Here is a 70,931-nt window from a genome sequence, read left to right on the forward strand (position 1 = left end):
AAGACATTAAAAAAAAAAGGATATATTTGGTCATTCAGATGACCAAAATATAATTCTCAGATATATTTGGTCTTCATCCACAGTTCCTAAAAATACTTCACAGCCAAAAAGGTGAGATGAGTGTCTTGTAATTACTGAAGTTGACTTATAGACTCCACCCAAAGGCAGGGGCTGGTTTCCAGGAGGAACCACTTTGTGACTAGAGGGTTGGAACTTTCAGTCCGACTCCCACCTCCACCCCAACCTCTGGGGAGGGGAGATTGTAGGCTGAATCAGCCAATGTCCAATGACTCAGTCAATCATGACTATGCAATGAAACCTCCATAATAACCCAATAGGACTGAGTTGGGAGAGCCTTGGAATTGGTGAACACATGGAGATTGTGGAGAATGGCATGCCTGGAGAGGGCAGGGAAGCTTCGTGCTCTTTCTGCATATCTCATCTTATGTATCTCTTCCTATGACTGTTGACTCTCATATCCTTTAATAAACTGATAAATTTTAAGTGTTTCCCTGAGTTCTCTGAGCGGCCCTAGTAAATTAATTGAACCTAAGGAAGAGGTGATTGGAACCTCCAGTCTGTAGCTAGTTGGTCAGAAGAACAGATAAAACAGATAACAGCCTGGGGACTGGCATCTGAACTGGGGGCTGGGGGGAAGTTTTGTAGGACTGAACCCTTAACCTGTGAATCTGATCCAATCTCCAGGGAGATAGTGTATGAATTGAGTTGAATTCTTTGACAACCTGCTGATGTATGAGAATTGCTTGGTGTTATGTGTCTGAGAACCCCACCCACCCCCACTGTGTCTAGGAATCCTAATAGACCATCCCTCTCCTTCTCTTTCGGAGGCTTTTCTCAGCCCCTGCACGGCAGCCTAGAAATGGCAGGAGATTAACACTCCCAAAAGACTAACTTCAACCACTGAGGGATGGGGACTGGTGAAATTATATCCCAGATTTCCCCATTGCTCAGCAGGGGAAATTCTGAGCTGTGATCTTTAATGTACCTCAGAATGATCCCAGAGGGGCTGAGCCCTAACCACCCATAAGGAACCACTCAGTAGACCCTTTCCCGTCTCATTCTCCTTGTTTCCTTATTCTTGCCCACCCCCTAAAATAAAATAAAATGCCTACATCTAAGACCTTGCCTGTTGTTTTGTGTTCAGAAGACATAAAATAACAACAAAGGCTGTCGTTATGTGATCTTCCCTGCCAAAAAGTCTGTCCCACAGGGCTGGGCTAAGATAAGGATTGTTGGAGGGCTCTGCCTCTGCCTGATTGTTGGTAAATGATCAGATGTTTGTTGGAAGAGGTCATTATCATCTAGGGAGGGAAAAGAGCTCAACAGCTCCCCCTCCCAGATTTTGAGGAGTCCAGGGCTGACTTATGAGTAGCAAGCACCTGTAGGTCTCCAATGGACAACCATAGACTTTCATAACTGGAAAGGACCTTAGGGGTCACCTGACCCAACTTTCTATGAAATAAAGGAATCTCTGTACAACAGCTCTGATGCCTGATTGAACATCTATTATTGGACTGCTATTAGACAGTTTACCTTGTACTGAATGGTGATTGCTCTCCCTGAAACTTACCCCCAGTGGTCCTAGTCTGTCCTTTGTATGTCAGTGTTTCATTTTTCTACTCAAGATTCCTCCAAATATTTTAAGGCCAACCGTATCTATCATATCTTCTCTTTCCAGGCCAAATTTTATTGCCTTGACCTTTCTTCAAATGAGATGATCTTCTGGGCCTCCATACCCTGGACCCCTACTCTAGGCAGCACTGTGAGTTTGTCAGTGTTCCTCTTTCATAGCGTCCAAATGGTACTTCAGAGTTGTATGGCCAGCGCAGAAATTTATTTTTATACTATTATAGCCCTAAGTACATTTTCACTATTGATTCCTAGAATTATAAACTTTGGCAGGTACATAGTACTACTGACTCAACTGAACTGTAAAGACACTGAACATCTGTTTGGGTTTCTCAGCGTCCCTTTTGCCTTTCTTCAGGTAACAGCAACTCTCCCCACTTCGCATTCTCAAGTGGTTCTGGTGGGATTGCCAACAACAGCACCCTGGCCTCTAGCTATAGGTTAGGGCCCATGACCTAGGCTCAGCCAGTCAAAGTATCCTTTACCTGGTCATAGCAATTGGTTTGGTGATTAGCATGTGACTCAGGCCAATCAGAGTCCTTCCCTGGAGTTTATTATATGGAGTTGGAAGAGCTGGATTTTCTAAGCTGAGATGATGTACAGAACTCCCAGGTCTATACTCGCTATACCTACACACAAAGAAATAGAGAAGTTAAGAGTGAAAGAAAGAGAAGATTGAAGATATTATCTGAGTCCTTGGATCCAGCTGACCTTGAAGCCAGCTCTACTTCTGTCCTTACCAATCAATGTCCCTTTATGGCTTAATCTAGATGGAGTCTGGCTTCTATCACTAGAACAAACGAATTAATACGCAGTTCTTTTTTTGTCCTCTAGTTGTATAGTTACTTTTTAAATCCTAAATGAAGGGCTTCATATTTATCCTTATTAGATTTCATGCTTTGTCCTATCATGCCAGTCTATAAAAAATTTTAGAGTCCGATTCTGTTGGTTAATCAATTACCTATCCTCTCACTTTTGGTAAAGATGTCTCCAATGCACTTATCCAAATCATTGATAAAACTGTTCAGCTCGGCAGAGAGAGGAAAAAGAAGGAGAAGGAGAAGGAAGAGAAGGAAAAGAAGAAGGAGGAGGAGGAGGAGGAGGAGGGAGGGGGGAGGAGGAAGAGAAGAAGAGGAAAAGAAAACAAAGAAGGAACAAGCATCATATGAGTTTATTACTCAATGAGTGTACTTTTTAGATCGTTGTTCAAACAACTGTGAGTTTTTGCTACTGTGCTCTTATCCAGCCTACACCCTCCATCCTGTCTCCCAGATCTCATGATTTAGGTGATCAGACACTCTGCTGAAGACTATGCTGCACCTTGGCATTCTGCTGAGATACCAACTGATAATCTCATCCTAAAAGGACCTAAGATAAAAAACCAAAAGTGGTCCTATTATCTATCTATCTATCTTATCTATCTAACTATTTTAGAGAGAGAAAAACCATGTGAGATGGGAAGTGGGCAGGGTAGGGGGAGGGAGAGAATCCCAAGCAGCTCTATGCAGAGTATGGAGCCCAATGCGAGGCATGATCCCACAACACTGGGATCCCTACCTGAGCCCAAATCAAGAGTCAGATGCTCAACTGATAGAGCCACCCAGAGTCCCTGGTTCTATTCTGTAAAATGCTTAAAAACTCAGGGTGCCTATCTAATTCAGTAGGTAGAGCATGCAACCCTTCATCTCAGGGTCATGAGTTAAAGCCTTATGTTGGGCATGGAACCTATTTTAAAAAAATAATAATAATAATAAAATACAATAAAGGAAAAAAATAAAATGCTGTTAAACTCACAGTAACCCATCTGCTTTCCTGTGCACACATGCATGCACAGATAGGTATCATCCCTTTTTACCCACTTCTGCCTCCTCCCTCCCTGCTTAGCTACAAAACAACTAATTTTTCAAGTGGATACGGTCAGCATGAAGGGAGAAGAGAGTCCATCTGGGAAGAGCAAAACGTTACTTCAGAACAATCTGTGACCTGTAGCCCTTGGAGAATGGAGATGGGGAGAACGACAGGAGATGAATATATCTCTAAGCCACACATTGACTGACTCATGGTGGGACCCTCCAGCTAAAGGGTGGGGCATCAAGGAGCAGAGACCCAGCCAACTGTCCTTCCAATCTAGCCTATAGGAGGCAGTGTGGTGCACCCAAGGCTCAAAATCCCAAACCCAGCAACACCACTTGCTAGCCAGCCTCCACTCCCTGGAGCCAAACCCAGGTGCCGTGCTGCACTCCTGCTCTCTCACACTTCCTTCCACTAGGATACCGAGTTCCAGTGGTTCTTCCCCGGCAAATGGTTCCTTTATCCACTTCTTTCCAGCCACATCCTCGTTCGTATTACCATCATCTCTTCAAATATTTCTTCCACACTATTTGCTCTCTCTGGGACTCAAATTTCACGTTTTAAATAGGCTCCATGCCCAACATGAGACTGACTGATACTTTCCCACAGATCTTAGAAGCTTGGTTTTTCTTTTTCTTTTTTTACTCCCACTCCTTTTTGCCCTTCTTTGTGTTTCAACTTGGATGGTTTCTATTGACCTCTCTCAAGTTCATGGTTTTCTTTTCCTTCAGCTGTGCCTACTATGGAAGGGCTTGTTGAAGGAATTCATCTCTGATATAGTATTTTTTTTATTTCTAGCATTTCCTTTTTCTTTTTTAAGTAGGCGCCCTGCCCAACATGGGACTTGAACTCACGACCCTGGGATCAAGAGTAGGATGCTGTATTGACTGAGCCATCCAGGAGTGCCTATTTCTAGCATTTCTATTTGACATTCTCTTAGTGTCATGTCTCTGTGGAGACTCCCTAAATGTTCATGCAAGTTGTCCACCCTTTCCCACTAGACCCTTTCACATATTAGTTATTAAAGTCATATCTGGTAATTTCAAAATCTGTGTCATCTGTGAATCTGGTTCTGTTGATTCTGTATTTTTTGTTTTGAGAGAGAGAGAGAGAGAGAGCGAGCAGGGGAGGGGCAGAGAGAGAGAGAGAATCCCAAGCAGGTTCTGCATTGCCAGCGCAAACTCATGAACCATATCATGACCTGAGCCAAAATCAAGAGTCCGGGTGCTTAACAGACTGAGCCATGCAGATGCCCTGACTGCTGTAATTTTTGATGATGGATTTTTTTTTCTTGCCTTTCATATGTGTCATAAATTTTCATTGAATGCCCATTGCATGTAAACAGCAGAGACTGAGGTAAATGGTATTTATGGCTGGAAGTGGGCGTGCCTCTTCTGTTGGTCTGAGGGGCTGAGTCCCTGTAGTTCAGGGTCTGGCAGGGTTTGGGTTGTGTTGTTCCCACCATTACCTCAGTGTACCTCTGGTACTGGGCCGCTTAGAGTGTGGGCTGGGATGTTGGGATTTTTCTGGGTTCCTGCTCCACGGACCTCAGCTTCTCAGCCCTCCCTGCCCTGCACCAGCAGGAGAGTGCTCTTGCTCCGCAGCGTGGAGCCAGGCTCCTGGAGGGGCTAGACAAGCCGCGGGGAGGGCTTGAGGGGGTGTGTCTCTGTTATCGTGGTTCAGCTTTAGTCTCAGGCACACCCCATGGTCAGAAGTGAGGCTTTCTCACTATTTCTGCCCCCTCTGAAAGCCAAATTCTGCCTTATATCTGCAGTCGGTTTTTATGGCCAGAATTTCTTGCCCTCTCCTCGAAATCAGCAGACCCTTGCTTGAATCCTCAGCTCCAGATGGTTTCCTGCTTCTCCCTTTGGGATAGAGGGATTTTGCTTCCATTCTTCCTCACCAAAGCAGTGGATCTTTGCCTGTATTAAAGGACAAAAATGTTTTTTTACTCCTCACCCCAAAGCAGGTGAGTTTTGCTTTCATCACTCCCCCTGAAGCAAAAAATCTGTTGCCCCTTCCTCAGTGGCTTAAGGCTTTTGCTTCCAGGAGAGAGGGATTCTGGAAGCAGCTGAGGCTTTTTACCTTTGCCAAGCAGCTGCCTTAATCAACTTCGGCAGCTTGCACCACCAAGGAGGAAAGCCCTCTCCCACTTCCTGTTCTGCTCCCACTTTTTGTCTGAACCTCCAGGGAGGTCTCTGGAAAAAAGCTTACCGTGAGTACAAACTCTACAGTGTCTGGAATAGTCTCCAGCTATTCTAAACTGATACTCTAGCCCATGTATATAGCCTTTTAGCTTTTGTTGAATTTTTTGTTGGTTTCTTCTTACCCACTTGTATGATGGCTACCTGTTTCTTTCATGCTCTGCTAAAGTTGAAACCATTCACATGTGTCTCTCTCTCTCCTTGAAGAGACTTTATTTCATTGCCTTGTGACCTCAGCTTCCTGTGGACTCAAGAAAAGCTACGGTTTTGTAGATTATTCAGCTATTTCTCGTCACTGGGATGGGAGGGGCGGTTTTTTTTTGCAGGATTCTCTACCCTAAGTGGAGATGAAAGTCCTCAAGGCAGTTACCTCTTTCTTAGACAACCGCAGCCACCTCACAGCTGGCCCCTGTATCCAATTTTGCTCCTCTCCATACTGCATCCAGCTTTAAGTATTAAAATTGTGTAACTGTTAGGAACTAGAAGGGACTGAAAAATAAAATACTTGAAATTAGCTACATAAAATCTGAAACGTAGGTCACGATGCGCCAGTTACCTATTGTCCTGTAACAAACCAGTCCCAGACTCAGTGGCTTAAACCACGACATTTATTTTGTTCATAAATCTGTAGGGCTCTTTGGGGACAGCTTATCTCTGTTCCACTTGGTGTCAGCTGGGGTGGCTTGAAGGCTGGGGCCCGAAATCATCTGAATCTCTCATATGTCTGATGCCTGGGTGGGAAGATTCATGCATCTGGGGGCTAAGCTGCTGAGAGCCACCCCCTCCATCTCTCCGTGGTGTTTCTATAGTACGGTGGCTTCAAGGTTGCCAGACATCTTTTGTGTTGCCTCAGAACTATCAAGCAACATGTTGAGAGAGAGAAAGAGAGATTGGATGGAATGTGTTTTTGACATAGCCTCAGAAGTCACATTATTTGTGCTGTACTCAATTAGCCAGGAACTTACATAGGTGTACCCAGGGTCCAGGAGAGGAAATAGTGACCCAGCATCCCAATAGGGGAGTGTCCCCATCATACTTTAAGATGGAAGGGTGGGACATGTTATGTTGACATGGTCATCTGTGCAGCCTGCCAAACTATCCTATTTGTTATGTACCCGTGAAACAATAGCTTCAAAGAAATCAAGCTAGAAAATAAAAATAAGACCACAAGCCAACACTTGCATTATTTCATATAGACACATCATTGCCAAGTTGAATCTGTGCTCACCTAATCAGTATAATCATGTCATACCCATGGCAACCATAACTTGCATCTTTCTAGATGCAAATCTGATCCTGTCACTACCCCTCCTAAAATGACCCATTAGCTCCTTCTTGTCCCCACAATAAAACCCAAGCGCCTTAATATGGCTTAGGAAGCCCTTCACACTTGGCCTTGTTTATTAACTTGCAACCTCACCTTTGGATGCTTCCTGCTTTGTCCTTTATGCTCAAGCTACACTGAACTACTTTCCAGTCTCCAAACTTTCTTTTCCCTTTTGGCCAATGTACATGCTGTTTTCATCTTCTGGGACTTTTCTCTGTCCCTCATGTTCTTCCTCTATTTTCATGGTCTGACTGCTACTCATTTTTCTGGACTCAGCTTCCCTAACACAGCCTCTCTCCTACTCCCCACCCTGACTGGCCTAGGGTTCTCCTATCTCCTCCCCTATGCTCTAAGGCACCCTGTGCTTATGTCTTGACTCCGCAGCGCCAGTGATGACAGCACTAATAAGCTAGACCTTCTCCCTTCCTCCATCTTTGTGTGGGAAGAAGTGCACCATGCACAGTGCAGGGTCTCAGCAAATATTGGCTAGGTGAATGAATCCATGCCTGAAATAACCCACTTCTGGGTTCAAGTAAACGACTCTCCCACAGACCTAAGATTGCTGTGGCAGTGACCTATCTTGAATCTTATAACTTAAGTAGGGCCAAAGCTGTCTGGGATGGTTTGGAATTTTTGGGAAACTATTGTCTGTTCCATGTGGCCGGAGCTTTTCTTAATCTTGGAGAGCCGCTCCAAGGCTGGGCCTGGGAGCAGGCCCCAGGGTGTTTTCCCTCTTCCAGCAATAGTCCTGGTGGGCAGGCCTCCTTGGGAGGGACACACCTCAGCAACAGCTGGTGGGATGTTTATTTACTTGCTGTCCCTACAGCAAGAGCCTATTTCTGGAACAGGTACTGGATGCAAGCCTGTGCCATTCCAGCACTGATCCTCCCAGAGCCTGGGCAACGCAGGGGCCATGTGGCAGGAGAGAACAGTGCCAGTCACTCAGCTTATCTCCCTGGCTCTAACCCAACCTTCTTTGGGTGCACCACGGCATTTCTGCTTTGCCCTATTGGTAGTTGTCCTTCCTTGGCTCTAGGGGGCCACATGAAATATTGCTCCATTTGCTCTTTCTGTTTCACTTAGGGAGCCCTCTCAACTCAAATATTCCTGATTTGAGGAAGTGCTAACTGGAGTTCCTTGGAAATTTCCAGAGTCACAGAAAAAAAGAGATCAGCATTTCTGGCCAACATAACTTTTCCTACAGTTTAGTCCAATTTCTGAAAGGGAATTGGAATATAAAGAGGTCATTTGACTTGTGATCACACTGTAAGCCACAAGACAGATAAAGATAACACCCGAGACTCTTAGATTTAAATTTAGTACCATTTTAATAGCCTAAGTTAAGTCTATATTATAAAAGTAGCTTTGGAAGCTAATATCAAATTTGTTTTTGCTATGGGGCACCTGGCTGGCTCAGTTGGAGGAGCTAGGGTCGTGGGTTCGATCCCCACATAGGGTGTAAAGATTACAAATAAATACTTAAATTGTTTTTGGTAAATTGTGCTTCATTTGTTTTATAAGTCATCACTTAGGTTGTCACCTCTAAACCAAATAAGAAACCGTATTGTGGGGCACCTGAGTGGCTCAGCTGGTTGAGCCTCCAACTTTGGCTCAGGTCATGATCTCATGGTTCGTGAGCTCGAGCCCCTCATTGGGCTCACTGCTGTCAGTGAGGAGCCCACTTTGGATCCTCTGCCTCTCCCCTGCTTGTGCTTTCTCTCTTTCTCAAAACTAAATTTAAAAAAATAAGGAAAAAAAGAAACCATAGTTGCAACTCGCTGAACTCCCTTCTGTGGAAAGCTGCCTCTATTAAAGAGTTAGGTGAACAGGTAGCTGACTATCTTGGGCCTTCGTCCCACACCTCACCCAGGTTTTCACGTGGGGCTAAAAGCCTTCCAGTCCCATGGTTCCTCTAACTCAATTTCAGTCCCTCTAACTCAGTTTGCCACCTTCTCAGGCTAAAATTTGTTTCTTAGGTAGGCGATGGGAGGTAGAGACAGGGCAAAGCTAGAATCTTGCCTGAATTACAGAAACACTATTTTCTGGTACAGATATATCCTCTGTCTGGCTACTCTTTAGGAGAGTGTTTTGGGACCTTACTGCTGTTTTTCTTAAGTTGTTGTTACTTGAGGAAAAGTGATTTTTGTTTATCCTGCAGGGAGAAGAAAACACAGTCTTTAAAAAAAAAAAGTCTAGGGGCACCTGGGTGGCTCAGTCGGTTAAGCCTCCAACTTCGGCTCAGGTCAGATCTCACATTCATGGGTTCCAGCCCCACATCAGGCTCTGTGCTGACAGCTAGCTCAGAGCCTGGAGCCTGCTTCCGGTTCTGTATCTCCTTCTCTCTCTGCCCCTCCCCCTCTCATGCTCTGTCTCTCTCTGTATCAAAAATAAATAAAACATTAAAAAAAAGAGTAGGAATAAAGCTAACACCATTAATTAATTTTTTCTTTTAATTTTTAGAAAGAGAGAGAGACAGTGGGGGAGAGGGGCAGAGAGAGATAGGGCTCGATCCCACCACCCTGATCACAACCTGAGCTCAAATTAAGAGACAGACATTCAACCGACTGAGCCACCCAGGGGTCCCCATAATCAATTTTAAAACAGGAAAATGCATCTGGCAATTAACACCTCCCCCTAAATTCATAATTCAGCAAGTACATGGAATTACCTGGTTGATTCCCATCCTTTCAAACAAGGCAAATACTTGATTCACATATGACCACATGTTCTCTGAAGATTTTTATGGTCACCCTGCTCATCATCAGGGATTTGAAACCTGTTACCCAGGAAAAAGCTCCATGGGGCCAGAGCTGCAGAAATCTGGTCACAGAATCCTACCCTAAGAGCACTGAGCTAAGGTTTGGCTTGTTGGAGGGTTCAGGTCAAAAACAGAAGGCTGGCAAAGGTTATCAGTTCTCCCGCATCATCAAATACTTGTCTTTACCTCCCCACTGCCTGGGAGCATCTCTCTGGGGGAGAAGCAGTTCAAGAGCACCACACACACAGCTGTTCTCTTTGGAAAAACTTTATGTAGACAACACGGCCTGAACAAGAACACAATAAACAGGGAAGCACAGGCCCAGCCACGAAAGCTGCCACGAGAGGCTGGGAACTGTTCAGAAGGGTGTCAGACACCAATACCAAATTTACAAGTCTAATTTGAAGCTTGGCCCTTTCTAAGTGCAAGAGGGAGTTAGCGGCAAAACCATGCATGAAATAAAAAATATACACACAAACACCCAGGTTTTCACACTTGTGTCCCTTTTCTCCACAAGGAACAAATGAGACAAAGGAAAAGTGCGGCCTCAATTCCTAAAGTCCCTCTATTTATTACAAACTTAAAGGAGCCCCACATGGGGTGAGGCAGACCTGATTCTCCTTGGCCTCACTCACCCCTGACAGTGAACCAAGGGAATGCTTGGGGTCCAGGCAGGAACATCCAGAAGAGGCAAGAAAAAATATGGCTCACTTAGCTTATATATTCTACACAAGGGTATCAGTTTCTACAAATGTTTTCATACTTGCTCCTTCACTAGATCCTTAGCAGACTTCTCACCTGGAGCAACTGAGCTCAGGCAAGGTATGAGACACAGAGAAAAGCGGTATTTTGATCCAGCACGTGCCGGGTCAGTCACTTTATCCAGGACAGTCACACATGCCAGCCCCAAGCCAGTCCTCAGGGCCCCACAGCTGCTGGCTTTGGTGAGTGGGAGGGCGGGCTACCCTCCCTCCTTAGGTTTCTCCTTGCTGCTCCGCTGTTCCCTCTGGACCCGAGGCAGCTGCTGGGCGTGTGTGTGCCGGATTTACTGTGGCGCTGCCGCTGGCTCCTCCCCGGCCGCTGGCTTCTCGACCTGGGACTCTGGAGGAATCAGATACTGGACCTCCTCTGTACTGATGGCTACTTTATCTGGCTGGAGCCACCTCTTGAAATGTTCCAAGGTGCTAGGAGAGAGCAGGAGAAAAGGGCGGCCGCGTCAGATCCGGCTGATTAATGACTTAATGATTATCTCAGTTACTCAAATGCTGCCTTCCCGCCCACCACCAATTTCTTCCTACAATTGTTTTTCACTGCTGACGGGGAGAATGACGATCCTCCTCTGACAGCTGTGCATCCTGGCAGCGCAGCAGCATAATTTACCCCCTAGTGGGCACTTGGGCTATAAGCAGCGCCAGGCCCCCTTCAAATGCAGAGCCTCCAAAGGCTTGAAGGCTTGACGGGAATAGCTGAAGAGCTTATGCCTCAGTCCTGGCTTTTCTTCCTCGAAACTGGAGTGGAGAGAGACTGTCAGAGGGAAGAAACGTTCAAATAATAGCAAACTATTAGTGGAGCATCTTGAAACCTCCTATACCTGAGGCAGTCTGAGGCTTGACTATACTTAGGGTGCTTAGTGGCACTAAGCACCATTTTTGTGGGGTTTTTGTTTGTTTGCTTCATCCTATAGCAAGTCCCCAAGATGGAAACATCTGCACAGCAATTTCTCCCACAAAGAAATAGCCACTATGTCAGAGGGCTCTTTTTTTTGTTTGCATCTGTGCAGAGGGGGGAAGTGCCCCCTCCCACCTTCCTTAATTACCCAAGATCCTCCACTCTAAAGCTTATTAGATACTCATGGTGAACTATAAATGACCACAAATAAGATAAACCTTATTCTATGCTCTTCAGTAGCCCAAAGTCTCAAGCCGAGAAGTAAAGCCATCACCAGCAGATTTTAGACACCGAAAATGGGGGAATCCTGGTGTAGACAATAGGACTGATTTCTCAGCCCATTATTCCTGTGCCAAGAGCACACCAGGATGAGGGTCACCTACCTGGCCTTAACATACATGAAGAACCACACAATTCCACTACAAAATGGCCTCTGTTTAAAGCATAAACGAAGTCTGCAAATAAATGCAAATCTACTGTTTCTGGTGTGCTTGTTCTCACACTGATAGAAGTGTTCCCACAGATGGAGCCTGGGAAGCAAGTGCCCACAGCGCAGGGGACTTAGGCTCTCCAGGGGCATTTAATCTTCAACGACTACACTTTTGTTTTAATTGCTTCTATAGAAAAGGGAACATCACATCATTTTAGGTACTGATAAAGACACAGAAACATGAACTTGAGCTTTGGTGTTGGTTTGATTTCAAAGAAAAAGAATTCCTACTTGAGAATTATGCAGGAGAAAATTTTGTCTTTTCTTCTCAGAATTGGAGAGGAAGCAAATATTCAAGGGGAGCAAGAATCGAATACCAAGTTATTAGTGGGTTGGGAATGTATGCATCGTCAAGTCTTGTGTTTGGGGCTGTTGAAGGCTCAATGGGGTTGAGTCTTTAGAGACAGAAAAGAGCAAAATGTGTATTATTTTCTGAACCCTCAGAGGATAGGTAGAGGGCTTGGCTTTAGATGCCACACTGATTTCTGAAGAATCTGGGGGCACGCCAATGCAATATTTAAGATAATGTAAGTAAAAGTACTTTATAAATTAAAAAGCAAAATGTAGGGGCGCCGGTGGCTCAGTTGGTTAAGCATCTGACTTCGGCTCCAGTCATGATCTGACAGCTCAGCTCGCAAGTTCAAGCCCCACATCAGGCTCACTTTTGTTTAAAATTCAGGGTTTTACTTCCCTCACTAGTTATTTTGAATAATTTACTATTGAACTTTATTTTTTGTAATTTTTTTAAATGTGTACTTATTTTTGAGAAAGACAGATAGAGGTGAGCATGAGAAGGGCACAGAGGGAGGGACACACAGAATCTGAAGCAGGCTCCAACCTCTGAGCTAGCAGCACAGAGCCTGACATGGGGCTCGAACTCACAAACTGTGAGATCATAACCTGAGCCAAAGTCAGAGACTTAACTGACTGAGTCACCCAGGTGCCCCTTCTTACTGAACTTTAAAATTCCATCAGGACCAATGATAATAGCTAACATTTACATAGTGCTTACCAGGGGCCAGGTCTGTTCTAGTTTTAGAAGTTTTAGAGACCCCTTTTTTTTGGTCTCCATGGACTATTTGGGGAGGGATGACAAATATATATAATGATGAACCTAACAAATAAGGCAGCCTAAGAAAAGAGCCAGGTGAGTGGGAGTGACACAAAGTATTTTAAGCACTTTGTACACAGTAACTCATTTCACCCTCAAAACAACCCAAGAGGTAAGAGCTACACTTCCTGCTTTAAGAACAGGAAACTGAGGCACACACAGGTTATTTCCTCAAGGACACACGGCCAACGAGTGGCAGAGCCACTCTCCTGGGTGTCGGGCACCATTCTTTGTGGCAGAATGCCCGCTCCTCTTCTCTGCATCCGGCACCCTCTGCAGATACTGTTAAGGTCCTGCCGTCTCTGGCACAAACACCAGAGCCCACAGAGAGCTCAGTGGTCTCTCAGCTCCCAGAGCGTGCCATCACTTCCGCTCACCCACCCGGCTCTTTTCTTAGGCTGCCTTATTTTGTTAGGTTCATCTTTATATACATTTATCATCTCTCCCAAAGGATTATGCAGACCAGAAAAAAAAGGGCCTCTAAAACTTCTTCACATCATCTTTGCCCCGGCACCCCCATCGAGCACAGTGCCTTCACACAGTAGATGCTTAAGAAATTCATTCATTTAGTCTATACAAATTTGTGACAGAAACTCTGTAAGGCAAAAGGGAGTCACAGATAAGGTACTGTTCCAGTTGCTGTTTGGCTACTACTTTCTCAAGCACATTGTATACTTGGAAATGAAGACAATGCTTTATCCTCAATTCTGCTCAATCTGTGGTCAAGATGTAGGTGGAGTATTTGCTTTTTTACAAAAATACTATCAAAAATCCGCTACTGGGCCAAGAGCAAAGAGAGCAACCTTAAAAAGGATGATTTTGGGGAGACTGGGGGCTCAGTCAGTTAAGTGTCCAGCTTCCGGCTTCGGCTCAGGTCATGATCTCATGGTTCGTGGGTTCAAGCCCCGCGTTGGGCTCTGTGCTGACAGCTAGCTCCGAGCCTGGAGCCTGCTTCAGATTCTGCGTCTCCCTCTCTCTCTGACCCTCCCCTGCTCGCGCTGTTTCTCAAAAATAAAAACATTTAAAAAAAAAAAAAGGATGATTTTTGAGCCCAGAAAAGCTGATGTGATATCAACCAATATCTGGACTCAAATGTCACTCTCCCTGAATTCTTTTGACGAAGAGAAATGCCCTCAGTGAAATACTGTCGCCAGGACCTGGACTGAGAATCAATTACCTCTCATCAGAATCAAATCCATCCACAAAGAACTCTGATGCTAACTTCTCCTGGAGGAATCGGTCCCAGCATTCCTTCTTGGCTTGGGACAAGGTTCGAAGCATGTCCTTAGAAGTTAATTCCTGATTTAAACCTTTGATTCTTCTCAGTTTCTTCTCTAAAAAGAGAAAAGGAGAAATTAATAAGGAAAGTGAGTATAAAATGAAACTAAATCTACAATGCAACATGACAATTTAAAAATTCTCTCACTGATGAGTATATTCACACTCCCTGCAAAAGAGCTCACCTCTTTTTTTTTTTTTTTTGAGGACAGGTAAAGGGAAATGTACATTTTTCTTTTTCCTTCACAGTGTCTTAACTCTGGATTGTATCCAATAAATGTTTAACCTCGGAAAGGGAAAAAGCCATAGGCTCTCATAAATAAATCAGTGGCATGCCTTCTTTGAAATCACAGAAGCCAGCAGGTTTCTCTCTAAGGAATTACGTGTTTCTCTGGCTTGACATGTGTCAACTCCTTGAAAATAGTCTCTCTGAGGAGTAAATGGTTTTTCTTTTTGTTACAATGCCACAAAATAGTCTCCAAACTTCGTGAGAAAGAATTAGAGAAAATGATGAAAGATCCAGTGGTTCATCAGACACTAACACTGATTTGATGGAAACTCAATAATCAGAGACCTTGAAGATCTCTATGTGTGATTAATTTCTCCATAAAAGAAAAACAATCTCGCAACGTTTTTTAAAGCTACTCAGCTTGTGGCCTGGATGTTGGAACCTGATAAAAACATCTTGTATTTCCAGTGAGTGGATACATGACTTCCTGATGATAGATGTTTACTTATCCTCCTTTGCATTTTAAGTGTAATTGTTGAATAACTGAAGGATGGAAGGAAAGGTATCACCATTTGCCTTCTGCCTTAATTCAATCTTGCCTTCAACTATAATAAATGGGTCAATGATGGCCTTCTGGAAGGGGGAGTGGGGAATATCAAGCCCAGACCCAAACAGAAACTTTATGATTTGCAATCCTGTTTTCATTTATTCTTTTTTAAACTTTATTTATTTAAAGTAATCTCTATACCCAATGTGGGGCTGGAACTTAGGATCCTGAGATCAAGAGTTGCAAACGCCTCCAAATAAGCCAGCCAGGTGCCTCCTCTTTTCATTTTTTTAAATATTTACTTATTTATTTGGAGAGGAAGAGAGAAAGAGAAGGAGAGAGCAGAGGAGAAGGAGGGAGAGAGAGGAAGATAGAATCCCAAGCAGGCTCAGCTCAGAGCCTGACATGGGCTCTCTCTCACAAACTGTGAGATCATGACCTGAGCTGAAATCAAGAGTCGGTCACTTAACCAACTGAGCCACCCAGGCGCCCCTGTTTTCATTTCTACACAGGCCACTTCATCTACCTGAGCTGAAATCAGATGCTTAACCCCATTGAGCCACTCTGGTGCCCCAAGATTTTACTTTTTTTAAGATTTTATTTTTAAGTAATCTCTACACTCATCACAGGGCCCAGACTTACAACCCCCTAGATCAAGAGTCCCATGCTCTACTGACCCAGCCAGGAGCCCCATAATCATCTTCTTAACTGATTTTAGAAAAGATTGGTGGAGTTTTAACTTCCCAAACCAGTCTTGACCAATCAAATCATCACCAAATCCACAAAAGTTTCTTACATCCCCTGGGCACAGAGTACCAACAAGCTGCAGGATGTGGTTCTCTAGCTTTCTCAGACAGTTGCTTCTTTTCTTTATCATCATTAAGCAGATGTTGTGACCACCACAGAAGAGAACTGTCTGGCGCACCTGGGTGGCTCAGTCGGTTAAGCATCTGACTCTTGATTTCAGCTCAGGTCATGATCTCACAATTTGTAGGATGGAGCCCTATGTCGGGCTTCCCCCCCCCCCACGCTCCTTACCCCCCCCCCTCCAAATAAATATTAAAAAAAAAAGAGGGGTGCCTGTGTGACTCAGTCGTTAAGCATCTGACTTGGGTTCAGGTCATTATCACACAGTTCGTGAGTCCAACATCAGGTGAGCTCAAGCCCCGCGGTGAGTGAGCATGAGTCCTACATCCGGTGAACATGAGCCCTGCTTTGGATAAAACATAGGCCTGTGTGGGCCCCTCTTCTTTCTCCCTCCCTCTTTGCCCCTCATGGGACTCTCTCTCTCTCTCTTTCTCTCTCTCTCTCTCTCTGCCCCTCACTCACTTGTGCCCTCTCTCTCAACAAACAAACAAACAAACCAAAAAGAACACAACTGTCACCCTCCTCAGCCAGGGCTGAAGGCTACAAGTATTACTATCCTAACTTTGGTGGGTTCCTGATAAATTTCACATTACACCCTTATGGTTGTCATTACCCATCACTCCACTTGTGTTTTTCTCATATCCTTTTCTAACAGATCATGTAAACACTATTCTGACTCTTCCTTCTGTCCTTCCTCAAAAGCTGCTTCCTGAATTTCCTTTCCTTCCTTAAATAATTATTCCCAGATTTGGTTTTGTAACACATAGATGAGTCTCATGGGTGTTTAATAAAAGGATACCACAGGTCTAAAGCAATTACTGCCCAAGACTGATAATTTTCTTTCCCCTTGCATGGGACAATCTGAATCTCTTTCCTGTATTTGGAGTCTCTCTAAATATTAATACTTAAGGATACAGAAGATGTGCTCGGGAAATATTAAAAAATTAAATGACTAACGAGGTAGAATGAATTTTATGTCAACATGGTCCCCATTCCAACAATCAACCTATTTAATATAACAGTTTTTTAGTACAACAGTGTTTCAATATAATAGTTTCATCAGAAATCCACATGCAGCTCTGGGGCCATGACCTTTTCTTTCAGGATGGCATGATGTTTGATACTTTTGAGTTATCTAAATACATGGGCCACCAACAGTAGGCAAGAGGGTTGTACAGAATGCCAAGAAATGGGGGCGCCTGGGTGGCTCAGTCGGTTAAGCATCCCACTTCGGCTCAGGTCATGATCTCAGAGTTCATGAGATCAAGCCCTGTGTCTGGCACAGTGCTGACAACACGGACCCTGCTTTGCTTGGGATTCTCTCTCTCCTCTTTCTCTGTCCCTCCTCCTACTCACATGCATACACAATCTCTCTCAAAAATAAATAAACATTAAAAAATAATGATAATGGGGCACCTGGGTGGCTCAGTTGGCTAAGCATCTGACTTCAGCTCAGGTCATGATCTCACAGTTCTTGAGTTCAAGCCCCAAATCAGGCTCTATGTTGATGGCTCAGAGCCTGGAGCCTGCTTTGGATTCTGTTTCTTTCTCTATCTCTCTCTCACTCTGCCCCTCCTCTGCTCACACTCTGTCTCTCTCTCTCAAAAATAAACATCAAAAATAAATAAATAAAATAAGAATAAACAATGATAGTAATAATAATTAAGATTAGAAACCAGGCTTGAGGGGTGCCTGGCTGGCTCAGTCTGACTTTGGCTCAGGTAATGATCTTGCAGTTTATGGTTTCGAGTCTGGCATCAGACTCTGTGCTGACAGTTCGAAGCCTGGAGCCTGCTTCAGATGCTGTGTCTCCCTCTCTCTCTACCCATTCCCCGCTCATGTTCTGTCTCCCTCTCTCTCTCAAAAATAAATGCACATTAAATATATTAAATAAATAAAAGAAACCAGGTTTGATATAACTTCAACATGCTTCCTTAAAACCACCAGCTTCTGATTAAAAAAAAAGTCATTTAACTCACCTAGAGATGCTAAATATACTTCTGAATCCTGCAAGGGAGCCCAAGGCTTTATAGCTGGCTGATCAGTAAACTCTGGGGCCTCCCTCTGGCCTGTGCCTGCAGGGTAAGAATCCATAAAGGAGTCTGAGAAGGCATTGTCGGCACCATCTTCTTGGTCAGGATTTGGCAGACAGGAACAGATTTCAGCCCAAAGATCAGGACCAGATTTTGTGGCTGTAGACTCAATGCTCTCAAACATTTTCATTTGGAATCTGAGCTGGAAAAACAAAATTGTAAGGACAGGCTTTAAGGATACAGTATAAGTATTCAGTACTCATATATTTGTTTACCTACTGAAGGAAGGTAATAGTCTTTAAAGAAGTTTCTCTAGGGGTGCCTGTGTGGCTCAGTCCATTAAGCATCCGACTTGGACTCAGGTCACGATCTCACCATTTGTGAGTTCAAGCCCTGCATTGGGCTCTATGCTAACTGTTCGGAGCCTGGAGTCTGCTTTAGATTCTGTGTCTCCTCCTCTCTCTCTGGCCCTACCCTGCGCATGCTCTATGTCTCTCTATCAATAATAAAACATTTAAAAATGAGGAAAAAAAAGTTTCTCTAAACTTAAAATGTCTTTTGTTAGATTCCTATACTACAGATATAAAGATGACAAAAGGGCAGTTGGGTTCCTCTTCTGGCTTGGCACTCAAGTTATTTTCATAATAAAGTCTGTTTTTAAAAATGGAATTTCTCAACTCAGACACAAAAGGACAAATATTGAATGACTCTACTTATATGAAGTACCTAGTGCAAATTTATAGAGACAGAATATAGAATGGTGATTGCCAGCGGTTTTGTTCCAGAGATGGATAATCATGATGGCTGCACACCCATATGAGTGCCACTGAACTGTGCCACTTAAAAATGATTAAAACAAGGGCCACCTAGGTGGCTCAGTCAGTTGAGTGTCTCTTGATTTCAGCCCAGGTCCCTGATCCCAGATTATGAGATCAAGCCCCCCATTGGGTTCAGAGCTGACAGCACTGAGCCTGCTTGGAACTGTCTCTCTCTCCCTCTGCCCCTCTCCCCCACTCACCCTCTCTCTCTAAAAATAAAAATTTACAATTTTAGGGGCACTGGGTGGCTCAGTCAGTTAACTATCCAACTCTTGATTTCAGCTCAACTCGCAATCTCACGGTTGTAGAACTGAGCCCCAAGTCAGGCTCTGCACTGAGCACGGAACCTATTTGGTCTCTCTCCCTCTTCACTTCTCCCTATATAAGTAAATAAATAAATAAATATTTTTAAAAATTTTAGATCATTAAAATGGCCAATTTTACGTTATGTATGGGTTTTTTTCCCCTACATTTATTTATTTTTGAGAGTCAAAGAGAGACAGAGTATTAGTAGGGGATGGGCCGAGAGAGAGTGAGACATAGAATCCAAAGCAAGCTTCAGGCTCTGAGCTGTCAGCACAAGTCCTATGCAGGGCTCCAACTCATGAACCACGAGATCATGACCTGAGCCAAAATTGGACACCTAACCAACTGAGCCTCCCAAGTGCCCCACATTATGTATGTTTTAACACACAGCCACCCACCCACCCCCACACCCACACACACACACAAAGAAATGTCCAGGACATTTCCAGTGGAGACAACCATTCTGCACTTTCCTCCAAAGATCTCCAAAATGCAATCATTCTGTTCTCAGCCAACTAAATTTGGTTTCCATAGGACATGGACTAAAGGCCTTGGACAGTTTCATAGACCCAAGGATAGTAAAATGATGTTTGGTGAACACTGTCAGAGAGTAATGTCATAGGCAAAGCCCCATGTGCTCGTTACATGTAGAAGCTAGGCTATATACCTTATTTTATAAGTTGTTATTTTAATAGAAACACTGGAAGAGGCCTTTCCATCAGTTTACAGATAAAGAAACTGAGGATCAGAAGGATAACAAGTCTAGGGTACCTTACTGATATATATAGATATAGATATAGATATAGATATAGATATAGATATATAGATATATAGATATATAGATATATATAGTGATTCCTTAATGGGAAACCACACCTCTGCAGCTCCAAAATCCATGTTCTTATCCAATACCTCGCTGCTGGTGCTTTCATAACTATCTAGTCATACAGGATGGGTTGACACCTCCTCTCAGGAAGGACCTTTGAGATTAGGACGGCTAACTAGGGTAACGTCTGAATAATTCCAGGAGAGAGAGCCCAGCCAGCGCAAGGGCCCAGAAGTAAAAGGCACAGAAATGTCACAGAGGCCCTGGATGAATCGATGCCAGGGTTCCAGTGAACCTCCACCCCCAACCCAAAGTCGCTTGAACCCACCCAAACCAAAACTTTGCTCGCACTGGAGCCCCAGCCCTCCCCCTCTTCTCTAGGAAGTCCAGAATAGCCCCGGCAATCCCAATGTCTATACCCGGGCCTCCGTCACTCTGACCTCAATGACTGGGTGAGCGATAAGATCAGGCCCCGAAGTTCCTCTGTGGTATCCCGGGATAGGACCCGGGCCTAGGATCTAAAACGGCAGGCACCCTTGCCCCTCTTCACCTACCGCAACCGCCTGCCCAGGAGCCCACAAACGCTCGGCTCAGTTCCGTCGCTGAAGGCTGTGAAGAAATGGGGGGCGGAGTCTCCGAGTGATGGATCCCGGGAGTCCTCCAACTACTGCCCATCCTGTCGATGTTCTGTGCGTCGATTGGTTGAGGGTAGCTCAACTAAGTGAGGAAGTGAGGAGCCGAGTGAGTGAAAGAGGTAGGCGGGACTTGTTGCCGGGAAACAGGAGAGTCGCTGGACCAGGGCTCTCACCTTTCCTGGGACAGGTAGATTCCAAACGCATTTGGGCATTCCTGGCGCACGGACAGCGCCCTCCGCCCATCCCCTTCTCGGATAGGGAAGCACAGATGCCAAGGCCTTTTGAGATTTTCTTGGTTCCATGAGCAAATTCACCTCCTGGGCAATTCTCTGGGCTGGTGTTTTATCTGTGAAAATTTCAGCCCTTTGCCACCCAAATTAAAGTACTTCAGTGGCTCATACGGTGATGGACACGACTACTTTCCTTATCCTCAACAGGAGACCCAGGCCCCTAATGCCAAGTTATGAAGCTTTTTCTTATTCATTTTGTCAATAGACACCGAGCCCCCCTTGTGTTCCAGGCATTGTGTTAACGAGAATTCAAGACAAATAAAAGTTGGTAGGGGTCCAAGAGGTCTTTACAGCTAAGTATAGAAGGGTGGGCACCATGGGGGCAGACAATTTTACAAATAACAGCAAAGAGTTACAAAAGATATGACAGAAGTGTGGCTGGTGTATGTAAAGGAGAAGGTGTCATGGGAGTGTGTCAGGAAGGCTTTTTTTTTTTTTTTTTTTTTTTTTTTTAATAAAGAGAGAGACAGAGCATGAGAGGGGAAGGGGCAGAGAGAGAAGGAGACACAGAACCGGAAGCAGGCTCCAGGCTCTGAGCTAGCTGCCAGCACAGAGCCCGACGCGGGGCTCGAACCCACGAACGTGAGATCTGACCTGAGCCGAAGCCGGAGGCTTAACCGACTGAGCCACGCAGGCGCCCCAGGAAGACTTTTTAAAAGGAGAGATGACCTTTGATATCTTTCAGGGATTATCAGTTCCCTAAGATGCAACCTTCCTCCCCCCACCTCTCCACCCCAATTCCTGGGGTGGTTACTCTCTCTCAAAGAAACATGTGAAAAAAAAAAAAAAACATTAGCCAACCAACAGTAGATGTAACTTGGCTGAGGATAAAGCCTGTATATGTGTCCAAAGTTGCTTGCATGCTTGTGCATGCTCTCTTTCTCTCTCAAAATAAATAAATACTTTTTTTAAAAAAAGGTAGTCAGTAGTTTGTGGCTATTGAGCACTTGAAATGCAGTTTGTGCAACTGAAAAACTGAATTTTAAATTTTCTTTCATTTTACTTAATGTAAATTTAAATACCCACATGTGGCTAATGATTATTATATAATACAGGATTAAAGGATATTAAGTAGAGCACAAAATCTCAAGATGGGCCACAGAGTGAGGCGTGGGGTCTATACAGCAAGGAACAGTGTCTAAACTTCACTGAGGGACTGCTCAGGGAATATCTCAATGCCTTTGAACGTAGACACTGCAGCTGGCATTGCTGACTGAGCACTGGACATTAAGAATCCCCCACTGTTAGGTCTACAAATCAGATGTTTCCAGGGGCACCTGGATGGCTCAGTTGGTTAAGTAAGTGCCTGACTTCAGCTAAGGTCATGATCTCGTGGTTCATGGGTTCAAGCCCTGCATCGGGCTCTGTGCTGATAGCTCAGAGCCTGGAACCTGCTTTGGATTCTGTGTCCACCTCTCTCTCTCTGCTCCTTTCCCATTCTCTATCTCTCTCAAATAAACATTTTTTAAATTAAAAAAAAAAAGGAAACAAATCAAATGTTTCTAATGCTATCTTGTCACACATGGGTTCTAAACTGTGCCTGCTACCTCTCCTGTGTGCCTCTGAACCACAGGCCCTGCCTGATCAGTGGAGCCCAGGTGATGAAAGCCCAAAATGCAAGGGAATCTGGGAAGGCCAGTTTCTGGCTTACACCTCTTGGAGGCTATACATTTTTAAATTTTTATTTAATTTTTATTTAATTTTATTTTTTTTAATTTTTAAAAATGTTTTATTATTTATTTTTGAGACAGTGAGAGACAGAGCATGAGCAGGGAGGGGAAGAGAGAGAGGGAGGCACAGAATCAGAAGCAGGCTCCAGGCTCTGAGCTAGCTGTCAGCACAGAGCCTGAAGCGGGCCCGAACCCACAAACTGTGAGATCATGACCTGAGCCAAAGCTGGCCGCTCTACTGACTGAGCCACCTGGGCACCCCATGAAGCTGTCAGCACAGAGCCTGATGCGGGACTCGGACCCACAAACGTGAGATCATGACCTGAGCTGAAGTCGGAGGCTTAACCGACTGAGCCACCCAGGTGCCCCAAATTTTATTTAATTTTTAAACATGTTATTCAATATTGGTTTCAGGAGTAGAGTTCAGTGATTCATCACTTACATACCACATCCTATGCTCATCACAATAAGTGCCCTCCTTGGTACTCATCATTCATCTAGCCCATCTCCCTCACCTCCCTCCATCTACCCATAGTTTATTCTCTATCATTAAGAGTCTCTCATGATTTGCTTTCCTCTCCTCTTCCCCCCTTCCCATATGTTCATCTGTTTTGTTTCTTAAATACCACATGTAAGTGAAAACATATGACATTTGTCTTTCTTTGATTGACTTATTTCACTTAGTATAATACACTCTAGCTCCATCCACATCATTGGAGGCAGTACTTATAATGTTGGAAATTCCTCGCATAAAAGAAGAGTGTTATAAAGATGCTGGATATCCAGAGAGTATGACAAATGTCTACTCTTCATGGTCTATGCCAGTGCTTCTCAAACGTTAATATGCAGACAAATCATCTGAGAATCTTGTTAAAATACAGATTCTTGGGGCGCCTGGGTGGTTCAGTCAGTGGTTAAGCATCTAACTCTTTATTTGGCTCAGGTCATGATCTCATGGTTCATGAGTTTGAGCCCCCACATCAGGCTTTGCACTGACAGTGCGGAGCCTGCCTGGGATTTTCTCTCTCTCTCTCTCTCTCTCTCTCTCCCTCTCTCTCTCTGCCCCTCCCCTGCCTGCACTCTCTTTCTTTCTCTAAAAATAAAAAATAATAATTTAAAATTTTTAGAGGCATTTGGGTGGCTCATTCGGCTAAGCGACCAACTCTTGGTTTCAGCTCAGGTCATGATCTCATAGTTGTGAGATCAAGCTCTATGTCAGCCTCCATGCTGGGTGTGGAGGCTGCTTAGGATTCTCTTTCTCCCTCTCCCTCTGTCCACTCCTAAAACAAACAAACAAACAAAAAACAGATTCTCAGGCACCTGGGTGGCTCATTCTGTTAAACTACCCACTTTAGTTCAGGTCATGATCTTGCAGTCTGTGAATTCGAGCCCTGCATCGACCTCTGGGCTGACAGCTTCAGAGCTTGGAGCCTGCTTCGGATTCTGTCTCCCTCTGTCTCTGCCTCTCCTACCCTGCCCCTCTCAAAAACAAACATTAAAAAAGTACAGATCCATATTCAGTAGTTCAGGAGGGAAGAAGGAACAAGATTCTGCAGTTCCAACAAGTTGCTGGGTGTTTCCCATTTTGCTTATCCAGACACCACATTTTGAGAAGCAAGGCTTTATATAATCCTACAAGGACTCCCTCTCTGTAACATTCTAATCCCTCATCCCTTGTCTGTGCTTCAGACACATTCTGAAAAACATTATATTTTTTAAAAAACCAACTTTATTGCAATCTAACTTACATTCCATACTATTTACCCTTGTGTGGCTGTTTTTCAGAGGCTTTGCCTTCTCTTAATTTGGCTGTTTCTGAGCCTATTCTCCAGTTCTCTTACGGATTCTATTAAGTCCTAATATCCTTTCAACAGTTCCTTCTCTGATGAAGTTAACCAGGGTTGGTTTCATATTTTGCTTTTAGGAACTCTGACAAAGGCATCTATTGATCCACTTGCGGTTTCAATCTCCAGAACTGGAGCATATGGAAGGCAAATGGAAGCTCTCTAATTCTTCTACTGTTAGGGGGAAGGATAGCTGCCAAGACATTGCTGAGAGAGAGAGAGAGAGAGAGAGAGAGAGAGAGAGAGAGAGAGAGAGAGAGAGAGAGAGGAGAAGAGAAAGAAAGAGAGAGAGAGACTTTAAATACATACATAACAGCTTTATTGACTCATAAGTCACATACTATAATATTCATGCTTTAAAGTGTACAGCACGGCGGTCCTTAGTAGAGTCAGAAATTAACAATCCTCATTCTGATTTGTTTTGCGTAAAGCTCCTTCCGTTTTTCCAGACCCAATGGACTTTGCGCATACCTACACGGAATCTACACTTTTGGTGAGTCATTCGCACAGCCTCTCAATTCAATTCACTCCCTTACTCACTTTCACCCACTGCTTCACAACTCGCAACTCCACTCTTCAAATCACTCCCTCCCTCACTCCTTCCCTTCTCAGTCCCCGCCTCGGCACTGGGCCTCGCTGATTGGCTGGTGCCCGGTGACGTTCTCAGATCGCGACGCAGAACAAGGAGCCTGCCTGCCGGTCATGCGGCTGAGGGGCCGCCCGTGGCTCCCAGTTCTCGTACAAGTGTGCTTCAACCTCCGGCGTCTCCGTGTTGCCAGTTCTTGGGGGTGGCTCCCGATGGCGGAAGCATTCTCAACCGGAGCTGAGGCAGCGGCCGGGCTGAAGGCTCCCTCTCAACAAAACGGAGACGTTAGTGGCGACGCGAGTGGGGAGCGGCTCTCCGGCAGCCCGGAACCGGTGGGCCTGGGAGTGGAACCGGCCCGGGAGGACGGGAAGCAGACCCAAGCGAGCGAGGAGCAGGTCCCAGTTGCAGCTTCAGGCCCAGGCAAGCGTAAGAAGCGACGAGACGCCACCAGGGAGCGTGTCGTGCCACCCCCGAAGAAGCGGCGGGCAGGGGTGAGCTTCGGCGATGAGCACTTTGCAGAGACCAGCTACTACTTCGAGGGCGGCCTGCGCAAAGTGCGGCCGTATTACTTTGACTTCCGAACCTACTGCAAAGGCCGCTGGGTGGGCCACAGTTTGTTGCACGTCTTCAGCACCGAATTCCGAGCCCAGCCCCTGGCCTACTACGAGGCTGCAGTCCGGGCGGGGCGCCTGCACCTCAACGAGGAGCCAGTACAGGACCTGAGCATTGTGCTCAAGGTGGAGTTCTGATGGGGCCGGTTGGAAGCGGGCGAGGAAAGGGGGCAGGGGTCTTTTCAGAGTTAATAGAGCTTAGTTACTGGAGTAAAAGCGAGATAATTCTGAAGCATTCTCCCTTTCACTTGAAACACTCTTTTAGCCCCCTTCTCTCGTCCCATCTCCGCAGAAGTAGCCTCTGTGCTTCAAAACTCAGCCCATTTATCCCTTCCATCCAGGCGGCTTCCTTGTTTCCAAGGGACAGAAGTTGGAATTTTCAAAGCTCCTTCTGTGCACTATCTTGTGGCACTGGCACTGATCGCTATCTTACATTATAGTTCTCTGTACAAAGAGTGATAATAGAGCCTCTCATATATGTCTCCTTACTGTGTGCTCGCACGGAGGTAAGCATTTTATGTACTTAACATTAAATTCTAATGACAGCCTTGTGGGGTAGGTATTGCCAGCCACCTCATTTTACCTGTGAGGAAACAGAACTGAAGTGAACTTCAGAGAGGTAAGGCAACAGTGTCACCTCCAAAGCCTGTGTTCTTAAAACTACTACTTATTTATTGTAGAAGGGTACCTGACTGGCTCAGTCGGTTAAGCCTCTGACGGTGTGTTTTGTGTTTTGCATTTATTTATTGTTGAGAGACAGAGTGCGAGCAGGGGAGGGGCAGAGAGAGAGTGAGACACAGAATCTGAAGCAGGCTCCAGGCTCTGAGCTGTCAGCACAGAACTGTTAGATCATGACCTGAGCAGAAGCCAGACGCTTAACCAACTGAGCCACCCAGGTGCCCCAATAAATAAATTAAAAACATTTTAAAAATTATTTATCATAGAGCCTGATAAGGTAGAATTATGAAATGTCAGGAGTAGAGACTGGAATTGTTTAGCCCAGTGATTTGACCTTTTAAAAGTCCATCACAGCTAAGAGCTAACAGACACCCCTGTCAGTAACACTGACGCACCAGGTTGTGAGGGGGAGACGATTTAAGCATTTGGAAAATGAGTGTTTTGAATCCCCTCCCCTATCCCTAATTTGAGAAGTACAGTTCTGGCCTAACCCTCATATTTTACAGATGAGGAAACTGAGACCCAGAGAAGTTAAGTGATACACAGTGGGCCTGTGGCAATTCAAGTCTAGGGGCCAGATATCTGGACTTAGATCTTAGTATTGTAGGTTCAAATTCACAGTAAATGGAGGTTTTTTCCCCCTCTAAAGTTTTTTCAGAAAACTTTACCCTTTATTTTTTAATTTTTTAAAAAAGCTTTAGCTTCTAAATAAAACTTTATTGTAGAGACAATACAAATGAGCAAAACCAAAAAAATCCATAAAACTACCACCCAGAAATATCACCGAAACATTTTTCTGTATATCTTGGTATTTTTTCAGTCCCTACTATCTGCCTGTGTGACAATCTCTACTTTTGCAAAATAAGAATACACTAGGCACTTTCTGATTAAGAATGTGCTGTGACCATTGTGTGTCAGTAAGAAACAGGAAACTGTGTGAAGTTGACTACAGGTTGCTGGCCTCTGGGCTGATGAGTTGCCTTTGTCATTGGCAGGACAATGACTTCTTGCGAAACAGAGTGCACAGACATGAGCCACCGGTCACAGCGGAACCGATCCGCCTGCTAGCTGAGAACGAGGATGTGGTCGTTGTAGACAAGCCTTCTTCCATTCCCGTTCACCCGTGTGGCCGCTTCCGACACAACACTGTCATCTTCATCCTGGGCAAGGAACACCAACTCAAGGAGTTACATCCACTGCATCGGCTTGACCGCCTTACCTCAGGTGTCCTCATGTTTGCCAAGACGGCGGCTGTCTCAGAGAGAATTCATGAGCAGGTTCGGGACCGACAGGTGAGCTCGGCTTTTGTCTTCTGCATCTACTTCCTCGGCTCACGGATGCTTTGTATCAAAAGTGTGTCATGGAGTTCTTTTGGAGTGGCCCTTCATGTTATCTGGCCAGTCTTCCTATCTTCAGGAAGGTCAACACTGAAAATGCCAAAGACAGGTCATTCATTATCTCTTATGATCAAAGATTTAAAAAAAAAATTTTTTATGTTTTATTTTATTTTTGAGAGAGAGAGTGCGTGAGCAGGGGAGGGTCAGAGAGAGAGGAAGACACAGAATCCAAAGACAGGCTCCAGGTTCTGAGTTGCCATCACAGAGCCCAACCTGGGGCTTGAACCCATGAACCCTGAGATCATGACCTGAGCTGAAGTTGGACGCTTAACTGACTGAGCCATCTAAGTGCCCCTCAAAAGATCTTTTGAGATGGTATATATACTCTTTCTTGGTAGCTTGCCGTTTTTAAGTTTTAAAGTGCTGACAGGCTGACCAAGGTGTTTTTTGGTTTTGTTTGTTTTTTTATGACTAAGGTTTTTTAAGATTATGAGGAGAGCCTACTTGGTAGAAAAATTCTGGGTGAAGTTGGAAGAAGCTTGAGAAGAGTTAAATGGTTCTGACTGTAGTCTTGAGGCTTGTAATTTTTGTTCTGATTGCAATACATTTATTGAGTGTTTACTGTGTACCAGGTTCAGTACCAAGTACATTAAGAGTCTAACTCACTGTCCTTGTTAACAGTCCTGTGAGATAAATGCTTGTTTTAAAATAATTTGTATAGGGGTGCCTGGGTGGCTCAGTCAGTTACGCGTCAGGCTTCAGCTCATGATCTCATGGTTCGTAGGTTCGAGCCCCATGTCGGGCTCTGTGCTGACAGCTAGCTCAGAGCCTGGAGCTTGCTTCAGATTCTGTATCTCCCTTTCACTCTGATCCTCCCCTGCTCACGCTATCTCTCTCTGTCTCTCAAAAATAAATAAAAACATTAAAATAAATAAATAAAATAACTTGTATATTTATTTATTGGGGGGGCGAAAAGAGAGAGAGAGAGAGAGAGAGAGAGAGAATCCCAAGCAGGCCCCCAGTTGTCATCACAGGGCCTAACACGGGGTTCAAACTCAGACCTTGAGATCATGATTTGAGCCAGAACTGAGACATGCTTACTTGACAGAGCCACCCAGGTGCCCCAAATGTTTTTCTAATCATATGTTTTCTAGACAAGTTAATGGGATTTAAAGAGGCTAAGTAATGTACCTAGAATCATGAAACTGGCAAATGGTGGAGCTGGGGTTTGAATGCTCTTCTGTCTGACACTGATGCATTTCTTATCACTGTATGGGGCCTGAACTTTATGAGTTTAGGCTTTATGCTGACTTTCTCCTTCTTTCCTCCTATGTAGCTGGAGAAGGAGTATGTGTGCCGGGTTGAGGGGGAATTCCCCACTGAAGAAGTGACCTGCAAGGAGCCCATCTTGGTGGTGTCTTACAAGGTAGGGGTGTGCCGTGTAGATACTCGGGGCAAGCCCTGTGAGACAGTGTTCCAGAGACTGAGCTACAACGGCCGCTCCAGTGTGGTGCGGTGCCGTCCACTCACAGGCCGCACTCACCAGATCCGAGTCCACCTCCAGTTCTTGGGCCACCCCATTCTCAATGACCCCATCTATAACTCAGTTGCCTGGGGTCCATCCCGGGGCCGGGGCGGCCACATTCCCAAAACAGATGAGGAACTGCTTCAGGACCTTGTAGCAGAGCACCAGGCCAAACAGAGCCTGGATGTGCTAGATCTCTGTGAGGGTGATCTGTCCCCAGGACTCATGGACTCTACAGCTCCCTCCTCAGAGTTAGCTAAGGACCACCTAGAAGAGTTGGCTGCATCTGCCCAGAAGATGGATGGAGCAGTTGAGGCAGCCCCTCAGGATCTGAACACAATGGCCTTGGCACCAAAGAAGGCAGTCGAAACAGATGCTGTGAATCAAGAGATAGACCCTCTCTGTGCAGAGTGCCAGCTGGTGCGACAGGACCCCTTACCCCAGGACCTTGTAATGTTCCTGCATGCTCTGCGTTATAAAGGGCCTGGGTTTGAGTACTTTTCACCCATGCCTACCTGGGCACAGGATGACTGGCAAGAAGACTGAAGGCTGTGGCCGAGGGACTGCTTCTTGGACTAGAAGAAGAATGGGCTTGGAGTAGGAGCTGCTCTCATGGGCTGGTACTCAGGGTTTCTACAGGAGAGAGGTTGGGCTCTTACAGGATCTGCTTATACTTGCTACCTCCTTCTGTACTCCTCTAGCTAGGGTTAGGGAGCTTGTTGGTTTGTAAATACATCCCTTTTTCTAACGGCTTGTGTGTTTTGGTTTTCTTACTTTTTTATTTTAAGGTAAAAATCACATATTGTACAATTGATTATCTTAAGATAGGCAGTTTGGTACATTAAGATAGACATGTGGTACATTCACAACGTTGTGCAACCATCACTGCTTACCTAGTTTCAGAACATCTCCCCTACCCAAAAGGAAACTCATATGTATTAAAGAGTCACTCCCCATTTCCCCTTCCTCACAGCTCTGGTCACCATTAATCTGATTTCTGTCTATCTGGGTTTGCCTGTTCTGGACTTCTCATAGAAATTGAATCATACAGTATCTGACCTTTTATGTCTGTATTCTTTTGCTTAGCATACTGTTTTTAAGGTTTATCCAATTTATAGCATTTATCAGTACCTCATTCCTTTTTTATGGCTGAATAATATTCTCTTGTATGGATATACCACACTTGTGTATCCATTCATCAGTTAATCAACATTTGGGTTGTTTCCACCTTCTTGCTATTGTGAATAGTGGTGTTATGAACATTCATATTTATTTATTTAATCACTACACCCAAGGTGGGGCTTGAACTCAGAACCCTGAGATCTAGCCAGGTGCCCCTCTGTGTTTAACTTATCAACGAAACTTTTTTTCCATAGCAACTGACCATTTTAAATTCCCACTGGCAGTGTGCAAGGGTTTCAATTTCTCCCCATCTTCACCAATATTTGTTACTTTCTATTGTTTTGATTGTGGTGTGATAGTGGGAGTGAAGTGTTCTTGCATTGTGGGTTTGATTTGCATTTTCCTTTTGAGCATCTCTGACCATCTTTCCATGTGCTTCCTGGCCATTTATATATCTTTGGAGAAAAAGTCTATTTAAGTCTTCTGCCCATTTTTAAATTGGTTGTCTTTCGTAGTTGAGTTCTGAGAGTTCTTCATATATTCTGGATACAAGACCCTTATCAGATAAATGATTTCTAAATATTTTCTCCCATTCTGTAGGTTGTCTTTGCATTTTATTCATAGTGTCCTTTGATTCATAAGTTTTAATTTTTTTATTCCAGTAAGACAGTAAGAGCACTTAATAGGAGATCGACCCCTTAACAAATTTTTATGTGTACAATACAGTATTATTAACTATAGGCATAATGTTGTACAGCAGATCTCTAGAACTTAATCATCTCACATAACAAACTTTTTTTCAAATTTTTGTTTAAATTCTAGTTTGCTAGAGCACCTGCATGGCTCCGTGTCCAACTTTAGCTCAGGTCATGATCTCATGATTGGTGGGTTTGAGCCCCATGTCAGGCTCTGTGCTGACAGCTTGGAGCCTGGAGCCTGTCTTCGGATTCTGTGTCTCCTCTCTCTGCCTCTCCCCTGTTTGCACTCTGTCTTAACTCTGTCTCACAAAAATAAATAAATATTAAAAACAAATTTTTAAAGAACAGTTTACTTACTAGATTATTGGTTTATTACAAAGGATATTAAAAGATATGAATGAACAGCCAGATGAAGAGTCACATAGGACAAAGTCTTGAAGGGTGCTGAGCATTGGAGCTTCTGACTCTGTAGAGTTCACAGTCTGCCATCCCCTGGCATGTGAATGTCTTCTTGTTTACCAACCCAGGAGCTCTCCAAAACTAGTCATTTAGAATTTTTATGGATGGTTCTTAACTTAGGCCCAGTTGATGAAGTCATTGGCCATTGGTTTGATTTTTTTTTTAATGTTAATTTATTTAGAGAGAGTGTGCAGGCACATGAACAAGGGCAGGGCAGAGAGAGAGAGACAGAATCCCTGCACTGCCAGTGTGAGCCCAACTCAGGGCTTGATCTCACGAGATCAAAACCACAACCTGAGTGGAAGTTGGAATCTCAACCAACTGAGCCACTCAGATGCCCTTGGTAGTAAGTTTTGAAATCAGGACCAGTGAGTCTTCCAACTTTTTCATGACTGTTTTGGCTATTCAAGTCTCTAGTGGTTTCTTATGAATTTTAAGAGAAACCTTTCCATTCCTGCAAAAAGACTAATGAGATTTTACAAATTAGATTTTGGGGAGCAACTGGGTGGCTCAGTCAGTTAAGCATCCAACTTTGGCTCAGGTCATGATCTCATGGATCATGAGTTCAAGTCTCACATCCAGCTCTGTGCTGTCAGCACGGAGCCTGGTTGGGGTCCTTTGTCCCCACTCTCTTTCTGCCCCTCCCTGACTCATTTCTCTCTCTCGCTCTCTCTCACTCTCTCTCTCTCTCCCTCTCCCTCCCTCTCTCTCTCAAAAATATTTTTAAAAGTTGTATTTCTTTTTTAAATGTTTTTATTTATTTTTGATACAGAGAGAGACAGAGCATGAGGGGGGAGGGGCAGAGAGAGAAGGAGACACAGAACCGGAACCAGGCTCCAGGCTCCGAGCTAGCTGGCAGCACAGAGCCTGACGCGGGGCTTGAACCCACGAACGTGAGATCTGACCTGAGCCGAAGCCGGACGCTTAACCAACTGAGCCACCCAGGCGCCCCAAAAGTTGTATTTTTTTATTTTGGTAAAAAACACCTGACATAAAATTTACCATCCTAGCCATTTTTTAAGTATACAATTCAATAGTATTAATTATATTTACATTGTTTTGAGACAGATCTCCAGGATTTTTTCATCTTGCATGACTGAAACTCCATACCCATGAAACTACTACCCCCCCTCTCTTCCCTTCCTTCCAGGCTCTGGCGACCACCATTCTACTTTCTGTTTCTATGAACTTGACTACTTTAGATATCTCATATAATTGAAATCACACGTATTTGTCTTGTTGTGATGGGCTCATTTCATTAGTTTAATGTTCTCAAGGTTCATCCATGTTGTAGCTTATGACAGGACCTCTTCCTTTTTAAGACTGGATAACAGGGTGCCTGGGTGGCTCAGTCGGTTAAGCCTCAGACTTGGGCTCAGGTCAGATCTCACGTTCGTGGGTTCGAGCCCCGCATCAGGCTCTGTGCTGACAGCTAGCTCAGAGCCTGGAGCCTGCTTCCAGTTCTGTGTCTCCTTCTCTCTCTGTATCAAAAATAAATAAAACATTTTAAAAAAATAAAAAAAATATAGCACTCAGAAAAAAAAAAGACTGGATAACATTCCATTGAATGTCTGTACCACATTTCAATTATCCATTCATCTGCTAATGGACACTTGGGCTGCTTCCACCTCTTGGCTCTCATGAGTACTGCTGCTGTGAACATGGGTGTACAAATATCTCTTTAGGACCCTGTATCTGGGTGCCTAGGTGGTTCAGTCACTTAAATATCTGACTGTTGATTTTGGCTCAGGTCATGATTTCATGGGTTTGTGGGATCAAGCCCTGCGTCAGGTTCTGGGCTGATATCATGGAGCCTGCTTGTGATTATCTTTCTCCCTCTCTCTCTCTGCCCTCCCCTGCCCAAAAATAAATAAATACGTTTTTAAGAAAGAAGACCCTGCATTCAATTCTTTTTGGTATATATCCAGAAATAGGATTGTTAGATCATATGATATTTCTATTTTTAATTTTTTGAGGAACCACCGTACTGTTTTCCATACCAGTTGCATCATTTTTACAATCCTATTAACAATACACAAGTGTTCTAATTTTTTTTTAACATTTATTTATTTTTGAGAGACAGAGAGAGACAGATCATGAGCAGGGGAGGAGCAGAGAGAGAGGGACACACAGAATTGGAAGCAGGCTCCAGGCTCTGAGCTGCCAGCACAGAGCCTGACACGGGGCTCAAACCCACGAACTGTGAGATCATGACCTGAGCCAAAATTGCACGCTCACCCGACTAAGCCACCCAGGCACCGCATAAGTGTTCTAATTTCTTCACATCCTTGCCAACACTTGTTATTTTCTGTTTGGTTTCTTTTTATGTGGGTGTGAGGTGTTATTTCATTGTAGTTTTGATTTGCATTTCCCTAATGATTAGTGACTTTGAACGTCCTTTCATTTGCTTATTGGTCTTTTGTACATCATTTAGAAAAATGTCTATTCAAGTCCTTTGTGCATGTTTCAATCAGGTTGTTTGATTTTTTCTTACTGGATTGTAGGAGTTCTTTACATATTGTGGATGTTAACCCCTTATCAGATATATGACTTGTGAATATTTTCTCCCATTCTGTAGACTGACTTTTGTTCTATTGATTATGTCCTTTGATCCACAAAAGTTTCTAACTTTGATGTAGTCCCTTGTGTCTATTTTGCCTTTTGTTGACTGTGAGGCTGATAGGAATTTGATAGGGATTGAAGTGAATCTATAAATTTTAGGTAGTATTACCATCTTAATATTATTAAGTCTTCTAATTCATAAAAATAAAATGTCTTTCCAGTTTTTTAGATCTTTAATTTCTTCTGGCAATGTTTTGTACAAGTCATATACCTCCTTGGTTAAATTTATTCTCAAGCATCTTATTCTTTTCTTTTTTTTAAGTTGTATTTATTTAAGTAATCTCTACACTCCATTTGGGGCTCGAACTCATGACCCCAAGATCAAGATCATATGCTCCTCTGACTGAGCCAACCAGGCTCCCCATTCTTTTTGATACTATTTAAAATGAACTAAAAATAATAAAATGAATTATTTTCTTAATTTTATGTTTGGATAGCTCATTGTTAGTGTATAGAATTACAACTGATTTTTGTGTTGCTATTTATCCTGCAACTTGGTTGAATTTATTAGCTTAATAGTTTTGCATGTGTGGATTCTTTTTTTTTTTTTTAACATTTATTTACTTTTGAGAGAGAGGGAAAGTATGAGCAGAGAAGGGGCAGAGAGAGAAGGAGACAGAATTTGAAGCAGGGCCCAGGCTCTGAGCTATCAGTAAGAGCCTGTTGCAGGGCTTGAATTCACAGACCGCAAGATCATGATCTGAGCCAAAGTCAGACACTTTAGACCACTGAGCCACCCAGTGCCCCTGTGCATAGATTCTTAAATTGTGTGTGAGGTATATTTTTTTCATGTCACCTGAGACTAGAGATAATTTTACTTCTTCCTTTTCCAATTGGATGCCTTTTATTTCTTTGTCTGTCTAATTGCTCTGGATATCTCATTGTGATTCCAGTACAAGGTTGAATAGAAGTAGCACAGTGAAAGTGGGCATTTTTGTCTCCTTCATGGCTCAGGGGATGCTTTTCATTCTTTCCCTATTGTATGATGTAAGCTCTGGGCTTTTCATAAATTCTCTTTACCATATTCAGGATGCTCTTATTGCTTGTTTCTTGCCCTGCAGTTCTACCTGTCAGCCTTTTGACTTCTCTTCTGTTCAGGTGGAAGTTGTCTCCTTTCTGTTCCTTTTATTACTTCTTTGTCATTTATTTCCTATCTCTTTGGCGTACCCCTGAATTTTAGTTTTCAGGCTTCTTCAATGTGAATGAGACAGTCTAATCTATAGACTTTGATCAGCACACACGAAGCAGCAGTGGTGTGGGTGGGGAAAAAACAAATGAGTTTATATTCCTTTAGTGCTCCATACTGGTTGGCCCTGTTATATGCCAAACATTATTTAATGTTGGGATACAAAGTGAATGAATAGTCCTGCCCTGGCAGAGCACACATATGAGATGTGTAAAATACAAAGGGAACCTTGGAGATGTGGTATAATTCTGTCTGGAGGTGGTGCCAGCACAGGTTTCCCAGAGGGAGAAAGCATTGAACAGTGAGTCAGAATTTGCCCAGTAGAGACGTAAGAGAAGGATTGCAGGTCGAGGGGCAATGTGAGAGAAGGTGGGCAAATTCCAGAGGTAGAGAAATAGAGGAGACATTCAAGGAGAAAGACTTTGAGGACATTTGGCCCTCTGGCCCCAGTGTATGTGTGGCTTACTGTCACCGACTACGGAAGTCTTGGCGTGGCTTGTATATTAACAAGGGACTTTGAACTATAAAGCATAGAAACAGCCTGGGTGAGACAAGATTTTTATGGATCTGAGTATCTGCTCAACTTTGTGAAAACCCTGTATCTCTCATGAGTCAGCCAATTCCTTTTATCACTGAGACCCTCCATAACTCAGGAGTTCTGGTTTCCCAAGACTGGCAAGAATCACGTGCCTGGGAAAACTCATTCATTCAGCAGATATTTGAGTGCCAACTGTGTGCTAGGTTTCTACTGGGCTCTTTGTATATAATGGTGAATAAGATAGATGTGGTCCCTGCTCTTAGGGAGTATATAGTGTGCAGTGTACAGCCCACTGTGGGGACAGCAAGTAAACAGTTAACATACAGTGAGGAAAATGTGCTCTGTGGTGGGAGGAGGGGGGGAGACAGAAGCTATCTTCATACCTTGTCTGTTGCCTTCTGGGGTACTGAATGGTAGCATTTTCCATCTTGGTTCTTTGGTTCTGTAGTCTTTCCCTCTCTAGTCCTGTTTATCTTATTGTTTTAGTCAGCCTGAATGGTTTTCATTTTTTTTTTTTTTGAGAGAGAGAGATAGAATGTGAGTAGGGGAGGGGCAGAGAGAGGGAGACAGAAACCGAAGCAGGCTTCAAGCTCCAAGCTGTCAGCACAGAGCCCAACACAGACCTCAAACCCATGAACTATGAGATCATGACCTGAGACAAAGTCAGACATTTAACTGACTGAGCCACCCAGGTGCCCCAGCCTCAAAGTTTTTGATGTAAGGACACATGGATGGTCTTGAGAGAGTCCCCGAATCTCTTGAAATGATATGCAAAATTTTGTGTGGTGTATATTTTCCTGTTTATTTCAGCAGATCCTTCAAATCTTCATTATCTAATCCTAGGCATATAGGCTATTTAAATTTAAATTAATTACTATGAAATAAAATTTAATATACATTTATTCCATTGCACTAGCCACATATCCAGTATTTAAAGCCATTTGGTGTAGGAGCTATCATATTGGAACGCACAGATATAGAACATTTCCATCATTACACAAGGTTCTATTGAACAGCATTGCTTCCAAAGAGCCTTCATTGTAAACGAGTTCCTGACTATAATGATTCCACTGCAGATACTGCAGATGCTGTTTAACACAGGTTGTGTGTGTGTGTGTGTGTGTGTGTGTGTGTGTGTCCATCCATGCACATGCATGTGTTTGTGCATCTTGCATGTAGTATTAATTGGTCTCTGTGTCAGTCAAATGCTGGACTAGGTGCTAGCATATATAATACCTGTAAAAAAGGTATTGCCCTAAGGAAACTCAGGTTGAATTCAGGTGATCTTCCCTATAGTTTTCCCCCCTTAAAATGATATCCTTTTAGGTGCAACTCTTCCTACCCATGATCCTGTCCCCATGCTTTAATAAAATCACCTTTTTGCACCAAAAAAAAAGATACCCTTTTAATTTGTTTTACATTTTTTTAAGTTTATTTTTGAGAGAGAAAGAGCCAGGGAGGGGCAGGGAGACCAGGGGATAGAGGATCCAAAGTGGCCTCCACCCTGACAACAGAGAGCCCAATGCAGGGCTCAAACTCATGAACCGTGAGATCATGACATGTGCCGAAGTTGGATGCTTAACCGACTGAGCCACCCAGGTGCCTTCTTTTAATTTTTTTAATTTTTCCATTTATTATTATTTTTTTTTGAGAGAGAGAGTGTGTGTATGATTGGGGGGAAAGGGACAGAGGAGGGGAGAGATAATCTGAAGCATGCTCCATGGTCAGTGTGAAGCCCAATGCAGGGCTCCTATCCATGACCCTGGGATCATGAGCAGAGCTGAAATCAGAAGTCCGAAGTTCAACTGAATGAGCCACATAGGTGTCCCATAATATCCTTTTTAGAATTTAATTCTTATTATAGCCCCCCTCTCTTTACCCCTACTCAGGAGGTTACCACAATTAATAATTAAGTGATCTCTTCCTGACTTTTCTATTTATAGATACATAAATGTTTATGTATTTTTTTAATAAAAACAGGATCTGCAACATGCTTTTCTGTGGGACTTCTTTTTTAATAGCTTCATTGCATCACATTGTGTGACTACGCTATAATTTCAACCATCCCCTATTGGCGGAATTTTAAGTGTTTGCAATTTTTCATTATTACAAACTATTGTGAACATCCTTACATCTGTTTGTACTTGTACCAGTGTTTCTATAGAATAAGTTTTTAGTGTAATATGAGGCTTTAAATATTCATTGATAGGTAATACCAAACTGCCTCCAAAAAAGATTATACCAATTTACATTCCTTCCAGTAAGTAGTGTGAGAGGCAGAAGCAGGTGAATGCAGTGAGTAAAACAGCTCATCTGGCAGCTGTATTTTCAAGGTTGGCTTTAGTTCCAACTGTGAATTGGAACCATGGGTTTCCTGGATTTTCTGCCTCTCTCAATGAATGACCTAAATTTGCTTGGGTCAGTCTTTTCTCCCTAAGAGAAAATGGGGCCATTTCATAGGCTCTTTGGACTTTGGGTCACTGGTACCCAGGATTGAGGATTTTGTAAAACACAGAATTACCGAAAACCAAAAGAGCAGCCTAAGGAATATGACCATGTTTTAGATGGATAAGTTTACTTCAGTCAGAGATACCATCACCAAGGCACTCATTCTGCATAGAACGCGTGCTTTGTGGGGCACCTGGGTGGCTTACTCTGTTGAGGGTCCGACTTGGGTTCAGATCATGATTTCCCAGTTTGTAATTTTGAGCCCCACATTGGGCTCACTGCTGTCAATGCAGAGCCCGCTTCAGAGTCTCTTCTCCCCCTCCCCCACTTGTGCATGCTTTCTGACTCTCTCCCAAAGATTAAAAAAAAAAAAAAGAATGCTTACTCTAAAAAATACAGAAAGCTTATGAAAGAAATTGAAGACACAAAAAAAATAGAAAAATATTCCCTGCTCATGGATTGGAAGAACAAATACTGTTAAAATGTTGATAGTACCTAAAGCAATCTACATATTCAATACACTCCCTATCAAAATAGCATTAGCATTCTTCACAGAGCTAGAACAAACAATCCTAAAATTTGTATGGAACCAGAAAAGACCCTGAATAGCCAAAGCAATCCTGAAAAAACCAAAGCTGGAGGCATCACAATTCTGGACTTCAAGCGTATTACAAAGCTGTAATCATCAAGACAGTATGGTAGTTTCACAAAAACAGATACTCAGATCAATGGAACAGAATAGAGAACCCAGGAATGGACCCACAAACATATGACCAACTAATCTTTGACAAAGCAAGAAAGAATATCCAGTGGAATAAAGGCAGTCTCTTCAAGAAAGTGTTGGGGCAACTGGACAGCAACATGCAGAAGATTGAACCTGGCCCACTTTCTGACACCATACACAAAAATAAACTCAAAATGGATGAAAGACCTAAGCATTAGACAGGAAACCCTCAAAATCCTAGAGGAGAAAGCAGATAAAAACTTCTTTGATCTTGGCTGCAGCAACTTCTTACTCAACATGTCTCCAGAGGCAAAGGAAACAAAAGCAAAAATGAACTATTAGGACCTCATCAAGATAAAAAGCTTCTGCATGACAAAGGAGACAGCAAAACTAAAAAGCAACCAACAGAATGGGAGAAGATATTTGCGAATGACATTATCAGATAAAGGGTTAGTATCCCAAATCTATAAAGAAGTTATCAAACTCAACACCCAGAAAACAATTAATGCAGTGAAAAAATAGGCAAAAGACACAAATAGACACTTTTCCAAGAAGACATCCAGATGGCTAACATACACATGAAAAATGCTCAACCTCACTCATCATCAGGAAAATACAAATCGAAACATCAGGGAAATACAAATCAAAACAATGAGATACCGCCTCACACCAGTCAGAATGATTAAAATTAGCAACTCAGGTGATGACAGTTGTTGGCGAGAATGTGGAGAAAGAGGAACCCTTTTGCACTTCTGGTGGGAATGCAAACTAGTGCAGCCACTCTAGAAAACAGTATGGAGGTTCCTCAAATAATGAAAAACAGGGACGCCTGGGTGGCTCAGTCGGTTGGGCCTCTGACTTCGGCTCAGGTCAGATCTCACATTCGTGGGTTCGAGCCCCGCGTTGGGCTCTGTGCTGACAGCTAGCTCAGAGCCTGGAGCCTGCTTCCAGTTCTGTGTCTCCTTCTCTCTCTGCCCCTCCCCGTCTCATGCTCTGTCTCTCTCTGTATCAAAAATAAATTAAAAAAAAAAACATTAAAAAAAATAATGAAAAACAGAGCTATGCTACGACCCAGCAACTGCACTACTAGGTACATATCCAAGGGATACAAGTATGCTGTTTCGAAAGGGCACATGCACCCCAATGTTTATAGCAGCGCTATTGACAACAGCCGAAGCATGGAAAGAGCCCAAATACCCATCGACAGATGAATGGGTAAAGATGATGTGGTATGTATATACAATGGAGTGTTACTCAGCAACTAAAATGAGTGAAATCTCGCCATTTGCAACTACATGGATGGAACTGGAGAGTATTATACTAATTGAAATTAGAGAAAACAAATATATGACTTCACTCATATGTGGAATTTAATGTGGAATTTAAGATACAAAACACAAACATAAGGAAAGGGAATCAAAAATAATATAAAAACAAGGAGGAGGACCAGACATAAGAGACTCTTAAATACAGAGAAGAAACTGAGGGTTGCTGGGGGGTGGGTGGGCTAAATGGGTAAGGGGCATTAGGGAAAACACTTTTTGGGATGAGCGAGCACTGGATGTTATGCATAGGGGATGAATCCCTGGAATCTACTCCTGAAATGGTTATTGCACTATATGCTAACTAACTTGGATGTAAATTAAAGAATAAACAAACAAACAGATGAACATAAAGGAAGGGAAGCAAAAATAATATAAAAACAGGAAGGGGAACAAAACATAAGAGACTTTTAAATGTAGAGAACAAACCTGAGGTGTTGTGGGTGGGGAGATGGGCCAAATGGGCACTTGGCATTAAGGAAGACACTTGTAATGAGCCCTCGGTGTTACATGTAGAAGATAAATCACTGGATTCTACTCCTGAAATCATTATTGCACTATATGGTAACTAACTTGGATGTAAATTTTAAAAAATTGAAAATAAAAACACTTGCTTTGTGCATGGTAAACAATATTGTCTATGATTATGATTATTGATTTCTTCTCCAAATCCTCTGGGTACTCTCTTCCTTTCATTTGAAACTTGTCCAAGTTTTCAAAACTGCAACATTTTTATCAGCCATTAACTACACCAAACTGTTAACAATTGCCTAGTAAAGTGGAGCATGCTCATAATTAATAATTCCACTTCTAGTTATATAATTAGAGAAACATTTGCACACGTACCCCAGGAGACATGTATGGGAACGTTCACAGCAGCATTCTTATAAAGCAAAAAACTGGAGACAACCAAAATATCTATCCATAAGAGAATGGACATCTCATTGTATACTCAGACAATTATATATTAAGCAGCAGTGAAAATGAATGAATTATATGGATAAAATAATTTTGAATAAAAGAAGTCACATATGAATGAATATAATATTCCATTTACAAAAAATTCAAAAACAGGTAAGACAATCATTTTTAGGGACATTTACATGTATATTTGGTTAAGAAAAGCAAGAGGATGATTAACACCAAATTCAGTAGTTATCTGTGGTGGGAGGGGCACGCAGGAAGCTTCAAAGGTGCTGGTAATGTTCTGTTTCTTAAGCTGGGTCCTGTGTACATGACATTGGTTTTATTATTGTTCCTTTAAATTGGACGCACCATATATTATGTTTATATATGTATATTGTATCACCATATAATATCTTTAAAAATAAAAATATATAAAAAATGTTAATAAAAGGCTCTCTTTGTCTCTCTGTTTAACCTTTGGTTATCTCTGATACAGTGACCCTTCTCTTTTAGTCCCCACCACTTAACTCCTAAAGTCTATCTGACTTCTGTATAGCTGGTGGTTGCACTCTCAAATGCCTAGGCCATGGGACACTTTTACTAGGATAGAAAGAGAACACCATACATCTGGTATTTGAGAGAATATAGTGAGAAGGAATATGTAATAATTTGTGAAAATGACCACATCAATATGCCTTAGCAGATTCTAACACTGCTCTTTACCATACAAGAACAGGGATCTAAAAGTAGTTTATGGCTTTTGTGTTCTAGATCTGGCATACTTTCATACATAAAGAGAGCTCTGTGCCTTGCATTTTCTAACACTTCATATCATGGCATCAAGACACAGATTTTTGAAAAAAATACCTCACTAGTTCAAGAAAATAATAAATGATACAATTTTTCTGGTTCTTTTCCCTATAAGCTTTATAACATCTTAAATGTTGAAGTTAAGGTAGGTTGAGAATTTAAAAAGAATAGCTTTGTATCTCATCCTAAGTGCTAAGTTTTCCAGAATCAAAACTGAGGAAAAATTGTTAAGAATGATTTTACAAGCCAAGGAATGCCGAGAATTGCTAGCAAACCACCAGAAGCTAGGAAACTATTGTGGAACAGATTCACCTTCACAGCCCTCTTGGCACCTTGATTTCAGACTTGTAGTCTCTAGAGCTATAAGACAATTCTGTTTAGGCTATGATGCTGAAATAAAGGCTGCCTCTGTTACTCGCGAGGTTACACCAAAAATGACTGCTGAGTCACAGAAGGGAGACTTTATTGGCAGTGAACCTTTCAATGAGTACACAGAAACCATTGTCACGGATCTATTTCAACTTTTTTTTTTTTTTAAGATTGATCCATTTTCTGGGAGAGAGAGGGAGCACAAGTGAGCAAGGGGCAGAGAGAGAGAGAAGCAGGACTCACCGATGCATAGCTCAAACTCACCAACCGTGAGATCATACCCTGAGCCAAAGTCAAATGCTTAACCAACTGAGCCACCCAGGTGCCCAGATTTCATTTTTAAGGAATCTGTACATGCAATGTGAGGCTCAAAACTCACAGCCCTGAGATCAAGAGTCACATGCTCAACCAACTGAGCCAGCCAGGTGCCCCTCAACTTTTTAAAAGTTAGAAAAAAACTTTTTTTTCACATTCACATGTAAAGTTTCTGTGTCATTCAAGAATTTAAAAATTAGAATTCTAAATCCATAGCTATATTAGTTATCAGAAAATTAATAATTTAGATGACTTTGTCTCAATAGTCCATTTTAATCACTCAGTAAGCTGTCATAATTCAGAACAAGTGCAGCTTTCATTTGTCCATCAGTAACACTTCTAAGTAGTTACTAAAGGAATTGATAAAGATAAATCAAAACATTTAGATAAGAGTTCAAGAAAATCAGGGTCCCTGGGTGGTTCAGTTGGTTGATAGTCTGACTCTTGGTCAGGCTCTGTGCTGGGCCTGAAGCCTACTTAAAAAAAAAAAAAAAATTTAAGAAAATCAGAATCTTTGAGAAAGCCAATGACCCAAAGAGAAACATAAAAAACTTACTGCCCCAGGGGCATTTGCCTGGGTGACTCAGTTGGTTAAGTGTGTGACTTTTGATTTAGGCTCAGTTCATGATCTCTTACTGACAGTGTAGAGTCTGATTGGGATTCTCTCTCTCTCAAAATAAATAAACTTTTAAAAATCTTAAAAAAAACCCACCTTATTGCCCTATAGTATCACAATAAAAAAGCCAATGATTGCTTCTGTTGCTAACTCCATGGAATCATTGGTCACATTCCCAGTGCTTGCCTTCATCCCTTAACTTTGCACTTTTAGGGTTGGGTTTTATCAGTTTTACTACTTTCTGGAAGATTTTATATGGAAATTTAGAAATTTTGAAATCTGGAGGTAACTGGGTGGCTCAGTTGGCTAAGCTTCCAACTTCAGTTCAGGTCGTGATCTCACATTTCCTGAAGTCAGCCTTGCATTGGGCTCTCTGTTGTCAGCACAGAGCCCACTTTGGATCTTCTGCCCCCCCCTTTCCCTCCCCCCCATCCCTCCTCACACATGCACATGCTCCTTCTCTCCCTCTCTCTCTCAAAAATAAACAAACATTAAAAAAATAGAAATCTGGATTATTGTTCCCCCTCAATGTGATGGGAAGGAAAGGTGTAACTGGTTGTTTGCTAACTATCCATAGCTACCTCAGCAGAAAACACAAAGCAAGGGGATATAGCAAGTGTTGTTCCCCTAGTCTATTGGCATTTATTCCTGTTGTCTTTCCTAAGCAAGGTTACTATAAACTGGAGTTTTATAGTAAAGTTACTAAAAACTTTCAGTTTTTGCTATTTAATCTTCAGGATGAAAACATTATTTAGGCATTCCCAGAAGCTGTTATAGCAAGGGGGATGCTTTCACACCATAGGATGCAGCTCAGGAAATTATCTGAGTGAAGAGAATACCTTGATTCACTCTTGAACTTCTTCAGACCTTGTCATGACTGTTTTCCTACAAATGGTTTTTCAGTGAGACCATACTTCCTAATGGTGAGGAACAGACTTCTGTCATTTCCTGCCTCTCCAAACCAATCTTTGTGAGTCTTGCAGCTCAAAGTTTGGGTTTTTCTTGCAAGAGGTAATAATCAAACTGGAGGCACACTAAAATAATTTTTTTTCATTGGATTTCAATTCTTACTTCAAAACTATGTCCTGGAAGTGCTGCTAAACATCACCAACTAAACACTGGACATTTACTCACAGAGGACCTCATTCTTGGAAGAGAATGCATTTTCCTGAAGCTGGATTTGGAGAATGAAGACCCACTCTCTGCCACTGAAAAGTAAAAAAGAGCCGAAATATCTTGATAGTGTTTTTGACTGTGCAATGATTTTTTTCTCTTGTGGTCTTCCACAGGTTGAGGAGTCCTGCAATAGTTCAGGACAGGCCTTGTGAGGAAGGACCCTGGTGTTGATAGAGAACGGTTTCCCTGACCTGTGGTGTATTGACAAATTTCTAGGAGTGATGGGGATCTTTCCAAAGGCAGGAGCCATTCCTGTAGAAGTACCTTGCTCAATTCTTGCAGTTGCAGCTCTGCCAGTAGATGGCGCCTCTAACTCTTTTACTGCTGTACTTGGTACTGAAGTACCAAGGTCCATCCCGTCCGCCTCCTCACCCTTCTTGGTGCCTATTGTGGCCTATTAAATAATCTGGGACATTTTTGGTTCTTTTGATTCTCTTAGAAAAAGTTAAAATAAGCACAGTTCTTACAGGTAGAGAGATTAGAGACATACAAAACCTGGGATTGTCATGATGAGTATCACTGCAATTTCTTATGAAAGAAACCACAATGAACTAAGCATGAAAACAGGTAAAGAACTGAAGAATGGAAAAGTGAGCTTCCACTCACATTTTTTTTTTCTTCTCTAGACACTTTAAGTGCTTTGTATTATCAGGATTTCTAGAGATGAAGATTTTCCTTTGAGAAAGTAATCCAATCAGTTTTTATTTGTACAGACCAGACACATGGATAGACTATCAGTTTTCCGTAGGCACTGGTCACTGCCAGGGCAAGCAAAACTCAGAGAAATGATGCAGGCTTGCCGGTCTTGAGAGAGGTTGCAGTCCTAACAGCCAATTTAAACACTGTCTGGCAAGGGCTGGCGGAAACCCAGGGAGATACAGGAGCAACTAGGAGAAGTGCAAAGGCCTGGAAGCAAGAGAGAGCACAGGGTCTATTTGCGGGGTATCCAAGAAGGAGCTGTGGGTTGCAGGGCAAGAGGGAGGCTTGCTGATGTGGATGATATCTAAGGTGAGATCTGAAGGAGGACCAGGAGCAGCCACGCAGGGGTGAATTGGAAGGAGGTTCAGGGGAATAGGAACAGCATCTGTGCAGAAAGAGAAGGCCTCATTCAGAACAGGCTAAGATCACGTATCTTCAGGGTGCCTTAGAAAAGTCTCCTCAGAGATTCTTAACCTTTTTTGTGATATAGACCCCTTTGGCAGTCTGCTGAAGACGTTGAGTCCCTTCTCAGAATATTGTTTTTAAATGCATAAAATTAAGTTTGTTGGAATTGAAAAGCAACAGTTATGTTGGAATACAGTTATTAAAATCTTTTTAAAATCTGTGTTACAATAATATAATAATGTATGTACTTCTTTAGGAATGCATAACATTACAAGATCTAATGGCAAGTATAATAACTATTATTCTGAAGTAGTTATGAGCAGGTAATGGGATATAAAAATATCTGTGATTTCTCTTGGTAACAAAATCACAGGTAAGGTTAATATTACTGTAGTTTGTTGCTTACCTTTATGGAAGGCAGTGTTTCCAATATAGATTAGTGAAAATAAAAATACATTTTTTTTCCTCCCACCAAATAGCCAACTGAATCCTATCCACGGACACCTTATGAGTGTGTGGAAATCAGACTAAAAATCTTCCATCCAAGGTGGTGAATGGATTGAAGAGCAAGGCTGAAGACAGGCGCTGGGGTGAGCCAAAGCCCTCAACTCAGGGAGCCATCAACATTCCCAAGGGACATGGGTTGAAAGTGGGAGGAACCAGTGGTGCCAGCAGAGCAGGGGCTTCTGTCTTCCACTCTCAGTGCTGTAAACCTTGTGGAAGCACCAGCTAGCTGCCAGGTTCTGTGGCACTATGCAGTGTGCTCAGCCTTGTGAGAAAGAGAACATGTAAATCATTTCTGCAAGGGATTAATGAGCACTAAACACTAACCTGCATTATGGTATTAGATGCTGATTAAGACCCACCAGAGTTGGACAGACTTGCATTACATTGCACTTTCTTACACAGTTAAAGAAGCTGTATAACCTCTGACAAATTTATCTGTCAGTGTCGTCGCCTGTACAAATGGGTAATGAAATGTCTATCATGATCATAGGGTTATGATGAGTTAAAGTGATATAATTTGTTGTGGTGCCTGTAGATAATAAATAGAAGATAAACAAAGGTTAAATATGAGTTGAATGAATCTACCTGATGACCTTTGAAGAGGGGAACCCCTCTATTCTTTTTCTGTCCCCTGTGCCTCCCTCTTAAATCTGAGAGAGGGTTTAACACTTTCTTCTCTGGGAAGGTAGCCATATTTCAGGTCTTCAGTCTCTGGCTTCCAGATACTACCAAGGTTTCGTATGTTGTCAACATCTTTTTAATATTTTCCAGTGTATACTTTCCTTGCGCACATGCAGCCTGCTGGGAGCTGGAAGAGAATCTTCAATTCTGTGCCTCCAAGTAGGTTTTGCGGTGAAATCTGGTATTTCCTAGCAAGAACAGGTATTAAAAACCCTAGGGTAGGAGTTTATAGCAATTAAACTCCATCATGCAGAAGCTAGGTTAATTAACACGGAGCAGACCAGCATTGGAATATATAGGGATGGCAATAACGGTAGAAATCTGTGTACTGTTGCTTGGTTCATATAAAATGAAATTAAATCAAGCACGACAGGTTTGTCAGGCTCGGGGAAAGGAGCCCCCGGCTGCTCTCTGCCTGCTCCTGGAAGCACGTCATTTAACCCTGCAAAGCACACACGTGTTCTGGGATGTTTCTTTCCCTGTCTTCTTTATCTGTGAGGTTACAATGCTCCAAAAGAGGCTTTCGGACAAAACTTAACATTGTGAAGCCAGAGTAAATTGACTAGTAAATCTGTAATTGAAATAATCAGGTGTTTTAACGCACATAAATTACGTCCATCGGAGGCAAACAAAAGTCACACCCGACGAGGATGGGATTCGAACCCACGCGTGCAGAGCACAATGGATTAGCAGTCCATCGCCTTAACCACTCGGCCACCTCGTCCCAGAAGCTTGTGCTTTCCTGGTAGCTATAGGGAGTAATACTAGAGGGATGTGACGCAATGTTGTGGAGGCCGCCATTTTGTACGGAAACAAAGATCCGATCGTTTTTATAGCAAGTAATCCAAAGAAGATGGCTGCTCCCACGATGTGAGGGATCTACAGTGGGGATGCACCAAGGAAAATTCGGTTGAAAACGAGATAATTTTGAAGGAAATAAAACTGATTTATTGATTGGGAAAGAAGTTTAGTTAAAGGGGTCACGTATTGGGTTGTTCCGGAATCTAAAGGGCGGAGCCGACGCGTAAGTAAGCACTTTTGCGCATGTGCGACAGCTAGGCGGTTAGATTTGAATACCTCAGTGAAGCAGTCTGGGCGTTGTGAGGTGAAGTCGGTGGGTGGCTGCGGGCTTTTTCTGAGGACCGCGCGGACCCCCCCAAAAAGTCTAAGGAGCATTTGTCAAGCACCTGGACTGCGGTGGGTAAAGAAAATGACTCTTTCGTTCCAGGCTCCCGGGACGGAGGCTTTAGGTTTTTTCAGGGCGCTCTGAAGGCCCCGCGGTGGGAGGTAGAGACCGCTCCCTCCTTCCGCCTGGCGGCCTCCGAAAGGCTTGGGCCGGGAGCTTGCGGGGCCCTTTGCTCACCCGGGCCTGCACTTTGTGGGCCTCCCCCCCCCCCTCGCCCCCAGCACTTCTCTCTCCCAACCTGGGCCCCGGGACCTGTATGGATTGCGGGTCCGCGGCGCCCCGCCTTGCCGTCTTCTGTCAAGGCCCCCGGACTCTTCCTCGCCCCCTGCGACTCCCGGCAGTTTGTTTGTATTTCCCACTCGGTCTTTTCGAAGCTAAAATTGAAGTGACAGCGATTCGTGGTTTTAAGAGCTCGACTGGTCGTAGTTTATTCGCAGTGTCTGATTCGTGTGCTAGCAGCACTGCGCAGACATTCGGTTCCTGCAGGAGCAAGAACATTAACAAAGCCGGGATCAGAACGCCACAGACGAGTTTTGGAAAATCTTCCAGTGTCACTTGTAGCTAGGAGTTAAAGCCTCTTTTTCTTGCTGCTTATCTAAGTACTAAGAGTTTAAGGAAAAATTTTCTCAAAATAGTATTGTCAATTGGGTTTTTTGAGATAAAGTTGTAGAGATACGACAGACAAAACCAGAGCAGACTTTTCACTTCAATTGAATTGGATCACTCGAATATTTCAGGTATTTATTGGGTTCCTTGCCTTGTGCTAGGGCTGGGAGGGAATGATTCAGAGTCCCTAATCCCGAGGGGTTTACACACAGTCCAGAAAGGAAAATGATTAATATACACACATAATTAGAATACAAGACAATGTAAAGGATGATAGGAAATTGTAAGGTGGGATGGGGGCACAGAAAAGGGAGCGCTTATTTGATGCTTTTGGCACTGGAGACTAAAGGAGGCTTTCTGGAGAAAGGGGCATATGAGGTGGAACTTGTAGAGAAAGATGCTTTGCAGAGTTGTCAGTCTAAAATTTTGCTAATTAACGGGTGGGTTCAATGCAGTATAATTCTTCTTAACTGTGTGAATGAATGGCTGGAAATGTATACAAGAAGACAAATAGATAAAATGTTGGGAGTGGTAGTATCGATGACGTGTTTGATGCTAAATAAGAGAGCATAGTAGAAGATGCTATAGATATTGATAATGCTGGTCAATAAAGCTTTCAGTGATAATGGTAATGTTTTATACTTGCGCTGTTCATCGTTGGTTACCCATTAGTCACAGATGACAACTGAACGCCTGAAATGTGACCCTTGTGAGTGAAGAACTGAATTTTCTATTTTATTTCTTTTAAATTTAAATAGCTATTGTATTGGATCGCACAAGTCTAGAGCCTATTATCAGTGTACAGAATGGAATACTTTAACTCTAGGTATTGGTAGTGTAAATGCAGGAGTAGACAAAGAGCCAGATAGTAAATATTTCAGGTTTTGCAGTCTTCATGGTCACCTGGTCACCAGCATGGTCTCTGTTGCATGTTCTTTGTTTTTTGTTTTGTATTCGTTTTCTTTTTACTTCTACAGCCCATTGAAAATGTAAGAAAACCCACTCATATAAGGGCTCATTTGGCCCAGTAGCTGCAGTTTGCAGACCTCTGGATTATTTAGACTAGTAATTACCAAACTTTTTTGACTCATGGAACCCTTAGGTCAAAAACAAAAACCAAAAAAAGTCATAGAACATAATAGTTCCATTTATTAAGTCATTAAGTCCAAACAACTTAAAAAGTTAAGTTGTAATAAATTTGTCCTAACTGCTTAGTAGCCATCTGAAAAAAAGTAATATGCTATAAATTGAAGGAAAGGGTAATATATTTTCTTCTTAAATAATCACAGTTGTTTACTAATTGGATATGTCTGCCTGTTGAACACTACACAACTTCTCAAATCTTGGAATCACACTGGACACTGCCACCCTCATCTCCTGTACCACACTGACAAAAAGTATGTGTTTCATATCCTAGCAACTGCCAGAAATTCAACTTTGCAATAACATGTTATCAAAACTAATGTAATACAGGGGTGCCTGGGTGGCTCAGTCGGTTAAGCCTCCGACTTAGGCTCAGGTCAGATCTCACGTTTGGTGGGTTCCAGCCCCGCATCAGGCTGTGTGCTGACAACTAGCTCAGAGTCTGGAGCCTGCTTCTGGTTCTGTGTCTCCTCTCTCTCTGCCCCTTCCCCTCTCATGCTCTGTCTCTCTGTATCAAAAATAAATAAAACACTAAAAAAATTAAAAAAAAATAATGTAATACAAATGGGTACTATTTTGAACTAGTAGTTTTCATGGTGCCTCACAGATGCCAAGAATTGCTGTTTCTCTCAAAAATTTTAAATCCTAGGACACTTCTATGAGTATGCTGTAGCACCGTTGGGTGCCAGGTGCACACTTTTACAACCAATCAATAATTAGTTAATATGGCAGTAATGAAAAGTTCAACCATAACAGCATTTTACAAATGACGCTTAATATGATTATCTGGGGTACCCTATTTCTGTTGAAAGTGGAACTTGTAGTTATATAATAGAGTTTTTTTTTTTTAAAGGAGGACCTATATAAGGTCTCATCATTTAAATAAGGTCTCATTTAAATAAGGAATCTCATTTAATTAAGACTGGTAGGTCTGCAGGTCAGATAGGAATGGTGTTCAATGACTATTTCAAACAGTGAAGGTGTTTAGTTGATCTTGATTTGATAGTATTTAATATTTTATCTGTGAATTTTATTTTGTATTAATTTTTAAATACTTATTTTTTTAATGTTTTTATTTATTTTTGAGAGAGAGAGAGACAGCGTGAACAGGGCAGGGTCAGAGAGAGAAGGAGACACGGAATCCAAAGACAGGCTCCAGGCTCTGAGCTGTCAGCACAGAGCCCAGTGCAGGGTTCGAACCGTGAGATCATAACCTGAGCTGAAGTCGGATGCTCACTCGACTGAGCCACCCAGGCGCCCCAAATATTTATTTATTGTTGATAGAGACAGAGCATGAGTGGAGAAGGGGCAGAGAGAGAGGGAGACACAGAATCTGAAGCAGTGCTGATAGCTCAGAGCCTGACGTGGGGCTCAAACGCAGGGCTCAAACTCACGAACTCATAAGATTGTGACCTGAGACAGAGTCCAATGCTTAACTGACTGAGTCACCCAGGTGCCCCTCTTTGAATTTTGAATATGTCACTGAATTTAAAGGCATTCCCAAAAGGAGAGAAACTATGCAAGTCAGTGATAGTAAAGGTAACTTAAAAGAATTGTTTCTTAATTACTCATTCAGCAAATATTTATTGAGCTATTATTTACAAAGCATGTGTTAGTTCTCAGAATATAACAGTGAGCATAAGAAATAGCACCAGCCTTATTCTCATAGAGTTTATTATTGGGTCACAAGTAGTTTGGGGAAGTAACAGGAATAACTACTTTACATAACAGGCTTTTAAATTGCAGTATGGTAATGCTACAAGAGATATACACAGTGCTGCAAAGGGTGCTTTTCATGGCTTTTTTTTGCCAAAAGAGAATAGCAAATATAAATTCAGGGGCTCGGGAAAGTTTTGTGTGTGCAGGAGTAGAAATTCCAGTGTGGCTAGCATAGTGAGGAAGACAGTAGTGAGATGGAGTGTGAAGTCTGAGAGGCCAGTGAGGACCAGATCTTGCAGAGCTAAGTCCTGGTGAAGAGCTTAATCTCAGTACCATGGGAAGCCATTAAAGGGTTTTAAGTAGGTGAGCGTCTTAAATTTAACTTATGCTTAAGAAAATTACTGTCAGGGTACTTGGGTGGCTCGGTTAAGCAACCATCTCTTGGTTTCGGCTCAGGTCATGATCTTACGGTTCATGGGAACAAGCCCTGGGTTGGGCTGCACACTGCTGTACTGACAGCATGCAGCCTGCTTGGGATTCTCTCTCCCTCTCCCTCTCCCTCTCCCTCTCCCTCTCTGTGCCCCTCGCCCCTTCACACAGTCTCTCACTATCTCAAGATAAATAAAACTTAAAAAAAAAAAAAGATAACTATCTATGTAAAGAAGGGACTATGGGGGATCAGAATGAAACTAGGGAGACCATTAGGTGGATTTTACAGTAGTTTACATGAAAGATAATTGTAGCTTGAACTGTGGTGGGGGCACGGAAGATAGAAGTGAATGCATTTGGATATATATAATGCATGTGGGATATATATTGGAAATAGAACTACTAAGATTTGGTGAAGAACAGAATTGGAAATAGGTATTGTACTTGTTTAATCCCAGAGGGAAATTTTCAGTTTCACCATTAAGTTGATATATGCTGTTGGTTTTTTGAGTAGATAAGGCTTGTTAGATTAAGGAATTTATCTTCTCTTCCTAGTTTGTTAGGCTCTTCTTTTTTTAAACATGAAAGGATATTAAAGTTGAAACTTTTTTCATCTGAGATGATCATATTTTTCATTTTAATCGGTTGGTATGGCAAATTGTAAAGTTGATGGACAAGTTTTGCATTACTGGAATAAAACCAATATGACTAAGATGTATTATTCTCTACAAATTGTTGGCTCCTTTGTGCTCTCTTATTTAGGATTTTTATATTTATGGTGCTGAAACAGCATGTGATATTTCCTTTCTTGTATTATATTTATTTGGTGTGGGGGTGGGTGTGTATGTGAGATGGAGATAGTTGCAAGTAAGAGCTTTCATTAAATACAGAATAATTATCCTGGGGTGCCTGGGTGGCTCAGTCAGTCAAACATCTGACTTCTAAAGTAAGAACTCTGAATAGGTATGTATATGGTATTAATTATGTGGTAGAAATGCTAATATTGTTGGGCAAAAATGTGTAGCTATTCTGTTTTCTGAGGTCTGCAGTAAAAAAAAATTTTTTTTTTACCTAGAGTGATGTCATAAAGTTAATGCATATGGACGCCTGACTAGCTCAGTCGGTTGAGCATCCTACTCATGATTTTGGCTCAGGTCATAATCCCAAGGTCATGGGATCCAGCCTCTTGTTGGTCTCTGCGCTGAGTGTGGAGCCTTCTTAGGATTCTCTCTCTCTCTTCCTCTGCTCCTCTCCCGTGCATGTGCATGCTGTCTCTATAAAATGAAAAAATAATGAATAATAAAATTTAAAAAATAAAGTTAATGCATTTAGTATAGTTATGTGTAGATAGGAACTAAGACCAGGTGAGGAAACTTCAGTTTATGTCTCTTATTTCACATTTTGAAAGAGAAATACTCGTGGAATCACAAACAGGATCAGCTACACGTTGTTGTTTTTTTGTTTTTGTTTTTTACTGTTTATTTTTTAGAGAGAGATGTGTGAGCAAGTGCAAGTGGGGGAGGGGCAGAGAGAGAAGGGGACAGATCTGAAGCAGGCTCTGCACTGACAGCAGTGAGCCCCATGCAGGGCTCGAACTCATGGCCTGAGCCAGTCAGTGCTCAACTGACTGAGCCACGTAGGCTCCCCTCAGCTATACTTTTTTAAATGTTATTTTCATGTCTTAAAGATTTTTTGCTGAGTACTTATAGTTGAATCTTTATAACATAAATATGTATATTATGTATTCACTGTACTTTGATACCTAATTTATTTCATTTGGGGATTGAATTATTATATAATACACAAAATCTTATAAACAAAGGCGAATTTTTATTTGAACTATTAATACCCATATCATCCCAATCAGAGTTAGTCATTGATTTTATCTCGAATATGAGAATTTTCCAGGAGTATTAATTATAATGGGGTAGTTTAAACTCAAATTTCTCTTGTTTTATAGCCCCATAGTATAGCTTTTGCTTCCCTTTTTTTGGTCTTCCCCCAGAAAGTAATCCTAAAGTCACAATTTTCCTATTAATCTCTTCATAGTTTTTATTAATTTTCCTTCTTTCTCACCTCTAATGTTTATTTGTTTCAGAAAAAGCTTTTCTTCAAAAAATGGATGGGATGTCTTCAGAAGCTAATGAAGAAAAGTAAGTTCATGCAATGTAACTAAAAGTGTTAAACTCTGTCAGAAAAAGATACTTTTCTGTAAGACCAGCTGATAACTTCTGAAATCTTTTTCCATTTTGTTCCAGGGAAAAGAAGTAAAATCATAGTTCTCTTTGCCTTATCTTTGTGTTTATATATGTAGTGTCAAAATTAAGAGGGACTTTAGAGACCATCTCCCATCCCTTCAGTTTAGGATGGGAAAATTGAGCCCAAGGAAATGAAGTCATTGGTCTAAAATTGGCATCACAAATTGGTGGTCTGTTGTAGCCTACGTACTTCTTTTTTTCCCCCTTAAATAATGTTTTTACATTTTTGAATTAGTTACTAAAATTTTCTCTTGAAAAATTGAGTGTAGCAACACTGGGCTCATATTCTTGTGGCAACCACTAACCTGATCAGAGTAATGACTGTGATTAGACCAAGTGGGAACTCTCCATTATCATCTCAATACCGCCTATTTTTCTTGCATTTTTTAAATTACCAGTTTGACCTCCATAGGCATTTTAACTTTCAAAACGTGTTGTAAAAATCATACAGTAGTAAAACCAGAGCTAGAGTCTCTTGGTTTATGACCTATTTATCCTATAATTGTACTTTTGGGGGCACCTGGGTGGTTCATTCCGTTAAGCGTCTGGCTTTAGCTAAGATCATGATCTCATGGTTCATGGGTTTGAGCCTCGAGTCCAACTCTGTTCTAATAGCTCAGAGCCTCGAGCCTGCTTCAGATTGTGTGTCTCCCTCTCTGTCTGCCCCTCCCCTGCCCATGCTCTGTCTCTCTCAAAAATAAACATTTAAAAAATGTTGTTTTTAATTGTACCTCTGTATATATGGTACGTTATGTTGTACTGATGGTTTTTCAAGAGGTATTCTTACAGTATCCAATATGTATTTTAAAACATTGACATTCTAAATACTGAATTTAACATCTTATAAATCTTGTTAAGTGAAAGTGATGGCCGATTTAAGGATGCTGTGATGATGGCTTTTGAAAATTTAGTGTTTCACCAATGTGTCTGTAAATTTTTTTTCCTTTTTTAGTGACAATACGGAGAGACCTCTTAGAAGAAGACATTCTTCAGTAAGAAACACTTAAATTAATAATTGTTACCTTTTTTTGAATGATGACCATCTGGCTCTACTTTGCTCTCTGGATAAAAGTCTGAAATATTTAACCTGGTTACACAATTCTGTAAATATAATAAAATTTGTATTTTATTAATTCCATGGTAATTTTATGAATTGTATGCTATGTAAATTGTACTGCAGTAAAGTTAAAAAGTGTATTTAAACAGTATAGCAAGACACAAAAAATCCAACACAAACTGATTTAAGGACAAAATTTATTGGGTTTTGAAATTGAAAAATCCAAAGATAAGGCTGACTTTTAGCACAACTTAACTGGCCAGGGTTCCAATAATATCACCAATACTAGGATTTTTGTTCTTTTCAACTCTAATTGCTTCTTCTGTGTAATCTCCAATGTCAGACAGGCTTTCTCCCCATGATTACTACAGTACATAAAGCTCTCTCAACTTCCAGTTTCAGGTCCTAAATGAAAAAAAGTCTATTTCCTCAAGATAAAACAAAAACAAGACTCAGGATTGAATCATATTGGCTCAGTTATCTTGTTATAGGTCTAGTCCTCATTCCTGAACCACTCATTGATAAGAGAATATCATGTGCTTATTGTCGTAGACCAGGGCTACATGTTGTACGCTAGGGTTGGGGTGGAGCTTACCCAGACCACATGGGATGAAGGTAGGCAAAATAATTGAGGTAGGTGGGCAGGGAGAAGGGAGTAGATGCTAAGTATTTAAACCAGCCACAGAGTACAGAACTAAGGAGTATGAATTTGAGGGATTTTAAAGGCTTTCACAGAAATTTTAACATCTCTACCTTTCTACCTTCATAATATAACTTGAACTGATTATTAACAGATATGCCAGATTTTATTGAATAATTCTAATTCTTCTAGATTTTGAAGCCCCCAAGGAGTCCTCTTCAGGACCTGAGAGCTGGGAATGAAACAGTTCAGGTAAGTCTCTAGTGCAAATGCTTTATAGATGACTATTTTCAGTGATAATTTTAATAGGAATTTATTAGCTATATGAAAAGAGACATCATAAATGATTTTTAGTTTTAATGTGTCCAAATAAACATCCCATGGCCTTCAGGTTAAAATCCAAACTCTTGAGTAAGCTGGCACTCTTGATTTTTAACCCCCATTTACTTTTCCAACCTTCTTACTTGCCACTCTCACACATGCATCTCACCATTCAGGATTGCTTACTATTCTGCAGACATGACACAGACTGTCAAGCCTGCAAGAATTTACACGTGATATTTCCTCTATTTAGATGGTTAGTCCTTCATTCTTCTTTGTGCTCCCAATATTTTACTAAAAATTTTTTTCAAACATTTTGAAAGATAACAGGAAGGGGAGGGGCAGAGAGAGAAGGATAGAGAGAAGCCTGAGCAGACTTCACACTGTAAGCACAAAGCCCAACACAGGGCTCTAACCCACAAACTGTGAGATTCTGACCTGAGCCAAAACCAAGAGTCAGAAACTTAACGTACAGAGAACCCAGGTGCCCTCAATTACTTATCTTTATAGATGAGAAATATGAGGTCCATGAAGGTTAAATTTTTGCCGAAGCCAATATAATTAGTGGCAAACTTCAAATTTGAGATCTAATTTCCTAATTTCTAGCTCAGTGCTCTTTTCAGTATACCACACAAATTTCAGTTTTTCTTTTTCCTTTTATTATTTTATTATTATTATTTTTTAAAGTTTATTTATTTTGAGAGAGAGAGTGAATGAGCATGGGCTGGGGAGGGCCAGAGAGAGAGGGAGAGAGAGAATCCCAAGTAGATTCCACCCTGTCCTTGCAGAGCCTGACACAGGGCTCGATTTCACGAACTATGAGATCATGACCTGGACCAAAATCAAGAGTTGGAGGTTTAACAGACTGAGCCACTGAGGCACCCCTTCTTTTTTTGTTTTTTGTTTTTTGTTTTTTTGTTTTTTGTTTTTTTTTAGTAATAAACATAGTAGTGTCTGTTAGTTTCAGTATTTACTATGTCAATATTGTCCTAGTAAGCTCAAGGCCAGTTGTAGTGTCTGCTAGGGGATTAAGAAAGGGTGGACATTCCTGATTCTTTGTTATAATAAGACACACTCAAGTAATAGAATTAACATAATAAAAGTCTCTGTGGATTTCATTGTTTCTGTCTTCTGCTTTTTGTATTTGGTATCTATATGTAAAAATGTTTGCTCTTGTTAAGGAAAATGAGAGGGAAAAAAATAGCATTTTAAAATGAAAAAATGCTCAGCATCACTAATAGAGAAATCAAAAACAAAATCACCGTGAGATATCATCTACTACCTATTACTATGGCTACTGTAAAAAAACACAGAAGGGGCACCTGACTGGCTCACTTGGTAGAGCTTATGACTTGATCTTGGGGTTGTGATTTCAACTCCTATGTTGGGTGTAGAGATTACTTAAAAGAAAATCTTCGGGTTGCCTGGATGTCTAAGTCCGTTAATTGTTCGACTCTTGATTTCAGCTCAGGTCATGATCTCGTGGTCATGAGATTGAGCCCTACGTCTGGCTCCATGTTGGGTGTGGAGCCTGCTTAATATTAACTTTGCCTGTCTCCCTTAATTGTTCTCTCAATCTCTTTCTCAAAAAAAAAAAAAAGATGGGGTATCTGGGTGGCACTGTTGGTTAAGTGTCAAACTCTTGATCTCGACTCAGGTCATGATCTCACAGTTTGTGAGTTCAAGTCCCACATCAGGCTCTGCACTGATGGTATAGAGCCTGCATAGGATTCTTTCTCTCTCCCTCTCTGTCTGCCCCTTCCCCACTTGTGCTCTCTCTGTGTCAAAATACATAAATAAACATAAAAAAATAAACTAATAAGTGGTGGCTAGGATGTGGAATAATAGAAACCTTGTATACTGTTGGTGGAAATGTAAAATGTTGTAGCCACTATGGAAAACTGTATGGTGGTTCCTCAAAAAATCAAGATAGAATTACCATATGACCTAATTCCACTGCTGTGTATATGCCCAAAAGAATTAAAAGCAGAGTCTTTTATTTTAATGTTTATTTATTATTAAGACAGAAACAGCTAGAGTTGGGGAGGGGCAGAGAGAGAGGAAGACACAGAATCCTAAGCAGGCTCCAGGCTCTGAGCTGTCAGCATAGAGCCCGATGTGGGGCTTGAACCCACGAACCGTGAGAGCATGACCTGAGCTGAAGTTGGATGCTTAGCCAACTGAGCCACCCAGGTGCCCCTAAAAGCAGAGTCTTGAAGTGACATATACTTCTGTAATAGCAGCATTATTCACAGTAGCCAAATGTGAGAGGCAACCCAGTATCTGCTGACAGATGAATGGATAAACAAATGTCATATCAATGGAATATTGGTCAGCCTTTAAAAAGAAGGAAGTTCTGATACACACTGCAATAAATAGGACCTTATGCTACGTGAAATAAACCAATCACAAAAAGACAAATATTTTATGATTCTACTTATGAATTACCTAGAGTAATCAAATTCATAGAGACAGTAAGTAAAATGATAATTTCTAGGAGACTGAGCAGGGGAAAAGGGAGTTTGTTTAATGGATATGGAGTTGCAGTTTTGCAGGATGAAAAGAATTCTGGAGATTGATTTCACAACAGTGTATACATAACACTACTGAACTATACACTTAAAAATGGTTAAGATATAGTTCACGGGTTCGAGCCCTGCCTCAGACTCTGTGCTGACAGCTCAGAGCCTGGAGCCTGCTTCAGATTCTGTGTGTGTCTCTCTCTCCCCCTCTCTCTACTCCTCCCCTGCTCTCTCTCTTTTTCCTCTCTCAAAAATAAATAAAAACATTTTAGAAGGTGGTTAAGATGTACAAGTGAAACTAGCTAGTCCCTTGACAAATACTGTGTGATTACACTTATGTAAAGTATCTAAATAGTCAAACTCATAGCAGCAGAGAGCAGAACAGTGGTTGCCAGGGCCATAGAGGAGGGCAAAATGGGGAGTTGCTAACAACAGGTATAAAGTTTCAGTAAAACAGGATAAGTTCTAGAAATCTGTATAATGTGCCTATAGTTAACAATATTGTATTATGCACTTAAAAATTTGTTCAGAGTGTAGATCTAAAGCTTACCACTTTTGAAGTTAAAATTAAATTTTAAAAAGCAGTTAAGATGGTAAATTTTGTTATGTGTGTTTTACCACAGTTAAAGTTTTTTCTTAAATCCTAAAAATAGGATAGTAAGGTTTCTATAACAGGCCACATATCTCTTGCTTTGTCCCTAAGTCTTCTTCTTGATGGCAAAATAATCATTCATTTAAAAGGAGAGAGAAGGGGTGCCTTGAGTGGCTCAGTCAGTTAAGCATCTGACTCTGGTTCAGGTCATGGTCTCACAGTTCATGAGTTCAAGCCCCCCATCAGGCTCTGTACTGACAGCGCAGAGCCTGGAGTCTGCTTCAGAGTCTGTCTGTGTCTTCCTCTCTCTCTGCCCCTCCCCCACTTGCTCTCTGTCTCTCTCTCAAAATAGAATAAAGACATAAACATTTTTTTTAAATAAAAATAAAAGGAGAGGGAAAAAGAAAGACCATATTCACCTTCCTTAAATATGTTGTTTGTATCAGTATGCTTATTACCTACCGCTCATGGAAAATCGTAGTCGTGTTTGTTAAGTGCGTTAAGATATTTCAGAGAAATAAATAATTACCGCAATTAATAATACCACAGTAACTCAGAATAAGACCTAGTCTTTGTCTATAGTACTCTGGAGACCTAATTTGCAGTAGTTTCATTAAGAATCATACCATATATTCTCTGTCCTTAGGACTCTAATGCTTTGAGAAATAAGAAAAGCTCTCGACGAGTCAGCTTTGCAGATACTATAAAGTAAGTTGGAGAAATATTTAAAATGTTAAAGTTAATAATTTTTTATGCATCAAACCAAATTGTTAGTACTAAATGACTTGATAGTCTGGGTTTTAATTACATAAGCCTGTTGTTATTTGGCCTTAGGCTTGAGAAACATTGAAAGTTCTAGAGTCAGAAGTGGAACAACTGTTTTTTAACACTGTTACTTTAACTTTGTATTGAAGGTGCTAACCAATAAAAATAGAGAAAGTGGAGTTATAAATATTGGAAAGATCCATGTAAATCTATTCTCTTTTGCAGATTCAATGCTTATATATTAGGAAAATCTAAGAATATCAATGGAAATACCTCTATAGACAATAAGTAGCAGGATACAAAATTAATATATGAAAATTAATATATTTCTTATATACAAATAATGAGATAGAAGATAAATGTCCTTTTTCATTGCATTATATTTTGTTGCTATGTGTTTAATAATAAAAGCATATAAAGGATAAATCATTATTGAAGGATATAAAGAATTTTGCTAATGAAAATACAAGTTCCTGAACATCATAAAGATGTTACTTCTCCTCAAAATAATTGAATTTAATATAATGCTTAGATGTAGTAGTTTTGTGATTATTTTCATGATGTTCAGTAGTATATTTATAGTTCTTCATTGATTCAAAAATTAATAATTTAAAAATAGCCAGGTGGTAAGAGCATTTTGTTATTTTTAGTTATATTGTAGAGAATATTGATTCTCTGTATTATTTTGATTTTGATTGAAAAAATTTTGTGACCTTATATATAATCAATTTTTGTAAATGAACCATATGTGCTTAAAAAGAAGATAGATGCATTTCGTACGTTAGGGTGTACAGTTTGATGTATATCAGCTATATCCACCTTCTTCCTTATGTGATTTGGAACTTCTGTAATCTTGTTTAGTTGTAATAACTTTAATCTGTCATGAATTATAAGAGAGTGGTAAATTAGTCTTGTTGATAGTGTGTCTTACTCTAGCTCTCTTTATATTTCTAATAGTTTTTCAGTATGATATTGATTCTATATGTTCATTGATACATATTCATCATTGTTATATGTTCATTCAGAATTGTATTTTCCAGCATTAATGAAATCATCTTTGCTTTGTTTACTACTTTTTGACCCAAGTTCTACCTGGACTGATTAATAAGATTTTTGTCTCTGCTATATTTTATTTTCATTTTTCTGGTATACTTTTGTGTATAGTTTCATCATGTGTGAGCAATGAATGGTATTCTGTATGTAACATTTTCTGGTTGCTGGGTAATTCCAGATATCTTCTTTTTTGTTGTTAATTGATAGTAATTTTAATTGTTTCATAACTTTTTTCTATTACTCTGTTATTCATAAATCAGTTAACATCTTCCTAGGTATACATGAATTGTCAATATTTCATATGTGTTGAGTTTTGCATAAAAGAAAAAGTATAGTAAGTATAATCAGAGAAGACTAACTATTGCTGGCAATAGACTTCCCTGAGAGTTGTATTCCTTGGTGCAGTTGCCACTGTCTTCCTAGATCATGCCCATGACTTTTTGCAGACTCCATATTGTTTTTGTCTCTACCAAAAGATAGGTTTATCTCTTAGAGATGGGCTTACTAAGCAGATTCACTAGAAATTTGTGTATGAATAGAATGCTACTACTAAAAATTCCAAGAGAAACATGTGAAGCAGAACAATCTTTGAGTAGTCAGTACTTTCCTTATAGGCATTCTACCTAAAAAAATAAATTATATTGTAAATATGGGTTGCTGATTATGGAATCTGAGGTATTAATTATTTGAATGATTCTGAATGTTTAATGGCACCAGGCTCTGAAATGTAATTAGTCCATCTCCATAGTAGACACATATACATCCTTTGCAAAATGCTAGTTGCTTCTGTTTATATACTCCTTAACTAAGTATGGCCAAAGTTTGATCGAATAACTCATTTTCTCCTGTTTAAATCAGACTGACTTTTCTTTCACATGTTTTCTTTAGGTGTTTTTTTATTATTGTAAAAATAAACAGTTTTAACTTTCTATTGGACATTTGATTGTTCCTTGTGCTTGTTAAATTATTTTTTGTAAGTTACCTTTTTGCTGTTGAGTTTCTTCCCTGGAATTATGTTTCCCAAAGTAGAATTACTGGCCTTAAAGTAAGAAGCAGTTGCGTAGCCCTTATTAACATTGTTGTTAATTGGTTTTAGTACTACCGGTAAGTATATTATTTTTGTAATACATTGTAAACATTAGATTTTAGCACTTATTTTTAGCTGACTTGATTATAATATTAACTCATAGTTATTTTAATTTGTAATTTATTTGCTATTATTGTTTTTTCCATCTTGTCTTCATTTTTTTCTCATTTTTAAATGCTTTTTTTATTTCCTTGTCTACTTAGGGAATATCAAAGAAAATATTTTAAAATTTTTATGTGATTGAGCACTTTAAATTGTGTTTACTGAAGCATGTGTTTTTCCTACTACATAAGTAATTTTTTCAACATATCTTCAGAAGCTTTCCTTTTATCATAGATATTACATAGGCTAAAAAGAGAAAGATCATGGAACAACCATAATTAAGAAAAATTTGCAAAAATGGAAGAAAGAATTATTTTGCCATCTCATATTGTATTTTGCCATGATGCCATTTGCATATCTCTCCATATGTTTACTAAATATGCCTTATTATAGTACATTGGTTTATACAGCTTACACTTTGTCTACCTAATATGTGACATTCTAACATTTGGATTTCAAGGTGTCTAAATATATTTTTGCATTTACTTCTTTGTATTTCTTTAATTTTTTTCCTCTGTTTTTTTCTTTATGTAGAATTTGGGTTATTCATTTAGTTTTTATTATTAACTTTCCTTTTATTATATGATAGTAATGTTATTTAGTACTAATACTTTTTTGCTGTAAAACTTAATGTAATGGATAACTTCAAATTTTCCTTCTTTTCCTTTATTTGTCCATAGATAATTTCCTAACTTGGATATTTTTCAATTTATATCTTTAGATTGTACACTGAATTAAAAAAATTTTTTTTAAGTAGGCTCCATGCCCTACATGGAACCCAGTGTGGGAATTGAACTCACAACTCTGAGATCAAGATGCTGAGATCAGGGATGCCTGGGTTGCTTAGTCAGTTAAGCATCCAACTCTTGATTTTGGCTCATATCAAGAGTTGGATGCTTGGGGCACCTGGGTGGCTCAGTCGGTTAAGCATCTGACTTCGGCTCGGGTCAGATCTCACATTCGTGGGTTCGAGCCCCGCGTCAGGCTCTGTGCTGACAGCTAGCTCAGAGCCTGGAGCCTGCTTCCGGTTCTGTGTCCCCTTCTCTCTCTGCCCCTCCCCCTTTCATGCTCTGTCTCTCTCTGTATCAAAAATAAAAATAAAAAACATTAAAAAAAAGTAAAAAAAAAAAAAGAGTTGGATGCTTAACCACTTGAGCCACCAGTGCCCCCAAAATAATTGATTTTTTTTTAATTTTTTTTTAATGTTTTATTTATTTTTGAGAGTGAGAGAGTGTGAGCAGGGGAGGGTCAGAGAGAGGGAGAAATACTGTTTCAAAGGTAACAATACTGGGTGGCTCAGTCAGTTAAGCATCTGGCTTCAGTTCAGGTCATGATCTCACGGTTCATGGGTTTGGGCCCCGCATTGGGCTCTTTGCTGACAGGTAGTTCAGACTGGAGCCTGCTTCGAAATCTGTATCTTCCTCTCTCTCTGACCCTCCCCTGCTCGTGCTGTCTCTCTCTGTCTCTCAAAAAAAAAAACCAAAAGTTTTTTTTGATTAATTGACCAACTACTGCTCCTGTTCATATTGACTAAAAAGGCTTCTATTATTCTATTGTAAATTGTTTGAAGAAAAATTGTTTTAAGTATAGTATAGCTTGGTAGTTTATAAGCTCAGGTTTTGAAGTCAGGTTTGGATTTGCATTTTGGCTCTGCTATTTAACTAGTTCTATGACTTTGAGAGCTACTTAACTTTTATGACCTTTAATATCTACGTCTATAAACAATGCATTAATTGTTATAATCATTAAAATGCTTATAAACAACATAGAGTGCTTGTCACACTATATACATGCAAATGTTCACTGCTTTTTGTAATTGAAACTTTTGAAATTTTATTATTTTCAACATTTATTTATTTTTGAGAGAAAGAGACAGTGTACTGTGATCAGGGGAGGGGCAGAGAGAGAGAAAGAAAGGGAGACATAAAATCTGAAGCAGGCTCTAAGCTCTGAGCTGTCAGCACAGAGCCCAGTGCAGGGCTCCAACCTACAAACTGTGAGATCATGACCTGAGCCGAAGTCAGATGCTTAATTGACTGAGCCACCCAGGCACCCCTGAAATTTGATTATTAAGAAGAACTTCTTGGGGCACACATGCGCTCTCTGTCTCTCTCTCAAATAATTAAAAAAAGAAAGAACTACTCAGTAATGAATGATACTTAATATAAAAATGAACGAGCCAAATTATTCAAAGCATATATAATGCTGCTTCTCCAGAAACTTAATCATCCCAATGAAAAAGGATCCCTTCCTCTGGAGTCCATGCCATGCTACCTTATCTGAACTGTTAATTAAAAAGTCAGTAAAATTTTGTTTATAATCACTGTTTCAGCTCTCTACTTACAACAAAAGCTCCTTGAGGTCAAGGATCATCTATCAGACTCTAGTATATAGCATCACGTATATAGTGAGTGCTTAGTAAATGTTTTGTTGAATAAAATGAATATTTTAGGTTATTGAAGGGGACAAAATAATGATTTTTGTTAGAATTCATTAAAAAACCATAACAGATTATCATGTAAGTGAATTTTGACATTTGAAAAATTAATAATGTGTAATATGGCAAAGAGGAAGCTGAAATCAGTTTTTCTTACCTATCTCAAGGCTATAAAGTTAACACCATAGGTGTCTAATTAAAAATTACAGATTTTCACTAATCTTTATTTTCTTTTCTAGAGTATTCCAGACAGAGTCTCATATGAAAATAGTAAGAAAGTCAGAAATTGCGGGTAAATATGTTATTGTAATCCCTGCTAAATCTGTTCTCTATAAAACTTTCCTGTGGCCAGGGTGTCTGGGTGACTCCGTTTTTTGAGTGTCCAACTCTTGGTTTCAGTTCAGGTCATGATCCTACAGTCATGGGATCGATCCCTGAGCACTGTACATGGAGCCTGCTTGGGATTCTCTATCTCCTCTCTCTGCCCCTTCCCTGCTTGTGCATACCTGTACCATTAACATGCTATCTCTCAAAATAAATGAACTTTAAAATTTCACTGTGGCTATTTAACCAGTTAATTGCTAAAACTTAATGAACTTACTGTCTATATCACTGCTTAAACGGTATAACTTGCAGGGCACCTAGGTAGCTCATTTGGTTAAGCGTCTGACTTTGGCTCAGGTCATGATCTCACAGTAAGTGGGTTCGAGCCCCGCATTGGGCTCTGCGCTGACAGATCAGAGCCTGGAGCCTGCTTCAGATTCTGTGTCTCCCTGTCTCACTGTCCCTCTCCTGCTTATGCTCTGTCTCTCTCTCAAAAATAAAAAAAGATATTTTTTAAAAAATTTAATTAAAAAAATATAACTTTAGCCATGGGAGGCAGAAAGTAAGGTGGGTAGTTAGTAATTTTTTTTAATTGCTGTTAATTTTGTTAATGCTTTATCAGTATATCCTTGAAATTTTTAATTTTTATTTCATTTTTAGAAACAGATGCAGGAGAAAATATTCTATTTACACAGTAAGTAAAGAAAATGTGATTCAAATTTTATTTTAAAAGCTCTTTATCCCTGTTAAATGCAGTGTTTAAATCAATATTTTTATTTTTGTGCCCCTTTTGTGTAATACTTATGATTAATTCAGAAAACAGATTCTTTACAAAATTTAATATACTGCCATCTCTCATAAGTGTGTGCATTGTACACCTTATCTTTTTAAGAGTGATGAAACACTCTGCTTTCACATATAAACTCCTAAATACAATAGCTAATACAAGACATTACCAAGTTTTCAGATTTTTTTCGTTAAATTAGTTTTACTTACCATAACATTAATATATAGAAATATAAATACCAATAGCTCTTAAATAAATCAAAAGATGTTTATTTTCATTCATCATAAGAGAAATACAAAGTTAGACTATTAATTGAGATATCATTTTTTTAAATCATTTTTCATCTAATCAGCTAAGAATATAGGTAAAAAGTTATTAATTGCTAGTGGATATAAATTGAAGATGGCAGCTGGTAGTATCATTCACAATTTTAAGTATACATATGCTTTGACTAAGCAATTTCATGTCTGGGAATTTATTTCATCAAGATACGTGGAAATGTTTGAAATGATAAATACATAAGGTTATTCACTGCAGCATTTATTGTAATAGTAAAAGATGTGAGAGAGATCCTAAAGATCCCATTAGTCAGGGACTGGTTAAATAAATCACAAATTTTCCATGTAATTGACTACTGTTGACCTGGAAAAAAGTTTCTTTTTATATACTGATGCAGAAAATTCTCTGAGCTTAGGCTTTTCACAGTTAACCACTGTTGATAATTTTGGATGTCCTTGTAGAAATTTAAATATATATCCAAGTGGTTTATCTTTTTTTTTTAAGACAAAAATGAGAACATTTAATAATATGTCTTGTACAACTTTCCATGTTTGTACATATAGATATACCTCAGTTTTTTATAATTTGTTGTATGTCTGCATCGGCATTTAGTCAGCTCCCTATTGATGGACGTTTGGGTTGTTTTATTTACCTTTTTTTTTTCCAGACTGAATTTCTAGAAAATGAGTTGCTTTATAGGTTCTTGAAAAGAAACAGCAGCATATATTAAGTGTATTTTTATAGTATCCTTGAAATTTACAAGGCTTTAAGACCAATCTAATAAGGGTTCTTTAATTGCCTTATAATTTTTTCTGTCAGAGTTAGAGGAGTCTTTTTAAAGGCAGTCTTTGTATTTTCTGCCAGTCACCCTATGAAAACCTTAGATCTTCCCTACTCTTTCAAACCGTTGTGATTTTTGGTATTGTTTCGGATATAGATTTTGAAAATACTTTTTAATTTTTAGAAATAAGAATTCAGAAGATAACAACTGTGAGATTACTGGTGAGTATGACCACAATATTCTTCTTACCACATACTGTTCTCTTCATACAAATTTCTTACAAAGTAATGTGTGAAAGAACTGTGGGGGAAAAAGTAAAGTGAACTCTCTTCATTACACAAAATCTTCACTTTGATATTTCACAAACTTGCTATTATTTCTGCAAGACTTGCTGTTTCTCTTGTTTTCTCTGTTTTTGGATTCCCACTCAGTCTTTCACTCCACTCAGGAGTTGAGTCATTTTTGAACTTTTCCTCATTCCCAAATCCATATGGCTTCACTCTATTCTTTCTCCTAAATATCCTGCAAATCTGTTACCTGCAAATCATTATTCTTTTGTGAGCTATTGTATTTAGTTTCTTATCCTTATGAACCACTTTATAAAATATTTCTAAATCTGATATTACCTCCCAACTTAAAATTGTTCAGTGACACTTTTTTTGTTTATAGGATAAAACCCAGACTCTGGCATAGACTTACCTCTTTGTAATTGGGCTTGACTTCTCCAATTTTTTTTTTAAGTTTCATTTATTTATTTATTTTTGAGAAGCGGGGGGGATAGTTGGGGATGAGCAGAGTGAAAGAGAATTCCAAGCAGGCACCACACTATCAGTGTGGAGCCCACTGTGGGGCTCGACGTGGGGCTCAAACTCATAAACCATGAGATTATGGCATGAGCTGAAGTCAGACGCTTAACCAACTGAGCTGCCAGGTGCCCCAACTTCTCCAATCTTATCTCCTGCCCTTTACAGACATCCTATGCTGTAGCCCATGAAAAAGTATTTATAATTCTCCATGTGGACTTTTATCTGCCTGTATCCATTTGTAAATATTGTTTCTTTAATCTGAAGTGACCTTCCTACTCCAAATTGCCTATCAGTCTTATCCTTTTTCACTTAACTTAGTTTTTCATTTAGCTTAACTTCAGTACTATTCACAATAACTAGTCCAGGGTGCCTGGCTGGCTCAGTCAGTGGAGTGTGTAACTCTTGATCTCAGGATTGTGAGTTTGAGCCCCACACTGGGTATAGAGATTACTTAAAAATAAAATCTTAAAAAAAAGAAAAGTAGCCAGTCCACAAAGTGTTATAGTCCATGACAGAAAAGGAACGTCCACTATAATGTAAATCAACTCTGACAGTAAGCTACTGTTAAGTCAGTTGACATTTCTTTCCTTAGTAAAGCTTTCTTAAATTTTTTTTTTAGTTTTTTGTTTTTTAGTGTTTGAGAGAGAGAGACAGAGCATGAGCAGGTGGAGGGGCAGAGAGAGAGGGAGACACAGAATCTGAAGCAGGCTTCAGGCTCTGTGCTGTCAGCACAGATCCCAACATGGGGCTCAAACTCACAAGGTGCAAGATAATGACCTGAGCCAAAGTCGGACCCTTAACCAACAGAGCCAGCCAGATGCCCCTAAAGCTTTCTTGATGAAGGAAATATCATGTGATTTACATTGGCTGCAAGCTCCTTATTTCATCATGAGTTGGTAACAAGCAGTTCACAGATTAGCACCACACATTAAGTAGTACTGGGTTAAATGGATCCTTCTCTGACAAAACTAAGGAATTGCTCTGTCTTGTACTGTCATAACATACCTTTTATGTCTCAGTCTTTTGTAAAATGTATCATATTATATTTCAGGTCCTTACTTCTGGCTCTTACTAAAATTAGAAATTTTGTTTGTCCTTTGTGTGTTAGTAGGTAGTTTTGAGGCATATAATAGGTTCTGAGTAAATATTTGTTGGATAAATGTGTGGAAGCTTGATATATAAGTAAGACTTTTAACAAGAAGCCTATAATGGGACACCTGGATGGCTCAGTCGGTTAAGCTTCTGACTTCAGCCCAGGTCATGATCTTGTGGTCCATGAGTTTGAGTCCACGTCGGGCTCTGTGTGATAGCTCAGAGCCTGAAGCCTGCTTCAGATTCTGTGTCTCCTTCTCTCTCTGCCCCTCCCCCAATCATGTTCTGCCTCTTTCTCTCTCGCCCCCCAAAAATGAATAAAGTGTTTAAAAAATTAAAAAGCCTATAATTACTTCATCATATTCAATGGAGGTTGCCATAAACTCTTTAAAACATTTTTTAATGTTTATTTATTTTTGAGAGAGCATGAACAGGGGAGGGACAGAGAGAGAGGGAGACACAGAATCAAAAGCAAGCTCCAGACTCTGAGGTGTCAGCACAGAGCCCAATGTGGGGCTCAGATTCACAAACCATAAGATCATGACCTGAATCGAAGTCAGATGCTTAATGTCTGACTGAGCCACCCAGGTGACCCCTTATAAACTCTTTAAAATGTTCTAAAGATTTTTGTGATGTGTGCCAGTGATGTATGGAAGTGTTGAGTCACTATATTGTACACCTGAAACTAATATACACTGTATGTTAACCGACTGGCTCACTGGAAATTTAAAGAAAAACTTACAAAAATGGTCTAAAGATTTGCCTTTAAATAGAAGTATTAAAAAATGTATTTCCTGTTTCATTGTAGCATCTTCAATTCCTTCATATTTCCAAAGTCCATTTGTGACCTAAATCTTTATATTTCAGTTCTAAAATGTCTTGAGTTTAATCTCTTATTTCCATTCTCATTTCGTCTTACCCAAACAAATCCTCATCCTCTTTGTATCTGCACTATTGTAGCAGCTCCGCATTGATTCATCTTCTCTTAAATCTACTTTCTTCTCCTTCTCTGGAGTTATTTTTATAAAATGCACATCTCATCATGGGAGCATCTAGGTTCTTTTAACAAAATTTTTTATGTTTTATTTATTTTTGAGAGAGAGAGAGGAGGGTGAGCAGAGAAGGGTCAGAGAGAGATGGAGACACAGAATCCGAAGACAGGCTCCAGGCTCTGAGCTAACTGTCAGCACAGAGCTCGATGTGGGCCTGAACCCACGAACTGTGAGATCATGACCTGAGCCAAAGTCGGAAGCTTACTGACTGAGCCACCCAGGTGCCCCTAGATTCTTTAACATAGAATAAAAGATGCTTCAATATCATTCTCTAACATTTCATTTCATTTATTTTTACTTTTATAAGAGAGAATGTGCATGAGTGCAGGAGAAGGGCAGAGGGAAAGAGAGAGAATCTCAAGCCAGCTCCATGCACAGCTCGGAGCCTGATGTTGAGCTGAATCCCATGATCCTGGGATCATCACCTGAGCTGAAATGAAGAGTCTGCCATGCAACCAACTGAGCCACCCAGTTATTCCTTACTCTAACATATCTATCTCATCAGTTGGTACTTATTTCCATATAACCTCTACTATCCAGAGAATAAAAATAAACAAATGGAGGAGAAAAAAAAAGTAGTCCAAACTTTCCAACTTTACAGTTACCTCTTTAAAATAACTACATCCTAGGGGTGCCTGAGTGGCTCAGTTGGTTAAGTGTTCAACTCTTGATACTGGCTCAGGTCATGATTCTCACTGCTGTGAGATTGAGCCCTGCATTAGATTCCATACTGAGCATGGAGCCTGCTTAGGATTCTCTCTCTCCCTCTATCTCTGCCTCTCCCTCACTTGCTTGCTCTCTCTTTTTCTCTCAAATAAACTTTGAAAAAACATTACCACATTCTAAAAATATTTCAATCACATAGAGAATATAATAATCACTGATCTCTCTGTCCCTAAAATGGGACAATGGGAAGTCTTAATGAAATTTAATACCTAAGTCCTTTGAAGGGCTTATTAACCGATAAAACTTAAGTAAATATTCATAAATGATGAGGAACCTAAGGAAAGAAAAATCAGGCTCTTGGTAATATATATTTTTCTTACTGACTATAGTTTTTTCTTCTTTTTCAATAGGAATGAACACATTGCTTTGTGCTCCTATTCAGACTCAGATGCAACAGAGAGAGGTATGAGTTCATGCATGTGCCTTTATATTTTGGTCTCCCTTGATAGTTAACAGATAAAAATATTAATAGTAATGGCATGATT

At 40.8% G+C, this 70,931-nt stretch overlaps 3 protein-coding genes and 1 non-coding gene across 8 annotated transcripts in view; 2 read left to right on the forward strand and 2 right to left on the reverse strand.

Moving 5' to 3' along the window:
* Window positions 1–10,041: 10,041 nt before the first annotated feature.
* CCDC32 (coiled-coil domain containing 32) lies at window positions 10,042–20,595 on the reverse strand. Of its 4 annotated transcripts, none has more exons than XM_029951217.1 (4): window positions 20,518–20,595; window positions 17,960–18,215; window positions 14,237–14,393; window positions 10,042–10,974 (listed from the first exon to the last, which is right to left on the reverse strand). In XM_029951217.1, the coding sequence occupies exons 2-4, from the start codon at window positions 18,201–18,203 to the stop codon at window positions 10,836–10,838; spliced, it is 540 nt and encodes a 179-aa protein (XP_029807077.1). In that variant the 5' UTR covers window positions 18,204–18,215; window positions 20,518–20,595; the 3' UTR covers window positions 10,042–10,835. The 4 variants fall into 4 exon arrangements, with proteins under 4 accessions (XP_029807077.1, XP_029807079.1, XP_029807078.1 ...); XM_029951219.1 differs by having other exon boundaries at window positions 17,960–18,210; window positions 20,518–20,574; XM_029951218.1 differs by lacking the exon at window positions 20,518–20,595 and adding an exon at window positions 20,404–20,500.
* Window positions 20,596–25,089: 4,494 nt separating this feature from the next.
* RPUSD2 (RNA pseudouridine synthase domain containing 2) lies at window positions 25,090–29,890 on the forward strand. Of its 2 annotated transcripts, none has more exons than XM_029951165.1 (3): window positions 25,090–25,725; window positions 27,273–27,569; window positions 28,951–29,890. In XM_029951165.1, exons 1-3 carry the CDS (start codon window positions 25,105–25,107, stop codon window positions 29,683–29,685), a joined length of 1,653 nt encoding a protein of 550 aa, XP_029807025.1. In that variant the 5' UTR covers window positions 25,090–25,104; the 3' UTR covers window positions 29,686–29,890. The 2 variants fall into 2 exon arrangements, with proteins under 2 accessions (XP_029807025.1, XP_029807026.1); XM_029951166.1 differs by having other exon boundaries at window positions 25,090–25,479.
* A 17,494-nt stretch (window positions 29,891–47,384) lies between these two features.
* TRNAS-GCU lies at window positions 47,385–47,466 on the reverse strand. The gene has a single exon. It is a non-coding gene; the product is annotated as a tRNA-Ser (tRNA).
* A 366-nt stretch (window positions 47,467–47,832) lies between these two features.
* The window catches only part of KNL1 (kinetochore scaffold 1), a 57,205-nt gene continuing 34,106 nt past the window's right edge, over window positions 47,833–70,931 (forward strand). Inside the window, exons 1-9 of the mRNA XM_029952596.1 lie at window positions 47,833–47,939; window positions 53,864–53,918; window positions 54,976–55,015; window positions 55,913–55,972; window positions 59,802–59,863; window positions 64,839–64,891; window positions 65,584–65,617; window positions 66,954–66,991; window positions 70,797–70,849. Coding sequence (XP_029808456.1) covers window positions 53,884–53,918; window positions 54,976–55,015; window positions 55,913–55,972; window positions 59,802–59,863; window positions 64,839–64,891; window positions 65,584–65,617; window positions 66,954–66,991; window positions 70,797–70,849 — 375 coding nt within the window. The 5' untranslated portion in view covers window positions 47,833–47,939; window positions 53,864–53,883. The remainder of the gene's footprint in view (window positions 47,940–53,863; window positions 53,919–54,975; window positions 55,016–55,912; window positions 55,973–59,801; window positions 59,864–64,838; window positions 64,892–65,583; window positions 65,618–66,953; window positions 66,992–70,796; window positions 70,850–70,931) is intronic.

This window comes from Suricata suricatta, chromosome 9 (genome assembly GCF_006229205.1).
Source record: "Suricata suricatta isolate VVHF042 chromosome 9, meerkat_22Aug2017_6uvM2_HiC, whole genome shotgun sequence".
Taxonomy (NCBI): domain Eukaryota; kingdom Metazoa; phylum Chordata; class Mammalia; order Carnivora; family Herpestidae; genus Suricata; species Suricata suricatta.

What these genes read in the sequence shown, in the direction of transcription:
- RPUSD2 (XM_029951165.1), top strand. Translation starts at nt 25,105, where the DNA reads ATGCGGCTGAGGGGCCGCCCGTGGCTCCCAGTTCTCGTACAAGTGTGC. An exon ending in ACCTGAGCATTGTGCTCAAG is followed by an intron (nt 25,726 to 27,272) that starts GTGGAGTTCTGA and finishes TGTCATTGGCAG; the next exon opens with GACAATGACTTCTTGCGAAA. An exon ending in AGCAGGTTCGGGACCGACAG is followed by an intron (nt 27,570 to 28,950) that starts GTGAGCTCGGCT and finishes CCTCCTATGTAG; the next exon opens with CTGGAGAAGGAGTATGTGTG.
- CCDC32 (XM_029951217.1), bottom strand. Translation starts at nt 18,203, where the DNA reads ATGAAAATGTTTGAGAGCATTGAGTCTACAGCCACAAAATCTGGTCCT. An exon ending in AGTATATTTAGCATCTCTAG is followed by an intron (nt 14,394 to 17,959) that starts GTGAGTTAAATG and finishes TTCTCTTTTTAG; the next exon opens with AGAAGAAACTGAGAAGAATC. An exon ending in GGATTTGATTCTGATGAGAG is followed by an intron (nt 10,975 to 14,236) that starts GTAATTGATTCT and finishes GCTCTCTCCTAG; the next exon opens with CACCTTGGAACATTTCAAGA.